Source organism: Oncorhynchus tshawytscha, linkage group LG13, assembly GCF_018296145.1.
Source record: "Oncorhynchus tshawytscha isolate Ot180627B linkage group LG13, Otsh_v2.0, whole genome shotgun sequence".
Taxonomy (NCBI): Eukaryota; Metazoa; Chordata; class Actinopteri; order Salmoniformes; family Salmonidae; genus Oncorhynchus; species Oncorhynchus tshawytscha.
Window position 1 is genome coordinate 39,922,330 of NC_056441.1, and position 72,089 is coordinate 39,994,418.

At 43.7% G+C, this 72,089-nt stretch overlaps 1 protein-coding gene across 2 annotated transcripts; it reads left to right on the forward strand.

Moving 5' to 3' along the window:
- Positions 1 to 1,961: 1,961 nt before the first annotated feature.
- Positions 1,962 to 54,122, forward strand: LOC112264940 (protein argonaute-3). 2 transcript variants are annotated; one of them, XM_024441857.2, is made up of 19 exons: positions 1,962 to 2,518; positions 13,435 to 13,606; positions 13,784 to 13,904; positions 14,037 to 14,245; positions 19,189 to 19,325; positions 19,700 to 19,834; positions 20,255 to 20,342; positions 23,036 to 23,183; positions 23,305 to 23,424; positions 23,531 to 23,674; positions 23,947 to 24,113; positions 25,555 to 25,739; positions 48,175 to 48,334; positions 49,053 to 49,143; positions 49,314 to 49,508; positions 49,695 to 49,829; positions 49,935 to 50,036; positions 50,317 to 50,516; positions 50,739 to 54,122. In XM_024441857.2, exons 1-19 carry the CDS (start codon positions 2,500 to 2,502, stop codon positions 50,845 to 50,847), a joined length of 2,637 nt encoding a protein of 878 aa, XP_024297625.1. In that variant the 5' UTR covers positions 1,962 to 2,499; the 3' UTR covers positions 50,848 to 54,122. The 2 variants fall into 2 exon arrangements, with proteins under 2 accessions (XP_024297625.1, XP_024297626.1); XM_024441858.2 differs by having other exon boundaries at positions 23,980 to 24,113.
- Positions 54,123 to 72,089: the final 17,967 nt, after the last annotated feature.

Below are 72,089 nucleotides of genomic sequence, written 5' to 3' on the forward strand. Positions count from 1 at the left end.
TCTATGACTAGGGTGGCTGGAGTCCTTGGCAATTTTTTGGGCCTTCCTCTGACACCGCCTGGTCTAGAGGTCGTGGATGGCAGGAAGCTTGGCCCCAGTGATATACTGGACCGTACGCACTACCCTTTGTAGTGCCTTGCGGTCGGAGGCCGAGCAGTTGCCATACTAGGCGGTGATGCAACCAGTAATTGAAATTTTTTGAGGATCTGAAGACCCATGCCAAATCTTTTCAGTCTCCTTAGGGGAATAGGCGTTATCATGCCCTCTTCACGACTGTCTTGGTGTGTTTGGATCATGATAGTTTGTTGGTGATGTGGACACCAAGGAACTTGAAGCTCTCAACCTGCTCCACTACAGCCCCACCTGCTCCACTACAGCATTTGGAGCATGTATTTTTTATTTACCATTTTTTTCAACTTTATTTAACCAGGTAGGCCAGTTGAGAACAAGTTCTCATTTACACCTGCGACCTGGCAATGATAAATAGGCCTACGCACAACATTTTTCCTTGAGCCAAGTCAAAGTTTAGTCATTGAAGTCTATGCCCTTTGGTTGGTGATTGGTCAACAGTATAACTCCTAGTGTGAGTGGGAACTATGGACGGGATTCTTCAATTAAGTGTTTGTTGTCATTCAACGAGAGACGACTAGTTTTCATGCACATTTTTTCACTTGAGAAACATCTTAGATGTAAAATTGTGTGGCTAAAATCTCCTCGGCAAAAACATCTAAATTAATGATAGATTTCTTGATATATCTTGGATTAATTCAGACTATTTTGAGGAAGTGTATACCGGCTATGTTGTTGCTATGGCATCTCAAGAGGGACAAACAGCAATATTTCCGCTTTTTTTCTCATTTTTCAAGCAAAGGTCTTTAAGGGAGTTCTGCTAGGAGCAAATCGAACCTAGTATGAGGGTGCCTTAACTTTGTAGAATGTAAGTGTCATACTAGTCTTGACATCCAGACCCTATGCAACACTTGGGTCTGGCTTTTGAGACTAGTGTCATACTAGGTTGTTTAATGATAGCCTACAATGTAACCTCGTTCAAAATGTAACAGCTGCAAAATACATTTCAACCTCACATAACATTTAACATTGTTTTTGATATTGTTTGACTTTTCGGTATCTTTTATTCCTCAGCATACTGTATATGAAGCAAGCCATATATTGTTTCTATCGGCCCACAATGTAATATATTATAGTTTGGTACAATATACACTAAGTATACCAAACATTAGGAACACCTTCCTAATGTTGAGTTGCACCCCCCTTGGCCCTCAGAACAGCCTCAATTTGTCAGGACATGGACTCTACAAGGTGTCGATAGCGTTCCACAGGGATGCTGGCCCATGTAGACTCCAATGCTTCCCACAGTTGTGTCAAGTTGGCTGGATGTCCTTTGGGTGCTGGACCATTCTTGATACACACAGGAAATTGCTGAGCGTGAAAACCCAGCAGTGTTGCAGGTCTTGACACAAACCAGTGCGCCTGGCACCTACTACCATACCCCGTTCAAAATATTTTGTCTTGCCCATTCACCCTCTAAATGGCACACATACACAATCCATGTCTCAAAGCTTAAAATCCTTCTTTACCAGTGTCCTCCCATTCATCCTCACTGATTGAAGTGGATTTAACAAGTGACATCAATAAGGGAGTATAGCTTTCACCTGGATCCACCTGGTCAATCTATGTCATGGAAAGAGCAGGTGTGCTTTTTTACTCCGAAACATGACAAGCCAAATATCTGTTTTTTTAAACAGTAAAGTTGTTTGATTTAGTTTATTTTTTGTAGTTTGGTCATTTTATTGTTGTTGGTAGTTTGGCCGTTTAGGGGGGAATCCTGTTTCCATCCCTCACAGTAGGTGGCGGGATGTACAATAAATTGTGCAATCGCCAATATACCATAGAAGAAGACGATATCCGTGACCCGGAAAGTACTTAGTTAATCTTGCCCGCTTCACAGCGGTAGTACAGAGAACGCACCGGGGAGTGAAACACCAATTTGCCGGCAGAAGAACACCAAAAGGTTCACTTTTATGGTCGGAAAAAACAAACATGATGTTGATATTATCCTGGCAACTAATGACAAGGTGAAACCTTAAACGATTGAGATATAGCCTTAAAACCGTTCAGGAATAGGAGCAGTGGAGTAATCCGAGGCTCTGAAATATTTTCTGGGACTTGAGTCTTTGAAAAAAAAAAAAAATATATATATATATATATATATATTATCACCTGAGAACAATTAGTGCTTTAACGAAAGGAAGGGGACACGTCGTTCAACTTGTGCCGGTTGACAACGGGGGCAATTTGGGAGGATCTCGGGTTAAGCGGACACCCCAGCGGCCCGTGTCCAAATCAGCGACAGAAGCCGGGGTGTCGGCTTGAGAGAGTGGTCGGGTGGAACGTCTCCAACGCTGAGGTAATAGCGTCAGACGAACAGGAGCTGCGTTGAGATTTGACCATTGGGAGCCGGGGACAGAGACCTCATGAATGGAAATCGGAACTTCAGGTATATTCATACACCTGTCTGTCAAACCCCTTATTCTTATTAAATTGTTGAAGTTTGGTATTGAAGTTTTGTAGGCTGACTATCAGTTGCTATCCTTAAAGGATAGCATACAGTCAAACCAAAAGTCTAGTAAGCCTACCAATCAGATAATGCATGAAAATAAACACATTCAGGCCTTTCACTCTACTGTCTGGGTTAGAAAACGAATTTGGGTGACCAGACATACCATTGGTAAGATGGTTTGCCGGTTCAGCGTCTCGTCGGCAGCAACAAAATAGTACTTCCGGGTCACAGAATTTGGGAACATTTCTAAATAAAAGTCCCCCACGTAATAGCGGGGAAAAGTGTAAATAACCTGTGTTTATTGAGATGAGATGACAAATAATTGTCTAAACATTAACAATGATTCATATGTTTAAGAAATCAATAGCATTCAATTTGGGTTTAAAAAACATGTTTGAAGGTCAAACAAATCCCCTCAATGCGAGTCACTGTATATGGAATACATATTGGCTTAATAGAGCAAAACCTATTTTGGGTGTGGTAGTAAAAGTGTTATAGGCAATACTCAGTAGGGTCTGTAGATTGTATATACGGTGTCATTTCAAGGGATCTGAATAATACGGAGTGTTGCTGGCCCTTTCCTCCACCCGTTATATTGGCGGCCACAATGCAAATCACTATATAGAGCAAAAAATATTCAGGGTGCCGCCGTAAAAGTATTGTAGGGAATACTTAGTAGAATTGTATATGTTGGTGTCATTTCATCGGGCTCTGAGTGTTGCTGGCCTTTTATGGATTGTTGCTGGCCTTTTACTGTGGTCAAATTGCTTAAAAATGGGCTGCCTGGACACCTTACGGTACAAATATAGCACTGTACAGGAAACGTAAGGTAATAAATACTTAGAATGATCTGTAGAATGTATATATGGTGTTGTTTCATGGGGGACTGAGGTCTATATGCCTAGCAACACTTTCTACTCCACCCACTCAAATGGTCCCAATGCAATACACTGTAGGCCTATACATTTACATATTGGAAAAACTATTCAATGTTCAGAGGTAAAACTGTGGTTGGGAGTAAAGCCTGTTGCGGTGACTGTATTACCGCCATACCGGTGGTCACAAGTCATTTTTTATTTCACCTTAATTTAACCAGGTAGGCTAGTTGAGAACAAGTTCTCATTTGCAACTGCGACATGGCCAAGATAAAGCATAGCAGTGTGAACAGACAACAGAGTTACACATGGAGTAAACAATAAACAAGTCAATAACAGTAGGAAAAAAAAGAATCTATATACATTGTGTGCAAAAGGCATGAGGAGGTAGGCAATAAATAGGCCATAGGAGTGAATAATTACAATTTATCAGATTAACACTGGAGTGGTAAATGATCAGATGAACATGTGCAGGTAGAGATACTGGTATGCAAAAGAGCAGAAAAGTAAATAAAATAAAAACAGTATGGGGATGAGGTAGGTAAATTGGGTGGGCTATATACCGATGGGCTATGTACAGCTGCAGCGATCGGTTCGCTGCTCAGATAGCAGATGTTTAAAGTTGGTGAGGGAGATAAGTCTCCAACTTCAGAGATTTTTGCAATTCGTTCCAGTCGCAGGGAGCAGAGAACTGGAAGGAAAGGCGGACAAATGAGATTTTGGCTTTAGGGATGGTCAGTGAGATACACCCGCTGGAGCGCGTGCTACGGGTGGGTGTTGCCACCGTGACCAGTGAACTGAGATAAGGCAGAGCTTTACTTAGCATAGACTTGTAGATGACCTGGAGCCAGTGGGTCTGGCGGCGAACATGTAGTGAGGGCCAGCCGACTAGAGCATACAGGTCACAGTGGTGGGTGGTATAAGGTGCTTTAGTAACAAAACGGATGGCACTGTGATAAACTGCATCCAGTTTGCTGAGTAGAGTATTGGAAGCTATTTTGTAGATGACATCGCCGAAGTCGAGGATCGGTAGGATAGTCAGTATTACTAGGGTAAGTTTGGCGGCGTGAGTGAAGGAGGCTTTGTTGCGAAATAGAAAGCCGACTCTAGATTTGATTTTGGATTGGAGATGTTTGATATGAGTCTGGAAGGAGAGTTTACAGTCTAGCCAGACACCTAGGTACTTATAGATGTCCACGTATTCTAGGTCGGAACCATCCAGGGTGGTGATGCTAGTCGGGTGAAGGCAGCGAACGGTTGAAAAGCATGCATTTGGTTTTACTAGCTTTTAAGAGCAGTTGGAGGCCACGGAAGGAGTGTTGTATGGCATTGAAGCTCGTTTGGAGGTTAGATAGCACAGTGTCCAAGGAAGGGCCAGAAGTATACAGAATGATGTCGTCTGCATAGAGGTGGATCAGGGAATCGCCCGCAGCAAGAGCAACATCATTGATATATACAGAGAAAAGAGTCGGCCTGAGAATTGAACCCTGTGGTACCCCCATAGAGACTGCCAGAGGACCGGACAACATGCCCTCCGATTTGACACACTGAGCTCTGTCTGCGAAGTAGTTGGTGAACCAGGCAAGGCAGTCATTAGAAAAACCGAGGGGGGAGGTGTTGGTTGAGGTTGGAGTAGTCATGAAGGCAATCAAATTCCATGTGACCGTTTAGTCACGGTAATTAGGCTTCTCCAAGCTCTGATGCTGGTCATATAGTAGCCTACTAAACTTGCTAACTGCCTGGTACTCAGCACTCTATTGTCCCTCTAATCACTCTGACATCAATGCAAATGCATCCTCCATTTGCTATTTTAGTGCATATCAGACATGTACTTTTTTCCCACTGCCCCTGTTTTGAGACCGGTGCATGAATAGTAAATGTGGACAGTTCTTCCAATATCTTCAATATGCACCTCGGAATTGAATAACAACGCGCAGTTGCGTCCCTGATGTGTCAGTCTTCACTTGTAGCCTGTGAGAAAGACCCGATCACGTTATGGAGAGCCATGTGAGTGAGAGCCGCTTCGGATTGCGCAGCACTCGGGGAGAAGGGCACAACGCAGCACTCCGGGGCAAGGGCACAACGACTATTGGCCGCAAAGGCATGGATTTTTTAGGGTGCGTCATGGCCACGACGGGATGCCGCCGTGAAATTCGAGGCATTATCAAGTGCTTGTCAAATTGTATAAACAAAAGTATATGGACACCCCTTCAAATTAGTGGATTTGGCTATTTCAGCCACACTAGTTGCTGGCAGGTGTATAAATTTGAGCCATGCAATCTCCATAGACAAAACAATAGTAGAATGGCCTTGTTGAAGAGCTTAGTGACTTTCTATGTGACACTGTCTTCAATGTGGCCTGATTCACACAGTCTCCTCTGAACAGTTGATGTTGAGATGTCTGTTACTTGAACTCTGAAGCATCTATTTGGGCTGCAATTTCTGAGGCTGGTAACTCTAATGAACTTATCCTCTGCAGCAGAGGTAACTCTGGGTCTTCATTTCCTTTGGCGATCCTCGTGAGAGACCGTTTCATCATAGCACTTGATGGTTATTGTGACTGCACTTGAAGAAACTTTCAAAGTTCTTGAAATGTTCCGCATTGACTGACCTTCATATCTTAAATAATGATGGACTGTCATTTCTCTTTGCTTATTTGCGCTGTTCTTGCCATAATATGGACTTTGTCTTTTACCAAATAGGGCTATCTTCTGTATACCACCCCTACCTTGTCACAACACAACTGATTGGCTCAAACGCAATAAGAAGGAAATATATTTGACAATTTCACTTTTTAATAAAGACACACCTGTTCATTGAAATGCATTCCAGGTGACTACCTCATGTCGCTGGTTGATAGAATGCCAACAGTGTGCAAAGCTGTCATCAAGGCAAAGGGTGGCTACTTTAAATAATCTCAAATATAAAATGTCCTTTGATTTGTTTTATACTTTTGTGGTTACTACACGATTCCATATGTGTTGTTTCATAGTTTTGATGTTTTCACTATTATTCTACAAAGTAGAAAAGTCAAAATAAAGAAAAACCCTGGAATGAGTAGGTGTGTCCAAACTTTTGACAGGTACTGTAAGTTAGATCGGGTTCAAGTCCAGGCTGTGGCTGGGCCACTCAAGTAAATTTAAGAGACTTGTCCCGAAACCACTCGTGTTGTTTTGGCTGTGTGCTTTGGGTCATTGTCCTGTTGGAAGGTGAACCGTCGCCCCAGTCTGAGGTCCTGAGCACTCTGGAGCAGGTTTTCATCAAGAATTTCTCTGTACTTTGCTCCGTTCATCTTTCCCTCGATCCTGACTAGTCTCCCAGTCCCTGCCGCTAAAAAATGTCACGTCTGGAGGAAGCCTGACGCTTGACATTCAGGCCAGGGAGTTCAATCTTGGCTTCATCAGACCAGAGAATCTTGTCATGGTCTGAGAGTTCTTTAGGTGCCTTTTGGCAAATTCCAAGTGGGCTGTCATGTGCCCTTTCCTGAGGAGAGGCTTCTGTCTGGCCACTCTACCATAAAGTCCTGATTTGTGGAGTGCTGCAGAGATATTTGTCCTTCTGGAAGGTTCTCCCATTTCCACAGAGGAACCGGAGCTCTGTCAGAGTGACCATCTGGTTCTTGGTCACCTCCCTGACCAAGGCCTTTCTCCCCCGATTGCTCAGTTTGGCTGGGTGGCCAACTCTAGGAAGAGTCTTGGTGGTTCCAAACTTCTTTCATTTCAGAATGATGGTGGCCACTGTGTTCTTGGGGACCTTCAATGTTGCAGAAGTGTTTTGGTACCCGTCCCCAGATCTGTGCCCCTACACAATCCTGTCTCGGAGCTCTACGGACAATTCCTTCGACCTCATGGCTTGGGTTTTGCTCTGACATGCACTGTCAACTGTGGGACCTTATATAGACAGGTGTGCCTGCCTTAATCATGTCCAATCAATTGAATGTACCACAGGTGGACTCCAATTAAGTTGTAGAAACATCTCAAGGATGATCAATGGAAACAGTATGCACCTGAGGTCAATTTTGAGTCTCATAGGATCATTTTAAAGTATTTTTATGAGATATTCTGTGATTTGCTTATTTTTCAAGCCTAAATGGTCAACATTGTTTTTGTGTTCCTATCATTTATTGCAATTACACCATTTTATGTATGTTGTGTCGGGAGCCCCATTCCTTTCCAAATCCACAAAGTTTTGTGTCACTCATTCTATAAACAAACAATATGTTGATTCAAGAGATGCAATTTGGTAATTGCATGAAACTGTAAAACAATATTCAAATTGTATGCAAGATCCTCTTCAGGTAGTCTCAGCCCAGTGGGCACAAATGGTTTCCATGTCATTTTCAGAACAAAATCTATGTGATTGGGGTTCCACCAATATGTAGAAATATGATTTGTTTCTTCAGATACTTCCTAAAAGAAATAAATGTTTGTTTGGCCAAAACACTTGACCTGATGCACGTTTCGGCCCTGCTGACTAATTTAAATGTATAAAGTCTGCAGCTTTCCCATCATTAGGATCATGTGCGTTATTTACCAGCCAGTTAACACTCCATCTACTGATCACCCTGTTTGTTTCACTTAAGCTGTTAGCTTCTCACCTAATCACCTGACACCACACTCCAAAAAGCAAGTTCTGCAGGCTCTAGTTTTGTCTAATCTTGATTATTGTCCAGTCGTGTGGTCCAGGGCTGCAAGGAAAGACCTAGTTAAGCTGCAGCTGGCCCAGAACAGTGCAGCACGTTTTGCTCTTCCTTGTAATCAGAGGGCTGATATCAATACTATGCATGCCAGTCTCTCTTGGCTAATAGTTGAGGAGAGACTGACTGCATCACGTCCTCTTTTTATAAGAAACATTAATATGTTAAATCCCAAATTGTTTGCATAGTCAACTTACACACAGCTCTGACACACACACTTACCCCACCAGACATGCCACCAGGGGTCTTTTCACAGTCCCCAAATCCAGAACAAATTCAAGAAAGTGTACAGTATTATATAGAGCCAGTATTGCATGGCACTCTGTTCCATCTCATATTGCTCAAATAAACAGCAAACCTGGCTTCAAAAAACAGATAAAGCAACACTTCGCGGCACAGCACAACACCTCTCCCCTATTTGACCTAGATAGTTTGTGTGTACGTATTGATATGTAGGCTACGTGTGCCTTATTAAAAATGTATGTAGTTCTGTCCTTAAGCTGTTCTTGTCTATTAATGTTCTGTATTATGTCATGTTTCATGTTGTGTGTGTGGAACCCAGGAAGAGTAGCTGCTGCTTTCGCAACAGCTAATGGGGATCCTAATAAAATACCATCTGGTCAGAATTTGTCACCTCCATTATAGGGCAAGCCAAGAGTGCAAGTCTGGTACAGAATGGCATTTTATTTCACACTGGAAGCAAACATTTCTCATTTATTGTTTTGTAATTAATATATTGTCCTGACTTAGTTAAAGTGACATTACCAAAGGGCAGACTGGACCCTGGTTTTATGGACACAAACAATTCATATTTTTCCTGTACAGTGATATATTTGTACCATATAGTGTCCAGGGGCCCCACCCAAACCGATTTGACCACCGTGAAAGTCTAGTAACACTTCCTATGACCTAGCTTTTTGTTCACTCATCCTTTTTGTACAGAGAATTATGTACGGTGCAATATGTAGTCCAATATGAAAAATGGATTTAGGCTGATTGGCCGCTCTTAAGGGCTGCAGAAGTGACACTCCTCTGGGTGTAAACTTCAACAATAGATGTGTTCATGCGTAAAATGTAACCCGCTTTTACTGCGACACAACGTACAGGGAATTATGTACGGTGAGATATGGATGACCAATATGAAAAACATTCTGAACGTAGAGCAATACAAATGGGCTAATTAACAGTGGGATTTTCTAAGGTTGATTTAATGTAATACAAATAATCGTATTATTGTTATTATTAATAGCATTATAAATCATGTTTTGTTATTTGTATTACTGTTGTTACATGATAACTATCTATCAATATCCACACTACACAGCCAGAAGAGGACCGGCCACCCCTCATAGCCTGGTTCCTCTCTAGGTTTCTTCCTAGGTTCCGGCCTTTCTAGGTAGTTTTTCCTAGCCACCATGCTTCTACACCTGCATTGCTTGCTGTTTGGGGTTTTAGGCTGGGTTTCTGTACAGCACTTTGTGACATCAGCTGATGTATGAAGGGCTTTATAAATACATTTGATTGATAGTAATCATATTTTTTCATGCTGTTAACAATGTCAATTTTATTTGTGCTATAAAATATTTTCTAATTTTTCATATTCTTAAAATTCTGCCTGCTAGCATTTCCTCTTAAAATATTACGACCATTTGATGATTTTTTCCCTCCATACTGCATGCTGGTGGAACGGAGTTGTTTGCTGGTTGGTTGCCTCTGCCGAGTCCCCAACAACCGGATGTTGTGGTTTTCAGGGGAAATGGAAAGAGAGCCTGTGACGTGACTTCCGCTTTAGGGCGTTAACAAGGCGACACTCCATCTTAACTCCTCCACATGTACTGGATTGGTTGAACAGAAGAGGATCTCCCCCGACAGTATCTAGTTTCAAGCTTTTCTTTTACGCCTAAATTAGGTTTGCCGCCGGCTGTCATAAGCAGGTGGCAAGCCCGTCAGGTGTGTCTAATTATCTCAAGCCCATGAGAGGCTGGCTGGCTGTTTGGGAGTTGCCTGCCTGCCTTCCACACCAGCTGGTGTCAAAGTTATTGAATAGTGCTTTTTTCTTACCTTTATTTAACTAGGCAAGTCAGTTAAGAACAAATGTTTTTTTTTTTTTACAATGTCTATCCCTGCCAAACCCTCCCCTAACCCGGATGTTGTTGCATGGAACTCTGTATTCCCAGCATGGGACTCCCGATCACGGCTGGTTGTGATACAGCCCAGGATCGAACCAGGGTCTGTAGTAACATCTCTAGCACTGAAATGCAATGCCTTAGACCGCTGCGCAATTCGGGAGCCAACTCACTGTGGGCTCGCTTAATTATCAATCAATTCTGCATGAAAGCCACAAAGTCAATTAACTATCAGCTAGGGGCAGCTGCTTTGTGAGAAAAATATTTGTTGGCATACTTTTGAGCTGTTAAAACATTGAAACCATGATTGGAGATGGATGATATGATTTGTGCTGTTTCTGCTTTCTTAGCACTCATTCGACACAGTCTGTTGGATTGTCATGTTTTCTGATTTGATATCAAATCTTAGTCTATTTGGTGTCTTAAATGAGGCCTGGGAGATAAATGCCAAGTAAAGTTCCCTACTTCCTCCAAAGGACACTTTTTTTTGTACTGTATTTTAGGGGAATTACAATATTTTGATACATTTTGCACCCACCAAATGACCCATGTGTGTTAACGTGCCTCGAGAGAGGAGCCATAGATGTAGGATACAGCTGCTGAGTGCCTGCACCTGGCTGAACACTGGCAGACTCACTTTGATGATCCACGTTGTATATGCCTACAGCTTTCACATGGTGTTTATCGTATAGGTTCTGTGTGTGTAAGCCAAGAGAGCCCATTATCCAGAGCTCTGTGTGGGTAGACTTGCAGCCTAACTGTACATGGAAGAGGATGAGAAAGAAGAAGAGGCAATTAGTTAGCCATCCACACCACCATTGCCACCCACTCTTGTACAATCAGTTGTTTCTTGTTAGGTTTAGGTTCAGTATCTAGCTAGTTGTTGTTTAGTAGTGCAGTCAGTGTAAGAGTTAATGTTTGAGTGTGTAGGCTAATTGTGTTCCTGGCTGGCAAAACCATCCAACTCATGATTACACCATCTTCTTTTGAGCTGGACCCTTGATTAGGTCGGTATGTGTGTCTGTTTTTCCTCTTGTCAGGATGGTCTGTGTTGCCATGGAGAAGTGGCAGCCACATGGGTGCTGTTGGCATGGCAATGACACGCATGGGAGCGAGTGATAGACACTGGGGACACGGCATCACAGACCGTACAATCTGACTCTACAAAACCACGTTACAGTGTACATTTGTTGATTGCTAAACATACAAATACGATGATTTATTGTTACATTTGAAGCTAGGTCTAGTTGTGGCCACAACCGGACTAAATTGTGAACGACTGTTGGCAGAATGCATTGCTTGACTGCCGTGAGGGTGATGAGCACAATATCATTTGAACAGCCGAACCCCAAACAATTTGTTGTCTAGTTAGTTGAGCAGAGACCGTATGTTTTGGTTCTACAAAGCTGTGTCCATAATAACATTCCATAATTAAATATTGCACAATGCAATGAATTATCATGCAACATGCAACAATTTCACTGAGTTACAGTTCATATAAATAAATCAGTCAACTGAAAAAAAATCATTAGGCCCTCGTGTATGGATTTCACATGACTTGGAATACGAATATGCATCTGTTGGTCACAGATACCTTAAAATAAAAAGGTAGGGGCGTGGATCAGAAAACAAGTTAATATCTGGTGTGACCACCATTTGCCTCATGCAGCGTGCGAAGTTGCTGGATATTGGTGGGAACTATAACACGCTGTCGTACATGTCGATCCAGAGCATCCCAAACATGTTCAATGGGTGACGTCTGGTGAGTATGCAGGCCATGGAAGAACTGGGATATTTTCAGCTTCCAGGGATTGTGTACAGATCCTTGTGACAGGGGGCCGTGCATCATCATGCTGAAACACGAGGTGATGGCGGCGGATGAATGGCACGCCAATGGGCCTCAGGATCTCGTCATGGTATCTCTGTGCATTCAAATTGCCATTGATAAAATGCAATTGTATTCGTTGTCCGTAGCTTATGCCTGCCCATACCATAACCGCACCGCCACCATGGGGCACTCTGTTCACAATGTTGACATCGGCAAACTGCACTCCCACACGACGCCACACACGCTGTCTGCCATCTGCCCGGTACAGTTGAAACCGGGATTGATCTGTGAAGAGCACACTTCTTCAGCCTGCCAGTGGCCATCGAAGGTGAGCATTTGCCCACTAAAGTCGGGTATGCTGCCAAATTGCAATCTGGTCAAGACCCTGGTGCGAACGACGAGCATTTAGATGAGCTTCCCTGAGTTTCTGACAGTTTGTGTAGAAATTCTTCAGTTGGGAAAACCCACAGTTTAATCAGCTGTCAGGTTGCTGGATATTGGTTGGTCTCAGATGAGCCCGCAGGTGAAGAAGCCAGATGTGGAGGATCATGGGCTGGTGTGGTTACATGTGGTCTGCAGTTAAGAGGCTGGGGATGTAAAACAAATGAGAGAGAAAAGCTTTTTGTGCATATGGAACATTTCTGGGGTCTTATTTCAGCTTATGAAACATGGGACCAACACTTTACATGTTGCGTTTATATTTTTGTTTTGTGTACATTCTACAGATCCTACTGAGTATTCCCTACAATACTTTTACTCTGGCACCCAGAATAGGTTTTGCTCTATAAGCCAACATGTATTCCACCGATCCTAGTAGATTGCCAAACATTTCTGTAAAGAAGACAACCTTGCATGTTGCGTTTTATATTTTTGTTCAGTATATTTTGCCTGTGCACATATATGACAGGCATTTGTTGGTCGGATCACCTTTCCTGAGTCACCGGAGGAGCGCGTGCTAATCCTGTTGTAGAATTCATTGCGGCCAGCAGGTCAAACGAATGACTACAATTAACAAGTCACTCAAATACTTACCATGACTCTCTCGAGTCAGTAGAAAGAGTAGTTCAAAAAGAACAAATCATTTGCCAACTGCACTAGTGTCATGTTTTTTGTGTGTGTGTCAGAGTAGCTAGTGTGCGGCTCATCTGAGTTGTAAGTGTGGGTAGTGTGTGGTTTTGTGACGTCATGATTACCGGAGTAGTTTTCGACGAGGCTGTGATAGAGTATGGGTGTAGTGTGGCTGGCACACCCTTACTAATCTCTCCAACAAAGTTTGTGTTAGTCAGGAGAATTCTCACTTGCACTTACACTCACCATCCTCTCTCTAGGAGATGTTGGGGCCCAGGCCCTGTTCTCAGTGCCGCGGCGGCCTGGCTTTGGCACCATGGGGAAGCCCATCAAGCTGCTGGCCAACTGCTTCCAGGTGGATATCCCCAAGATGGACGTCTACCTCTATGAAGTAGACATCAATCCCGAGAAGTGCCCGCGTCGCGTCAACAGGTAAACAAGCTGCGCTGGATCAAATCCACAAACTCATATGTCTGCATGAACATTCTCAAAACAACACAAACTGGCTGCAGAGCTTTCATTTGATCACATGAACCGTACTCAGCATCACTTTACATTATGGATCAGTGTTGGAGTGTCGATATATTTGTCTCTCTGGTGCCCCTATAGGGAGGTGGTGGACTCCATGGTGAAGCACTTCAAGGTGACCATCTTTGGGGACCGAAGGCCAGTCTACGATGGGAAGAGGAGTCTCTACACAGCCAACCCCCTACCAGTCGCCACAGCAGGGGTGAGATGCGCGCACACACACACACACACACAATAACATTTGTAGTGTAATTTACCATGTTGAATGTCAGATGGGTGTTCTGGTGATTCATTGAGTTGCCATAGAAGTTCAAGCTATCTATATTCTCCTCAGGTGGATCTGGACGTCACCCTGCCGGGGGAGGGGGGTAAGGATCGCCCCTTCAAAGTGTCCATCAGGTTTGTGTCGCTAGTCAGCTGGCACATGCTGCATGAGGTCCTGACAGGGCGCACCATGCCTGAGCCCTTGGAGCTGGACAAGCCCATCAGCACCAACCCTGTACACGCTGTGGACGTGGTGCTGCGACACCTGCCCTCCATGAAGTGAGTCATTACAGTTTACACTTTATTTATTATAGGTAGGCAAGTTGAGAACAAGTTCTCATTTACAACTGCGACCTGGTGAAGATAAAGCAAAGCAGTTCGACACAAACAACACAGAGTTACACATGGAGTAAAACAAACATACAGTCAATAATACAGTCTATATACAATGTGAGCAAATGAGGTGAGAAAAGGGAGGTAAAGGCAAAAAAGGCCATGGTGGCGAAGTAAATGCATTATAGCAATTAAAACACTGGAATGGTAGATTTGACAGTAGATGAGTGTGCAAAGTAGAAATACTGGAGTGCAAAGGAGCAAAATAAATAAATACAGTAGGGGAAAAGGTAGTTGTTTGGGCTATTTATAGATGGGCTAGGTGCAGTGATCTGTGAGCTGCTCTGACAGCTGGTGCTTAAAGCTAGTGAGGGAGATGTGTTTCCAGTTTCAGAGATTTTTGTAGTTCGTTCCAGTCATTGGCAGCAGAGAACTGGAAGGAGAGGCGGCCAAAGGAGGAATTGGCTTTGGGGGTGACCAGTGAGATACACCTGCTGGAATGCGTGCTATTGGTGCAGCTATGGTGATCAGCGAGCAGAGATAAGGCGGGACTTTACCTAGCAGGGTCTTGTAGATGACCTGGAGCCAGTGGGTTTGGCGACGAGTATGAAGCGAGGGCCAGCCAACGAGAGCGTACAGGTCGCAGTGGTGGGTAGTATATGGGGCTTTGGTGACAAAATGGATGGCACTGTGATTGACTGCATCCAATTTGTTGGGTAGGGTGTTGGAGGCTATTTTGTAGATGACATCACCGAAGTCGAGGATCGGTAAGATGGTCAGTTTTACGAGGGTATGTTTGGCAGCATGAGTGAAGGATGCTTTTTTGTGAAATAGGAAGCCAATTCTAGATTTAACTTTGGATTCTGGAAGGAGAGTTTACAGTCTAACCAGACACCAAGGTATTTGTAGTATCCACATATTCTAAGTCAGAACCGTCCAGAGTAGTGATGCTGGACGAGCGGGCAGGTGCAGGCAGCGATCGGTTGAAGAGCATGCATTTACTTTTACTTGCATTCAACAGCAGTTGAAGGCCACGGAAGGAGAGTTGTAATGGCATTGAAGCTCATCTGGAGGGTTGTTAACAGTGTCCAACGAAGGGCCAGAGGTATACAGAATGGTGTTTTCTGCATAGAGGTGGACCAGAGACTCACCAGCAGTAAGAGAGACATCATTGATGTATACAGAGAAGAGAGTCGGCCCAGGCCCTCCGATTTGGCACACTGAACTCAGAGAAGTAGTTGGTGAACCAGGCGAGGCAATCATTTGAGAAACCAAGGCTATCGAGTCTGCCAATGAGGATGTGGTGATTGACAGAGTCGAAAGCCTTGGCCAGGTCAATGAATACGGCTGCACAGTATTGTTTCTTATTGAAGGTTAAGATATCGTTTAGGACCTTGGCTTTCGAAGACCTTAGAAAGGCAGGGTAGGATTGATATAGGTCTGTAGCAGTTTGGGTCTAGAGTGTCTCCCCCTGTGAAGAGGGGGATGACCGCAGCTGCTTTCCAATCTTTGGGAATCTAAGACGACATGAAAGAGGTTGAACAGGCTAGTAATAGGGGTTGCAACAATTTTGGCAGATCATTTTAGAAAGAAGGGGTCCAGATTGTCTAGCACGGCTGATTTGTGGGGGTCCAGATTTTGCAGCTATTTCAGAACATCAGCTGACTGGATTTGGGAGAAGGAGAAATGGGGAAGGCTTGGGTGAGTTGCTGTGGGGGGTGCAGTGCTGTTGACTTGGGTAGGGGTGGCCAGGTGGAAAGCATAGCCAGCCGTAGAAAAATGCTTATTGAAATTCTCAATTATAGTGGATTTCTCGGTGGTGACAGAGTTTCTTATCCTGAGTGCAGTGGGCAGCTGGGAGGAGGTGTTCTTATTTTCCATGAACTTTACAATGTCCCAGGACTTTTTTGAGTTTGTGTTGCAGGAAGCAAATTTCTGCTTGAAAAAGCTAGCCTTGGCTTTTCTAACTGCCTGTGTATGTTGGTTTCTAACTTCCCTGAAAAGTTGCATTTCACAGTGTTTCAGGGAGCGCTTGACAGTGATGAGTGGAGGTCGTTTGACCGCTGACCCATTACGGATGCAGGCAATGAGGCAGTGATTGCTGAGATCTTGGTTGAAAACAGCAGAGGTGTTTATGGGGGCAAGTTGGTTAGGATGATATACAGTGGGGCAAAAAAGTATTTAGTCAGCCACCAATTGTGCAAGTTCTCCCACGTGAAAAGATGAGAGAGGCCTGTAATTTTCATCATAGGTACACTTCAACTATGACAGACAAAATGAGAAAAAAAAATCCAGAAAATCACATTGTAGGATTTTTAATGAATTTATTTGCAAATTATGGTGGAAAATAAGTATTTGGTCAATAACAAAAGTTTATCTCAATACTTTGTTATATACCCTTTGTTGGCAATGACAGAGGTCAAACGTTTTCTCTAAGTCTTCACAAGGTTTTCACACACTGTTGCTGGTATTTTGGCCCATTCCTCCATGCAGATCTCCTCTAGAGCAATGATGTTTTAGGGCTGTTGCTGGGCAACACAGACTTTCAACTCCCTCCAAAGATTTTCTATGGGTTGAGATCTATGGGTTGAGATCTGGAGACCGGCTAGGCCAGGACCTTGAAATTCTTCTTACGAAGCCACTCCTTTGTTGCCCGGGCGGTGTGTTTGGGACCATTGTCATGCTGAGAGACCCAGCCACGTTTCATCTTCAATGCCATTGCTGATGGAAGGAGGTTTTCACTCAAAATCTTACGATACATGGCCCCATTCATTCTTTCCTTTACACGGATCAGTCGTCCTGGTCCCTTTGCTGAAAAACAACCCCAAAGCATGATGTTTCCACCCCCATGCTTCACAGTAGGTATGGTGTTCTTTGGATGCAACTCAGCATTCTTTGTCCTCCAAAAACGACGAGTTGAGTTTTTACCAAAAAGTTATATTTTGGATTGATCTGACCATATGACATTGGGAGAATCTTCTTCTGGATCATCCAAATGCTCTCTAGCAAACTTCAGACGGGCCTGGACATGTACTGGCTTAAGCAGGGGGACACGTCTGGCACTGCAAGAATTGAGTCCCTGGCGGCGTAGTGTGTAACTGATGATAGGCTTTGTTAATTTGATCCAGCTCTCTGCAGGTCATTCACTCAGTCCCCCTGTGTGGTTCTGGGATTTTTGCTCACTGTTCTTGTGATCATTTTGACCCCACGGGGTGAGATCTTGCGTGGAGCCCCAGATCGAGGGAGATTATCAGTGGTCTTGTATGTCTTCCAGTGGTCTTGTATGTCTTCCATTTCCTAATAATTGCTCCCACAGTTGATTTCTTCAAACCAAGCTGCTTACCTATTGCAGATTCAGTCTTCCCAGCCTTGTGCAGGTCTACAATTTTGTTTCTGGTGTCCTTTGACAGCTCTTTGGTCGTGGCCATAGTGGAGTTTGGAGTGTGACTGAGGTTGTGGACAGGTCTCTTTTATACTGATAACAAGTTCAAACAGGTGCCGTTAATACAGGTAACGAGTGGTGGACAGAGGAGCCTCTTAAAGAAGAAGTTACAGGTCCGTGAGAGACAGAAATCTTGCTTGTTTGTAGGTGACCAAATACTTATTTTCCACCATAATTTGCAAATAAATTCATAAAAAATCCTACAATGTGGATTTCTGGATTTTTTTTCTTCTCATTTTGTCTGTCATAGTTGAAGTGTACCTATGATGAAAATTACAGGCCTCTCTCATCTTTTCAAGTGGGAGAACTTGCACAATTGGTGGCTGACTAAATACTTTTTTGCCCCACTATATATGAGGGTGCCCGTGTTTACGGCTTTGGGGTTGTACCTTGTAGGTTCATTGATCATTTGTGTGAGATTGAGGGCATCAAGCTTAGATTGTAGGACGACCGGGGTGTTAAGCATGTCACAGTTAGGTCACTTAGCAGCACGAGCTCTGATGATAGATGGGGGGCAATCAGTTTACATATGGTATCCAGAGCACAGCTGGGGGCTAAGGGTGGTCTATAGCAAGCGGCAACGGTGAGAGGCTTGTTTTTAGAGAGGTGGATTTTTAAAAGTAGAAGTTCAAATTGTTTGGTTACAGCCCTGGATAGCCTGCAGAGTTCTGTCCTACTATCTCTGCAGTAGATTGCAACACCGTCCCCTTTGGCAGTTCTATCTTGTCGGCAAATGTTATAGTTAGGGATGGAGATTTCAGAGTTATTGGTGGTCTTCCTAAGCCAGGATTCAGACATGGCTAAGACATCAGGGTTGGCGGAGTGTTCTAAAGCTGTGAATAAAACAAACTTAGGGAGGAGGCTTCTAATGTTAACATGCATGAAACCAAGGCTTTTACGGTTACAGAAGTCAACAAATGAGAGCACCTGGGGAATAGGAGTGGAGCTAGACACTGTATGGCCTGGATTAACTTCTACATCACCAGAGGAACAGAGTAGGATAAGGGTACGGCTAAAAGCTATGAGAATTGGTTGTCTAGATTGTCCGGAACAGAGAGTAAAAGGAGGTTTCTGGGGGCGATAAAATCGCTTCAAGGTATAATGTACAGACAAAGGTATGGTAGGATGTGAACACAGTGGAGGTAAACCTAGGTTGTTAGCCACCCTGTGCGTTTCCGTCGGTAGATTAGTGGGGTTCCGTCTGTATGGGCCTAGGAGTGTTCATGTACTATAGAACTGCTGTCAGAAGCTATTTGCTGTGTTTTTCCAGATGTTCTGTTGGTTGTGTGTATTTATCAACACTCATAGTTCAGAATAGTAGTAGTTTATAGTATTGATTCTTTTAGAAAAGATATACAACCTAATGAAGCTATGTCTTGAATAAAACATGAGTAGAGTAATTCAATACATTTTCTGGCTGTGAAAGATGACCCTCTCTTCTCCCCAGGTACACCCCAGTGGGGCGCTCCTTCTTCTCCGCCCCAGAGGGTTACGATCATCCCCTGGGCGGGGGTAGGGAGGTGTGGTTCGGCTTCCACCAGTCGGTGCGGCCCGCCATGTGGAAGATGATGCTCAACATTGACGGTGAGGGCCTTTTCCCTTGACTGTCAGGAACATAGACAATAATAACATACTCTTCACTGGTGGCAGGGACTTGTTTCTTTCCATGTTGTCTGGATGACAATGATGTAGCATCTCAGTCAGTCTCTGATGTCTGTGTTTAGTTGCATTTTGTTTAGTCAGTCATGTCTTTGATTGGTCCAAATGATATAGAATACAGCCTATCCCTCACACTTATACTCAGAATTTGATCCTTAGCTACATTCGAAGTTCCGGATTTTTTAAAAAATGTACATATTCCAACTCTTGCTCTTTGAATTTGGTTGTTGACTATCATAACATGGATCCTAAGCCGCATTCAAGTACCTTATTTTAATTTGACCACTTCTCCTCTGTAGTATCGGCCACGGCTTTCTACAAGGCCCAGCCGGTGATCCAGTTCATGTGCGAGGTCCTGGACATCCACAACATAGACGAGCAGCCCCGGCCCCTCACCGACTCCCACAGGGTCAAGTTCACCAAAGAGATCAAAGGTATGCAGAGTGACATCTCCACCACCACCCCAGGAACAAGAATGCTAACTAACACTTTAATGGAACACACTGCTAGACTCCTTGCATCACTATTGAATTCCAGGGCTAATGTTTTTGTCATTTGTTTTGGTTGTAGGGATATTGGTATTGTGATAGTTCATTCACTCCTTTATGTATTGCTGAACAAAAATATAAGCTCAACAATTGAAATAAATTCATTAGACCCTAATCTATGGATTTCACATAACTGGGCAGGGGCGCAGCCATGGGTGGGCTTGGGAGGGCATAGGCACACCCACTTGGGAGCGGGACTGCACCCCTGCCCAGTTATGTAAAATACATAGATTAGGGCCATAATTCATTTTGAATGAATAGTTCTTCTCAAACATATGCACCTCCTCCTTCCTTTGCTGTGTCCAGGTCTGAAGGTGGAAGTGACCCACTGCGGGACGATGCGGAGGAAGTACAGAGTGTGTAACGTGACCCGCCGCCCTGCCAGCCACCAGACGTGAGTACCTATACACAGAGAGACAGGGATATGTGTAGTTTGGCTGCAGGCAGACCAGAAATTAAGAACGTTGGCCCAGTAACCAAATCCCCAAGCTGACTAGGTGAAAAATCTGTCAATATGCTCTTAAGCAAGGCACTTAACCCTGATTGCTCCTGTAAGTTGCTCTGGATAACATTTCAAATATTACAATGTAGGTTAACTCTGACACAGCCTGAACCGAAGCCTTGAATTGCCTCTAAATTGGACTAATGGGCAGTTTCCTGGATACAGAATGTTTCTGTTTATTTGTTTATTTCACCTTTATTTATTTAACCAGGTAGGCCAGTTGAGAAAAAGTTCTCATTTACAACTGTGACCTGGCCAAGATAAAGCAAAGCAGTGTGACAAAAACAACAACACAGAGTTACACATGGGATAAACAAACGTACAGTCAATAACACAATATAAAAATCTATGTGCAGTGTGTGCAAATGTAGTAAGATTAGGGAGGTAAAGGCAATAAATAGGCCATAGTAGCGTAGTAATTACAATTTAGCAATTAAACACTGGAGTGATAGATGTGCAGATGATGATGTGCAAGTAGAAATACTGGGGTGCAAAAGAGCAAAAATAAATAACGATATGGGGATGAGGTAGTTAGATGGGCTGTGTACAGCTGCAGTGATCAGTCAGCTGCTCTGACAGCTACAGCTTAGTTAGTGAGGGAGAAAAGTCTTCAGCTTCAGTGACTTTTGCAATTCGTTCCAGTCATTGGCGGAGGCCACAGAAGGAGTGTTGTATAGCATTGAAGCTTGTTTGGAGGTTAGTTAACACAATGTCCAAAGAAGGGCCAGATGTATACAGAATGGTGTCGTCTGCATAGAAGTGGATCAGAGAATCACCAGCAGCAAGAGCGACATCATTGATATATACAGAGAAGAGAGTCGGCCTGAGATTTGAACCCTGTGGCACCCCAATAGAGACTGCCAGAGGTCCGGACAACAGTCCCTCCGATTTGGCACACTGAACTCTATCTGAGAAGTAGTTGGTAAACCAGGCGAGGAAGTCATTTGAGAAACCAAGGCTATTGAGTCTGCCGATAAGAATGCGGTGATTGACAGAGTCGAATGCCTTGGCCAGGTCGATGAAGACGGCTGCACTCTTTTATTGATGGCGTTTATGATATTGTTTAGGACCTTGAGCGTGGCTGATGTGCACCCATGACCAGCTCAGAAACCAGATTACATAGTGGAGAAGGTACGATGGGATTCGAAATGGTCAGTGATCTGTTTAACTTGGATTTCGAAGATTTTAGAAAGGCAGGGCAGGATCGATATAGGTCAATAACAGTTTGCGTCTAGTGTCTCCCCCTTTGAAGAGGGGGATGACCGAGGCAGCTTTCCAATCTTTAGGGATCTCAGATGATATGAAAGAGGGGTTGAACAGGCTAGTAATAGGGGTTGCAACAATTATGGCAGATAATTTTTAGAAAGAGGTACAGACCTGGGTAGAATGACAGAACTCTGCAGGCTATCTCTGCAGTAGATTGCAACTCCGCCCCCTTTGACAGTTCTATCTTGACGGATAATGTTGTCGTTGGTGATGGAAATTTCAGAATTGTTGGTGGCCTTCCTAAGCCAGGATTCAGACATGGCTAGGACATCAGGGTTGGCGGAGTGTGCTAAAGCAGTGAATAAAACAAACTTAGGGAGGAGGCTTCTGATGTTAACATGCATGAAACCAAGGCTTTTACGGTTTCAGAAGTCAACAAATGAGAGCACCTGGGAAATATGTGTGGTACTGAGGGCTACAGGGCCTGGATTCACCTCTACATCACCAGAGGAGGAGTAGGATATGGGTATGGCTAAAGGCTATAAGAACTGGTCGTCTAGTGCGCTGGAGCAGATTTCTGAGCATGGTAGAATAGATTCAGGGCATAATGTACAGACAATGGTATGGTAGGATGTGTGTACAGTGGAGGTAAACCTAGGCGTTGAGTGACGATGAGAGAGATTGCATCTCTGGAGGCGCCAGGTGAGGTCTCAACATGTGTGGGGGGTGGGACAAAAGAGCTATCTAAGGCATGTTGAGCGGGACTGGGGGCTCTACAGTTAAATAAAACAATAAGTACTAACTGAGACAGCAGTAGACAAGGCATATTGACATTAGAGAGAGGCATAAAGCAGTCATGGGTGTTGATCGGGAGCGCTAAGACAACGGGTAAATGGCGATGAATGAGCAGAGAGGGTCAGTTAGGTACGCACAGGACCTGAGTTCGAGGCTGGGGCCGACAGATAAACAGAGGCCTGCTGGACTATTCACTAACGCAGTACATCAGCTGTGTCGCCGAGTGATCATAGGGTCCAATGAGCAGCAATGGGTGCGTCTGGGAGCCGTTCGGTAGTTGCTACTACGCTAGGCGAACAGGAAACGACGGCATTCAGAAAGCTAGCGGGCCGGGGCTAGAGGATGGGTCTTCTGCGACATCGCAACGGAAAAGCCTGTTGAAGCCACATCGGGCGATTTCGTCGGCAGACCAGTCGTGATGGATTAAGTCTAGTCCTGGTCAAAAAGCAAGCTCAATGGAGAATCTCCATTCAATATGCTTTTTGGTCAAGGACTTCACTTAACCTGTGTCCCGAGAAACCACCCCTAAGAGTTGAACATGGAAACTAGACAAAACTCCATGTTTCTTCTCTCTGAACCCCCAGGTTCCCCCTGCAGCTGGAGAATGGTCAGACAGTGGAGCGCACGGTGGCCCAGTACTTCAGAGAGAAGTACAGCCTGCAGCTGAAGTACCCCCACCTCCCCTGCCTCCAGGTGGGGCAGGAGCAGAAACACACATATCTGCCCCTGGAGGTGAGTACCAATAATAGTATTGGCTCTCAGATCATCTGCTCAGGATAACTCCGGGCCCTAAGCATAAAACTGTACCTACTGTATTAAATTACTTTAACTCACATTCTATGTCTCCTTGCAGGTGTGCAACATAGTAGCTGGCCAGCGTTGTATTAAAAAACTCACTGATAACCAGACGTCCACCATGATCAAAGCCACGGCCCGCTCTGCCCCAGACAGACAGGAGGAGATCAGCAGGCTGGTGAGTATGGTGTACTGTCTCATCCACCACCAAACTAATGATTTCCTGTTTTGCTACTACCCCTCCCTATATCCTCCTCCTCTATCATTCCCCTCTCTGTGTCCAGGTGCGGAGTGCGAACTACGAGGTGGACCCGTTCGTCCAGGAGTTCCAGTTCCGCGTGCGTGACGAGATGGCGCAGGTGACGGGCCGTGTGCTGCCAGCCCCCGGGCTGCAGTATGGCGGCAGGGCGAGCTCGGAACACTTCATGGTATCTACCCTTTAAATCATCCTTCATCTGCATGTCTCTGTGCATGTCTGTGATTTTAGCTTCAACATCTCTCTTTCTTGCCCCAGGCTCTTTCACTTTTGTCGCTTTTGACGAACTGTCAACCTCTACCACCATTTCACCCACCTCTGTTTTTCTCTGTGAAAATAATAATTTCTACTTTTCTTGTGTGAAGGCTATGACAAATGGCATGACAGTGTTTTTTTTAGATAGATTAAATTATACTCTCCCCCTTCTGTGTGTGTGTGTGGCAGCCCCAGCAGGTGAACCCTGTGGTGTCTTTGCAGAACCGCACGGTGGCCACGCCCAGCCACGGCGTGTGGGACATGAGGGGCAAACAGTTCCACACTGGGGTGGAGATCAAGATGTGGGCAATCGCCTGCTTCGCCACGCAGAGGCAGTGTCGCGAGGAGATCCTCAAGTGAGTGCTGTCTGTCTCATACATGCATGCATACATATACTTGTACATCATAAACACACTCAGACAGAGAGGTCTCTGTTTCAACAGTTAAATACTCAGCACAATGCAATAACATAATATTCAAACAAATAGTTATACTGAACAAAAGTATAAATGCAACATGTAACGATTTTACTGAGTTACATATAGTTCATATAAGGAAATCAGTCAATTGAAATAAATAAATTGGGCCCTAATCTATGGATTTCACATGACTGGGAACACAGATATGCATTTGTTGGTAACAAATACCTTGTAAAAAAACAACAAAAAAGTATTTATTTTTTATTTTTAAGTAGGGGTGTGGATCAGAATATCAGTCAGTATCTGGTGTGACCACCATTTGCCTCATGCAGCGCGACACATCTCTTTCGCATAGAGTTGATCAGGCTGTTGATTGTGGCCTGTAGAAGGTTGTCCCACTCTTCAATGGCTGTGAGGAGTTGCTGGATATTGGCGGGAACTGGAACACGCTGTCGTACACCTCATGCTGAGGTGACGTGATGGTGATGGTGGCGGATGAATGGCACGACAATGGGCCTCAGGATCTCATCATGCTGAAACATGAGGTGATGGTGGCAGATGAATAGCACAACAATGGGCCTCAGGATTACATCACGGTATCTCTGCATTCAAATTGCTAACAATAGAATGCCATTGTGTTCGTTGTCCGTAGCCTATGGCTGCCCATACCATGACCCAGATAAGCTTCGCGGAGAATTTTGGTTGTGCAAACCCACAGTTTCATCAGCTGTCTGGGTGGCTGGTCTGAGATGATCCAGCAGGGGAAGAAGCTGGATGTGGAGGTCCTGGACTTGCGTGTTTACATGTGGTCTGCGGTTGTGAGGCTGGTTAGACGTACTGCCAAATTCTCTAAAACAACATTGGAGGCAGCTTATGGTAGATAAATGAACATTCAATTCTCTGGCAACAACTCTGGTGTACATTCCTGCAGTCAGCATGCCAATTACACACTCCCTCAGGACTTGAGACATCTGTGACATTGTGTTTGACAAAATTGCACATTTTAGAGTGGCCTGTTTTATTCAGCTTCTTGATGTGCCACACCTGTCAAGTGAATGGATTGCCACACCTGTCAAGTGAATGGATCTTGGCGAAGGAGAAATAAATTTGTGCACAAAATTTAGGAGAAATAAGCTTTTTTGTGCATATGGAAAATGTCAGGGATCATCTATTTCATGTGCTTGAAACATGGGACCAACACTTTACATGTTGCATTTTATATATTTTTACAGTATGATTTATTTGGGTTGGTTTCTGCCACGCTTCGTCTGTGTGTCCGTCCATATCGTCTCTTTGGGTCTCCTCGTCCTCTCTCTCTCGCTCCTTCTCATCCTCTCTCTCCTTCTCATCCTCTCTCTTCTTCCCTCTGTCTCTCCAGGGGTTTCACAGACCAGCTGCGTAAGATCTCTAAGGATGCTGGGATGCCCATCCAGGGCCAGCCATGTTTCTGTAAATACGCCCAGGGATCAGACAGTGTGGAGCCCATGTTCAGGCACCTGAAGAACACCTACGCTGGCCTGCAGCTCATCATCGTCATCCTACCTGGGAAGACCCCTGTCTATGGTACGGTCCCAGACACTGTTTCAAGTAGCCACCCTTTGCTTTGATGACAGCTTGGCATTCTCTCAACAAGCTTCACCTGGAATGGTTTGCCAACAGTCTTGAGGGAGTTCCCACATATTCTGAGCACTTGTTGGCTGCTTTTCCATCACTGTGGTCCAACTCATCCCAAACTATCTCAATTGGGTTGAGGTCGGGTGATTGTGGAGGCCAGGTCATCTGATGCAGCACTCCATCACTCTCCTTGATCAAATAGCCCTTACACAGCCTGGAGGTGTGTTGGGTCATTGTCCTGTTGAAAAACAAATTATAGTCCCACTAAGTGCAAACAAGATGGGATGGCGTATCGCTGCAGAATGCTGTGGTAGCCATGCTGGTTAAGTGTACCTTGAATTCCAAATAAATCAGACTGTCACCAGCAAAGCACCCCCACACCATCACACTCTTCCATGCTTCACGGTGGGAACCACACATGCGGAGATCATCCGTTCACCTGCTCTGCATCTCACATAGACACGGTGGTTAGAACCAAAAAGCTTACATTTGGACAAATTTCCACTGGTCTAATGTCCATTGCTTTCTTGGCCCAAGCAAGTCTATTCTTCTTATTTGTGTCTTTTAGTAGGAGTTTCTTTGCAGCAATTCAACCATGAAGGCCTGATTCACGCAGCCGCTTCTGAACAGTCGGATGTTGAGACGTGTCATCAAACAGTTGATGTTGAGATTCTTCAAAGTGGCCATCCTTTTCCTTGATATCAGTTTTACTCACTCTTGGCATTCTCTCAAGCAGCTTCATGAGGTAGTCACCTGGAATGCATTTCAATTAACAGATGTGCCTTGTTAGTTAGTTTAAATTTCTTTGCTTAATGCATTTTGAGACAATCCGTTGTGTTGTGACAAGATAGGGGTGGTATACAGAAGATAGCCCTATATGGTAAAAGACCAAGTCCATATTATGGCAAGAACAGCTCAAATAAGCAGAAATGACAGTCCATAATTACTTTAAGACATGAAGGTCAGTCAATCAGGAAAGTTTCAAGAACTTTGAAGGTTTCTTCAAGTGCAGTCACAAAAACCATCAAGGGCTATGATGAAACTGGCGCTCATGAGGACCGCCACAGGAAAAGAAGACCCAGAGTTACCTCTGCTGCAGAGAGTTACCAGCCTCATAAATTGCAGCCCAAATAAATGCTTCAGAGTTCAAGTAATAGACGCATCCCAACATCAACTGTTCAGAGGAGACTGCGTGAATCAGGCCTTCATGGTGGAATTTCTGCAAAGAAACAAAGGACACCAATAAGAAGAAGAGAATAGTTTGGGCCAGAAACACAACCATTTGACATTAGACTGGTGGAAATCTGTCATTTGGTCGAGTCAAAATTTTACATTTTTGGTTCTAACCTCCATGTCAATGTCCGACGCAAAGCAGGTGAACAGATGATCTCCTTATGTGTGGTTCCCACTGTGAAGCATGGAGGAGTGTGATGGTGTGGGGGTGTGGGGGTGCTTTGCTGTGATTTATTTGGAATTCAAGGTACACTTAACCAGCATGGCTACCACAGTATACTGCTAAGATACACCATCCATCTTGTTTGTGCTTAGTCCCACTGTCATTTGTTTTTCAACAGGACAATGACCCAAAACACACCTCCGGGCTGTGTAAGGGCTATTTGACCAAGGATAGTGATGGATTGCTGCATCAGATGACCTGGCCTCCACAATCACCTGACCTCAACCCAATTGAGATGGTTTGGGATGAGTTGGACCGACAGAGTGAAGGAAAAGCAGCCAACAAGTGCTCTACATATGTGGCAACTCCTTCAAGACTGTTGGAAAAGCATTCCAGGGGAAGCTGGTTAAGAGAATGCCAAGAGTGTGCAAAGCTGTCAAGACAAAGGGTGGCTACTTTGAAGATTCCAAAATACATGGGCTGGAAAGTATGTGAACCCTTTGGAATTGCCTGGATTTCTGTATAAATTGGTCATCAAATTTGATCTGATCCTCATCTAAGTCACAACAACAGACAAACAGTGTGTTTTAAATGTAATAACACACACATTACTGTATTTTATTTGGTCTATATTGTCTATATTGATGGTAAGTTGGTGGTTGAAGATATCCCTCTAGTGGTGTGGGGGCTGTGCTTTGGCAAAGTGGGTGGGGTTATATCCTTCCTGTTTGGCCCTGTCCGGGGGTGTCCTCGAATGGGGCCACAGTGTCTCCTGACCACTCCTGTCTCAGCCTCCAGTATTTATGCTGGACACATAAACTACTGCAGCATAAATACTGGAGGCTGAGACAGGAGGGGTCAGGAGACACTGTGGCCTCATCCGATGACACCCAGGGCCAAACAGGAAGGCTATAACCCCACCCACTTTGCCAAAGCACAGCCCCCTACACCACTAGAGGGTTATCTTCAACCACCAACTTACCATCCTGAGACACGGCCGAGTATAGCCCACAAAGATCTCCGCCACGGCACAACCCAAGGGGGGGCGCCAAACCAGACAGGAAGATCACATCAGTGACTCAACCCACTCAACCCACTCAAGTGTTCACAGGAGGACAGCAGTGGCTTCTTCCATCTGAAGTTTGCAAACGTACACCTGGATGTTCCACAGTGCCACTGGCAAAATATTCTGTGTACAGATAACTACACTTGAGTAGTTTGAAAGGAACACACAACACTGTGTTGAGGGCGAAAAAAAGCAAAGCACACCAATGTCAAAACCTCATCCCAACTGTAAACTATGGTGGAGGGAGGATCATGGTTTGGGCTGGTTTGCTGCCTCAGGGCTGGACAGCTTGCTGTCATCGACAGGAAAAACTTGGGAATTAATTTATCAAGACATTTTGCAGGAAAATGATAGGCTATCTGTCCGCCAATTGAAGCTCAACAGAAGTTGTGTGACGCAACAGAACAATGACCCAAAACACAGAAGAAAATCAATAACCGAATGGCTTCAACAGAAGATAATGCACCTTCTGGAGTGGCCCAGTCAGAGTCCTGACCTCAAACCTATTAGATGCTGTGGCATGACCTCAAGAGAGCTGTTCACATCCCAAGAATATTGCTGAATTGAAACAGTTTTGTAAAGAGGAATGGTCCAAAATTCCTCCTGACCGTTGTGCAGATCTGATCCGCCACTACCGAAAATGTTGCTGCCAAAGGAGGGTCAACCAGTTATTAAATCCAAGGTTTCACATACTTTTCCAACCCTGCACTGTGAGTAAAGTAACGCTCCCACGGTGTGTTCAATGAAGACATGAAAACATATAATTGTCTGTGTGTTGTTAGTTTAAGCAGACTATGTTTGTCTATTGTTGTGACTTAGATGAAGATCAGATCAATTTCATGATCAGTTTATACAGAAATCCTGTTTATTGCAATGGGTTCACATACTTTATCTTGCCATTGTAAACATCTCACCAAATTCATAATAGATCCACTGATGTTGATAACCTCTCAAAACCAAGTGTACTTACCCAGCCCTTTCTAAACAGTTGGCACCAGTGGTTTAGCGGAGGGTAAACGCGTAAATGGGAGTGTTACTTTCAGCACTTTTCACGATGAGTAGTGTTTTTTCCACTACTGTATATCACTGGGCACCACTGCAGCTGGTACACACAGTCAGTATTGGGGTACTGAGGTAGGTTGAGCTGGTACTTCTTATCCGTGGCAAGAGGCACAAAACGTCCCCGCAGATAGTGTTAGCGTCCACGGAAGTATGTTGCTGACTTCTTAGGGGCAGTCAGGGAGACCATCTGTGCTGCTCTGCTCCTCATCCCAACCTGAAGAGGACATATAGTATGTGCGGATATCACTATCCCAAATGGAAACATTTTGGTCCAGCTAATAGCCATAAGGCACACTGGATTGAACCTCTGTATTCAAAAAATAATGTTCCTTATGTTTTCTCAACAAAATACTGCCCAAAATGTTGTTTTTATCAAGCCAAGGACAGTACCTTTTGCAATTGAGATATAAACTCTGAAAAAAAGAAACGTCCCTTTTTCAGGACCCTGTCTTTCAAAGATAATTTGTAAAAATCCAAATAACTTCACAGATCTTCATTGTAAAGGGTTTAAACACTGTTTCCCATGCCTGTTCAATAAACCATAAACAATTAATGAACATGCACCTGTGGAACGGTTGTTAAGACACTAACAGCTTACAGACGGTAGGCAATTAAGGTCAGTTATGAAAACTTAGGACACTAAAGAGGCCTTTCTACTGACTGCAAGCTTGGCACGCCTGTATTTGGGAATTTCTCCCATTGTTCTCTGCATATCCTCTCTATCTCTGTCAGGTTGGTTGGGGAGCGTCGCTGCACATTTATTTTCAGATCTCTCCAGAGATGTTTGATGGGGTTCAAGTTCGGGCTCTTGCTGGGTCATTCAAGGGCATTCAGAGACTTGTCCGAAGCCACTCCTGCGTTGTCTTGGCTGTGTGTGCTTAGGGTCGTTTTCCTGTTGGAAGGTGAACCTTTGCCCCAGTCTGAGGTCCTGAGCACTCTGGATCAGGTTTTCAACAAGGATCTCTCTGTACTTTGCTCTGTTCATCTTTCCCTCGATCCTGACTAGTCTCCTAGTCCCTGCTATTGAAAAACATCCCCACCACATGGATGCTGCCACCACCCTCCTTCTCCGGTGGGATGGTGCCAGGTTTCCTCCAGACATGAAGCTTGGCATTCAGGCCATAGAGTTCAATCTTGGTTTCATCAGACCAGAGAATCTTATTTCAAGGTCAGAGACTTGACCAATGCCCTTCTACCCCGATTGCTCAGTTTTGCCGGGTGACCATTTCTAGGAAGAGTCTTGGTGCTTCCAAACTTTTCCATTTAAGAATGATGGAGGCCACTGTGTTCTTGGGGACCTTCAATGCTGCAGAAATTTTTGGTACACTTCCCCAGATCTGTGCCTAGAAACAATCCTGTCCTCCGGTGCATGTTCTGACATGCACTATGTCGTGGAAATTTCCTCTATTTACCAAATCATGAGAGCAAACCACACACAAGTCAGAGTTAGTTATCACAAAGTCCATCTTTAATTATATGAGCTCTATCACAACCCTGTGACTCTCAGATCAATTCAGTGTCTATCAATGAATTCTCTGAGAGTCCCTTCCACATTGCAACTGAGATCCTTTAATAGCAAAAACACACATAGCCAGACAGCATAGACATAATTTATCGTTCAGCTTTGTCTCCTAAACTATGTTATTTTCTCAAACTCAGAACCATAAACCAATCCTCCATATCAACAGGCATATATCAAATCCATCCCATCTTGACAAGATCACAGAGACACACTGACTGGCACACAGACATTGTGGAGCCAAGAGATACACGCTTGACCTCTCCCCTCTCTCCGGCCCAAGCAACTTAGTCTTGACATAGAACAGATACTGCAACCCCGCCACAGTATTATACAAAAATAACATTCTGATGAGAAGTAACTTACAAACATATGATGAATATAAAACATCTTACCTATGTTACCAACCAATTCTGATTATTCCCCAACAACTATCAACTTTGGGACCTTTTTATATAGACAGGTGTGTGCCTTTTCAAATCATGTCCAATCAATTGAATTTACCACAGGTGGACTGCAAGTTGTAGAAACATCTCAAGGATGATCAATGGAAACAGGATGCACCAGAATTAAATTTTGAGTCTCACAACAAAGGGTTCGAATACTTATGTACACTACTGTTCAAAAGTTTGGGGTCACTTAGAAATGTCCTTGTTTTAAAGAAAAACACAGTTTTTGTCCATTGAAAATAACATCAGTGTAAACATTAATGTTGTAAATGACTATTGTATGACTATTGTAGCTGTAAACGGCAGATTTTTTATGGAATGTCTACATAGGCATACATAGGCCCATTATCAGCAACATCACTCCTGTGTTCCAATGGCACGTCATGTTAGCTAATCCAATTTTATCATTTTAAAAGGCTAATTGATCATTAGAAAACCCTTTTGCAATTATGTTAGCACAGCTGAAAACTGTTGTTCTGATTATACGAAGCAATACAACGGGTCTGAATAGTTGAGTATCTGGAGCATCAGCATTTGTGGGTTCGATTACTGGCTCAAAATGGCCAGAAACAAATAACATTCTTCTGAAACTCATCATTCTGTTCTTGTTCTGAGAAAATGAAGGTTATTCCATGTGAGAAATTGTCAAGAAACTGAAGATCTCGTAAAACGCTGTGTACTACTCCCTTCACAGAACAGTGCGAACTGGCTCGAACCAGAATAGAAAAAGGAGTGGGAGGCCCCGGTGCACAACTGACCAAGAGGACAATGACATTAGTGTCTAGTTTGAGAAACAGATGGCTCACAAGTCCTCAACTGGCAGCTTCATTAAATTGTACCTGTAAAACACCAGTCTCAACGTCAACAGTGAAGAGGCGAACTGGGATTCTGGCCTTCTAGGGTATGAATGTACAGCAATGGTCACCTATCATTTGGCACACTCCCCTCTCGTGCTAGCAACATACCCATACAGCAGCTGCAGTGAGAAGACTGACCACGAAAGCAACAAACATTATGCATAGAGTCCGGTCCTGGTCCTCCCATGGCATCTGGGGTTGCCTATGACGGGACATCAGCTGGTACATCCTCGTCTGGGTTGTGGGGCACCTTCCTACAGTGGTTTGCCTGAACCCACATAGACCTCTCTGCAACTTTCACTGCTGTCTGGGTTGTCAGAAGCACTTGGAATGGACCGGTCCAGCGCTGTTGGTGCCAGGTCTTTCTGCGGAGGTCCTTGATGACCACCCAATTGCCTGGTTGAAGTTTGTGGAGTTGTCCTTCCTTTGATTCAGGTAAAGCCGCTTTCACCCTGGGAAAAATATGAAGGAAAAAGGAAACAGCACACTGCTCTTGATAGTATCACTGATATTTAATATCACGGCCTTCGTCAGAGCTTTTTTTTTGTGAATTGTTTAAAAATGTGCCCCCTTTTATGTAGACCTAGCCCCACCCCCATCCATACCACACATCGAGGCAAAGGAAAATAAGTGCTACCCTTACCCTAGAGTTCAGAACATTGTTAAGTGCAGCACAGTAACTTACCATTTGACCCTTGCAACCCATCAATGTCAACTTGTTCTGTGGGAATGGAGTGTTAAGCAATATCGTGGGTTAGGGTTACTCACCCTTCCTGTGAGTATTTCATGAGGTGCTAAACCAGTGGTACGATGCGCACGTCCAGACACGTGCATCAGAGCCAGAGGCATTACTGTTACCCATGGCAATCCGGTCTCAGTCATCAGTTTAATCAATTTAATTTTCAGTGTTTGGTTGGCTCTCTCTATGAGATCACCACAATGTATTTACAGGTCAATCTGCAAACATTCAGAGATGTTCGGAATAACACTATTTACAAAATGAGAGCTGTTAATTTGGACGGCAGACCTCAGGGATGATTTCCCTTAGTAGGTTCTTTGCTACAGCCATTGCTGTGGCATGCTTACAAAGAAATGCTTCTACCCATTTGGAGAAGGCATCAACCAGGCAGTACGTATACCCCTGGCATGGAGTAAGCTCAATGAAGTCCATCATTATGTGCTCAAAAGGGTCTTCGGGCCTTGGGTGGGTTGACATAGGCAGCCTAGGCATGCGTTTTTAATCATACAAATCAAACACTTAGCACAAAATCCAGGAGGAAACCAAAAAAGTATGTACAATTTCTACTACTCCCCTTTTGACACATGATCTTGGCCATGTGTCAACTTAGCCACATAGGGGAAGCAAGATCTGGGTAAAATGGGAAGGCTGTCAAAGGAACACTTCTTCCTCCACTGTCTCACCTCCCCAGGCTCTGCACCTGATTGCAGATCAGAAACATCATGTAATTAAAACATATTTGCTGCAGAAACAGGAAGTGAAACCATTTGGAGAGTGGGGGAAACAATCAACATGGCAGCTGCCTTTGCAGCCATGGCAGCCATAGCATTCCCTTTAGAGACAGTTTTTCATATAGTTTCGCAATCAGTCTTACCAGATGATGTAAGGAACCCACGATGCAGCCACAATGTTCCAAAATCGTGCACCACCCCGAACGCGTATCTGCTATCAGTATAAATGGTAACAGTCTTATCCTTAGCTAGAATGCACACCCTAGTCAGTGAAAATAATTCTGCAGCCTGAGCTGACAGATGTGATGACAGTTTTGCACTCTTAAGTATCTATAGCAGTCGTACCTGCGTAGGCAGTGGTGGAATAAGTACAACATTGTCATACTGAGTCATTTTCTATTAAGGTATCTTTACTTTTACTCAAGTAAAAGTGAAAGTCACCCTGTAAAATACTACTTGAGTAAAAGTCTGAAAGTATTTGGTTTTAAAAATATTTGCCAACTGACGATAATGGGGAACCCCACGATTGTGCTGGCATTGTGGAGCAGGTCTGTAAACCCCACCCTGACCTCTCTCTGCCATTTTCAGCAAGAAACACTAACAGAGCTCTGGTGTCGACTTCACATGCTTGTTCAGAACACAGTTACATACTGTATTAATTTTGTGCCAAATCAGCAGAAAATACCACCGGAGATTCCGAGTAACCTTGGTGGCAGACGAGTCAAACGCTTGTTTAAAATCTTAAACACGAACCAGAACTGTGATTCTGGTGCGACGGGAATGCTATAAAAAAGCATTAGCCAAATCAACAACTGAAAACCATTTTGCCGCACAGAAGATAGAATTGTAATGGGGTTTGGCACAGCAGGAGTCATTGCATAAACTGCATCGTTAACAGGTCTGAGATCTTGAACAAAACGCCAATCACCTGAGGCTTTTCATATAGAAAGAATGGCGGTATTACAGGGAGAGCCTGGACAAGGCACAATAGCTCCTCTTTCTACCAATGAAGCATGAACAGGGGTAATCCCCTTGATAGCTTCCTCACTTAGGGGATACTGAGTTCAGCTTGGTCTGTGTGGGCCCTTAGGTGTGACAGTAAGCCGGTTCAAACCCCCACCCCTCTTTTGCCCAATGTCATACGAATCCTCTGTTTAGTGATTTCAAGGCCATGTACATCTCATTGAACATGTACAGCCATGGAACACATGAAGTATGAATGCTGGGGGAGAATTTAGACCCATCCCTGCAAGACAGACTTCAACCAAATACCAATATCCTCCCAAGCAGCAACATCTGTTTTTAGCTACCGATACATAAATACATACAACAAAGCCTGTTCTGTAGTCAATTTAACACTTAAAGCATAAAATTGGGACCCACTATACATATCACTGCAAAGTAAGCTCTCTTGGATATGGTCCCGGTCAGCCAACTTTGTTCATAATCTAAATCTCTTGTCAATAGTGAGAAATGTGCGGTGCAATGTAAGCCAGTCTGTAACATAAAACTACCTTCTGTTTCCAACAACTGCGAGCAGTTGATAAAATTTAATCAGTAGGGTCATAGTGTGACCCATGAATATCCTGTACATCCCATGCATAGTACCACTCATGTTCAGACCATGTCGGACAACATCATGAGGTGACTTCTCCTGAGGCTGTACAACAGGGAGGCCTTTTCCTTCACAAAGAATATGAATTCCCAATTTACAGAGAAGATCGCTTCCTGCCAAATTTACAGGACAACATTCCCCCAAAAATGTATTGATGGTAAATGCATGTGTTATTAACTCTTATAGAGTCACTCCCGAGGCTCCTATAGTGGTGGGAGGTTTGGACATCAATTCCAAATCTATGACAGACATTGCAGAGCGAGTATCTTCTAGAAATGTGATTGGCTCACCACTGACGAAGAGACAAACCATTGGCTCCTCACTGGGGTTTGAAAAAAATCTTTAAATGCTGTCTAAGGGTGTCAGCTGGCTCGATCTTGCATCAGTCCATATGTGGGTTGTAAAGCGTTGTTTTCGGTGGAGGTCCGGTTTTCCTACGCCCCCCCCTCCCATTGCCCCCTGTTCGGTAGGTTCGTTTCGACAAGCTAATTTCCTGTTGTTGCTCTTGTCTGGCCCACCAGTTAGCACTGACTCCTCCTCTTCATCTACCTGTTCCTCTTCCCCTCTGTCAATCATTTTGAGGTCTTCGCTGAGCCTGCCGCTGCTGGCCCTGAAACTGAAAGCGCGAACCACTGCTTTTAATCAGGGCAAGGTGACTGGTAACATGACCGAATACAAATAGTGCAGCTATTCCCTCCGCAAGGCTATCAAACAAGCTAAGCGTCAGTATAGAGACAAAGTAGAATCTCAATTCAACGGCTCAGACGCAAGAGGTATGTGGCAGGGTCTACAGTCAATCACGGACTACAAGAAGAAAACCAGCCCAGTCACGGACCAGGATGTCTTGCTCCCAGGCAGACTAAATAACTTTTTTGCCCGCTTTGAGGACAATACAGTGCCACTGACACGGCCTGCAACGAAAACATGCAAACTCTCCTTCACTGCAGCCGAGGTGAGTAAAACATTTAAACGTGTTAACCCTCGCAAGGCTGCAGGCCCAGGCGGCATCCCCAGCCGCGCCCTCAGAGCATGCGCAGACCAGCTGGCTGGTGTGTTCACGGACATATTCAATCAATCCCTATACCAGTCTGCTGTTCCCACATGCTTCAAGAGGGCCACTATTGTTCCTGTTCCCAAGAAAGCTAAGGTAACTGAGCTAAACGACTACCGCCCCGTAGCACTCACTTCCGTCATCATGAAGTGCTTTGAGAGACTAGTCAAGGACCACATCACACCCACCCTACCTGACACCCTAGACCCACTCCAATTTGCTTACCGCCCAAATAGGTCCACAGACGATGCAATCTCAACCACACTGCACACTGCCCTAACCCGTCTGGACAAGAGGAATACCTATGTGAGAATGCTGTTCATCGACTACAGCTCGGCATTCAACACCATAGTACCCTCCAAGCTCGTCATCAAGCTCGAGACCCTGGGTCTCGACCCCGCCCTGTGCAACTGGGTACTGGACTTCCTGACGGGCCGCCCCCAGGTGGTGACTGTAGGCAACAACATCTCCACCCCGCTGATCCTCAACACTGGGACCCCACAAGGGTGCGTTCTGAGCCCTCTCCTGTACTCCCTGTTCACCCACGACTGCGTGGCCACGCACGCCTCCAACTCAATCATCAAGTTTGCGGACGACACAACAGTGGTAGACTTGATTACCAACAACGACGAGACGGCCTACAGGGAGGAGGTGAGGGCCCTCGGAGTGTGGTGTCAGGAAAATAACCTCACACTCAACGTCAACAAAACTAAGGAGATGATTGTGGACTTCAGGAAACAGCAGAGGGAACTCCCCCCTATCCACATCGATGGAACAGTAGTGGAGAGGGTAGTAAGTTTCAAGTTCCTCGGCATACACATCACAGACAAACTGAATTGGTCCACTCACACAGACAGCATCGTGAAGAAGGCGCAGCAGCGCCTCTTCAACCTCAGGAGGCTGAAGAAATTCGGCTTGTCACCAAAAGCACTCACAAACTTCTACAGATGCACAATCGAGAGCATCCTGGCGGGCTGTATCAACGCCTGGTATGGCAACTGCTCCGCCCACAACCGTAAGGCTCTCCAGAGGGTAGTGAGGTCTGCACAACGCATCACCGAGGGCAAACTACCTGCCCTCCAGGACACCTACACCACCCGATGTTACAGGAAGGCCATAAAGATCATCAAGGACAACAACCACCCGAGCCACTGCCTGTTCACCCCGCTATCATCCAGAAGGCGAGGTCAGTACAGGTGCATCAAAGCTGGGACCGAGAGACTGAAAAACAGCTTCTATCTCAAGGCCATCAGACCGTTAAACAGCCACCACTAACATTGAGTGGCTGCTGCCAACACACTGACTCAACTCCAGCCACTTTAATAATGGGAATTGATGGGAAATGATGTAAAATATATCACTAGCCACTTTAAACAATGCTACCTAATATAATGTTTACATACCCTACATTATTCATCTCATATGTATACGTATATACTGTACTCTATATCATCTACTGCATCCTTATGTAATACATGTATCACTAGCCACTTTGTTTACATACTCATCTCATATGTATATACTGTACTCGATACCATCTACTGTATCTTGCCTAAGCTGCTCTGTACCATCACTCATTCATATATCTTTATGTACATATTCTTTATCCCCTTACACTGTGTATAAGACAGTAGTTTTTTTTGTTGGAATTGTTTTTTAGATTACTTGCTGGATTATTACTGCATTGTCGGAACTAGAAGCACAAGCATTTCGCTACACTCGCATTAACATCTGCTAACCATGTGTATGTGACAAATAAAATTTGATTTGATTGAGACAGTTGCTGCCTCTCAGCATGTTTGCAGTGTTCAATAACTGCTTGTAGACTGTTAGTTTCCCAGCCAATGCAGGTAATTTTAACCTGTTTACTAAGGGCTGGCAAAATTCCATTCATTAGGGCAGATTTAAAGAGGCTGTCATAGTCATTGCGGCGGCCATCAGTCATTGGTTTGAGCCCACTATGCTTTCAGTAGCATGTTTTCAGCCCATGTCTGTAGTGTTCCAACGACTCTTTTAGCTTTCTGCGTGCAACTATGGATAGCTGCCCAATCAGTCATGGGTGGGTAATGTTTATTTTATTTGATCACACAGTGTCCCCCTTTTTTTCTTTTTTTTACCTGTTCTGGTCGTGACCGTTACGGCTAAGGAACTTAACCATAGGGGTCGGCGTCGATGGTGGACTAAGTTCCCAGAGTCCATCTATACCAGAGACCGGACTCAATGTGGGTGGTGCACGGAACGGATTTCTGCTCCTCCAAGTGGTCTGCTAGTAGAGCTACGGTGGGGGAGAGACGGTTGAGAGAGCTGCTGTCGGACAACCAGGGCTGGTGCTGGTGAAGTGGATACAGGGTTATAATAGGGGGTGGAAAGTCATCATCATCCATGTTTCTCCTTCTTTTCTTATCTTCCTCCGTGTGTTTCTTGTTACTTTCTTTCAGCATTATTCCTTTAACTTTCCTGTCTGTCTTTTGGCTTCCCTCTCCCACTTTCTAAACATACGGCAATCTATTAGACATTTCTTGGCTTTCTTGGTTTCCTCAAACTTCAAAAAGTTCTTTCTACATTCTGCTAATAAAATTTCACTCAATGTACCTTTTTAAGGGAAAATCTGCTACTTTGTGCCAGAGCGGTACCTGTTACAGAATGTCCCTCCCTGCCCCATTTATCTGCCATGACCTTCCCTGGTCCCGTGAGATGATCGGTCAGGCAAGGTTCTCCCTTGCCATGGGTTACCATCGTCAGGTGTAAATGTATGAGCTATGTGATTCCAGGACAAAGTCCTGAAGAAATATGCCACGGGTTACCATCGTCAGGTGTAAATGTATGAGCTATGTGTCTGCTCCCATTGTGAAACAACAGTGCTTAATTAGTGTTCGGTTCTAAATATCAGAGTAAGAACTCAACGGACACTATGAAAGCTTAAACCAAGTTTATTCACCCCGAAGGATCGAAAAGCTGAACTGACAAAGACATGGTTCCACCAGTGGTGGTATATACACTGCTCAAAAACATAAAGGGAACACTTAAACAACACAATGTAACTCCAAGTCAATCACACTTCTGTGAAATCAAACTGTCCACTTAGGAAGCAACACTGATTGACAATACATTTCACATGCTGTTGTGCAAATGAAATAGACAACAGGTGGAAATTATAGGCAAGTAGCAAGATACCCCCAATAAAGGAGTGGTTCTGCAGGTGGGGACCACACACCACTTCTCAGTTCCTATGCTTCCTGGCTGATGTTTTGGTCACTTTTGAATGCTGGCGGTGCTTTCACTCTAGTGGTAGCATGAGACGGAGTCTACAACCCACACAAGTGGCTCAGGTAGTGCAGCTCATCCAGGATGGAACATCAATGCGAGCTGTGGCAAGAAGGTTTGCTGTGTCTGTGTCTGTCAGCGTAGTGTCCAGAGCATGGAGGCGCTACCTGGAGACAGGCCAGTACACCAGGAGACGTGGAGGAGGCCGTAGGAGGGCAACAACCCAGCAGCAGGACCGCTACCTCCGCCTTTGTGCAAGGAGGGGCAGGAGGAGCACTGCCAGAGCCCTGCAAAATGACCTCCAGCAGGCCACAAATGTGTGGTGTCTGCTCAAATGTGTGGTGTCACAAGTGTCTGCTCAAACGGTCAGAAACAGACTCCATGAGGGCCCGACATCCACAGGTGGGGGTTGTGCTTACAGCCCAACACCGTGCCAAGGTCGTTTGGCATTTGCCAGAGAACACCAAGATTGGCAAATTCGCCACTGGCGACCTGTGCTCTTCACAGATGAAAGCAGGTTCACACTGAGCACGTGATAGATGTGACAGAGTCTGGGGACGCCGTGGAGAACGTTCTGCTGCCTGCAACATCCTCCAGCATGCGCGGTTTGGCGGTGGGTCAGTCATGGTGTGGGGTGGCATTTCTTTGGGGGCCGCACAGCCCTCCATGTGCTCGCCAGAGGTAGCCTGACTGCCGTTTGGTACCGAGATGAGATCCTCAGACCCCTTATGAGGCCATATGCTGGTGCGGTTGGCCATGGGTTCCTCCTAATGCAAGACAATGCTAGACCTCATGTGGCTGGAGTTGTGTCAGCAGTTCCTGCAAGAGGAATGCATTGATGCTATGGACTGGCCCGCCCGTTCCCCAGACCTGAATCCAATTGAGCACATGTCTCGCTCCATCCACCAACGCCACGTTGCACCACAGACTGTCCAGGAGTTGGCGGATGCTTTAGTCCAGGTCTGGGAGAAGATCCCTCAGGAGACCATCCGCCACCTCATCAGGAGCATGCCCAGGCGTTGTATAGAGGTCATACAGGCACGTGGAGGCCACACACACTACTGAGCCTCATTTTGACTTGTTTTAAGGACATTACATCAAAGTTGGATCAGCCAGTAGTGTGGTTTTCCACTTTAATTTTGAGTGACTCCAAATCCAGACCTCCATGGGTTGATAAATTTGATTTCCATTGATCATTGTTGTGTGATTTTGTTGTCAGCACATTCAACTATGTAAAGAAAAAAGTATTTAAGAATATTTCATTCATTCAGATCTAGGATGTGTTATTTTAGTGTTCCTTTTATTTTTTTATTTTTTATTCTTCCTTCTCTCTAAACACTCCATCTCTGCTGCTAGGCAGGAAACAAAGTGATACGGGCAATAAACTGTTCCTTCTCCCTTAATGTGACCTGACCTCGACCCCCTTCATCACTAATCCATGGCTCTCTCCCCTTATCAGTGCCTGCCACGTGATCGTTTTCCCTACACTCAGCACATTCCAAGCTTAATTGCACCCACCATATACCTTCCTCCTACAGATAACCATTAACTTCTGGTGTAGACCCTAGACTATGACACCCCTCATGTCTCTATTATAACTAATGATTAATCATATTTAAAGTTTAGAAATCCGAACCCACCCATCGTCCTTTCTTATAATTCTAAAACATATTTTTATATAATTTAATATAAAATAATAAAATATAGTTAATATATTTTCTTATTTTATGTCATTTTAAATGTTATACCCACATGGCAGTTCCTCCTATGCAAATTCCCACGTAGGTTTTAAATTTATAGCTGGTTTCCCAATCATAACTAACTTTCACCAGTACACTGATTCATTCATTTTCTTTTACAATGTTTGTCTAAGCTGCAGGAATATTTTTGATTTGAACCTCAGGACCCTGTCCTGGAATCACATAGCTCATACATTTACACCTGACGATGGTAACCCATGGCATATTTCTTCAGGATCCTGTCCTGGAATCACATAGATCACACATTTACACCTGACGATGGTAACCCATGGCATATTTCTTCAGGACTTTGTCCTGGAATCACATAGCTCATACATTTACACCTGATGATGATAACCCATGGCATATTTATTCAGGACCCTGTCCTGGAATCACATAGCTCATACATTTACACCTGACGATGGTAACCCATTGCATATTTCTTCAGGACTTCGTCCTGGAATCACATAGCTCATACATTTACACCTGACGATGGTAACCCATGGCATATTTCTTCAGGACCCTGTACTGGAATCACATAGCTCATACATTTACACCTGACGATGGTAACCCATGGCATATTTCTTCAGGACGCTGTCCTGGAATCACATAGCTCATACATTTACACCTGACGATGGTAACCCATGGCATATTTCTTCAGGACCCTGTCCTGGAATAACATAGCTCATACATTTACACCTGACGATGGTAACCCATGGCATATTTCTTCAGGACGCTGTCCTGGAATCACATAGCTCATACATTTACACCTGACGATGGTAACCCATGGCATATTTCTTCAGGACTTTGTCCTGGTATCGCTATAGTACCTCGGGATCTTATTCTGGAATTGCTTTCATAAGGACTCTCTCCTGGCATCTCTTACACAAATCACATTTTATTTGTCGCATGCGCAGAATACAACAGGTGTAGACCTTACAGTGAAATGCTTACTTACAAGCCCTTAACCAACAATGCAGTTTTTAGAAAATACCAACAAAAAAGTATGCGATAAGAACAACAAATTAAAGATCACCAGTAAATAACAATAGCAGAGGGTAACAATACAGGGGGTACTGGTACAGAGTTGATGTCGGGGACACCGGTGTCGAGGTAATTGAGGTAATATTAAAACGTAGGTAGAGTTATTAAAGTGATAACAAGAGAGAGTAGGAGTAGCAGCAGCGTAGTAAGGTGGGGAGTGGGCAATTCAAATAATCTGGGTAGCCATTTGATTAGCTATTCAGGAGTCTTATGGCTTGGGGGTAGAAGCTGTTTAGAAGCCTCTTGGACCTAGGCTTGGTGCTCCGGTACCTCTTGCTGTGTGGTAGCAGAGAGAACAGTCCATGACTAGGGTGGCTGGAGTCTGACAATTGACACCGCCTGGTATAGAGATCCTGGATGGCAGGAAGCTTGGCCTTGGTGATGTGCTGGACCATACTCACTACCCTCTGTAGTGCCTTGCGAGGCCGAGCAGTTGCCATGCCATGCAGTGATACAACCCAGCAGGATGCTCACGGTGGTGCAGTTGTAAAACATTTTGAGGATCTGAGAACCCATGCCAAACCTTTTCTCCTGAGGTGGAATAGGCATTGTTATGCCCTCTTCACGACTGTCTTGATGTGCTTGGACCATGTTAATTTGTCGGTGATGTGGATGCCAAGGAACTTGAAGCTCTCAACCTGCTTCACTGCAGCCCCGCCGATGAGAATGGGGACGTGCTCGTTGCTCCTTTTCCTGTAGTCCACAATCATCTCCTTAGTCTTGGTTACGTTGAGGGATAGTTTGTTATTCAGGCACCACCCGGCCAGGTCTCTGACCTCCTCCCTATAGGCTGTCTCATCGTTGTCGGTATTCAGGCCTACCACTGTTGTCATCAGCAAACTTAATGAGTGAACAGGGAGTACAGGAGGGGACTGATCATGCACCCCTGAGGGGCCCCTGTGTTGAGGATCAGCGTGGCGGATGTGTTGTTGCCTACCTTCCCCACCGGGGGCGGCCTGTCAGGAAGTCCAGGATCCAGTTGCAGAGGAAGGTGTTTAGTCCCAGTATCCTTAGCTTAGTGATCAGCTTTGAAGGCACTATGGTGTTGAATGCTGAGCTATAGTCAATGAATAGCATTTTTGCATAGGTGTTCCTTTTGTCTAGGTGTGAAAGGGCAGTGTGGAGTGCAATCTGTGGATCTGTTGGGGTGGTATGCAAATTGGAGTGGGTCTAGGGTTTCTGGGATAATGGTGTTGTGAGCCATGACCAGCCTTTCAAAGCATTTCACGGCTACAGAGGTGAGTGCTACGGGTTGGTATTTGTTTAGGCAGGTTACCTTAGTGTTCTTGGGCACAGGGACTATGGTGGTCTGCTTGAAACATGTTGGTATTACAGACTTGGACAGGTTGAATATGTCAATGAAGACACTTGCCAGTTGGTCAGCACATGCTCGTCCTGATAATCCGTCTGGCCCTGCGGCCTTGTGAATGTTGACCTGTTTAAAGGTCTTTTTTTTTTTTTAATTTTTAATTTTATTTTACTAGGCAAGTCAGTTAAGAATAAATTCTTATTTTCAATGACGGCCTAGGAACAGTGGGTTAACTGCCTGTTCAGGGGCAGAACGACAGATTTGTACCTTGTCAGCTCGGGGATTCGAACTTGAAACCTTTCGGTTACTAGTCTAATGCTCTAACCACTAGGCTACCCTGCCGCCCCAAATGTCTTACATCGGCTGCGGAGAGTGTGATCACAGTCGTCCGGAACAGCTGATGCTCTCATGCATGTTTCAGTGTTACTTGCCTCGAAGCAAGAATATAAGTTATTTAGCTCGTCTGGTAGGCTCGTCTCACTGGGCAGCTCTCGGCTGTGCTTCACTTTGTAGTCTATAATAGTTTGCAAGCGCTGCCACAGCCGTTGAGCATCGGAGCCGGTGTAGTACGATTCGATCTTAGTCCTGTATTGACGCTTTGAACGTTTGATGGTTCATCGGAGGGAATAGCGGGATTTCTTATAAACTCTGGGTTAGAGTTCCGCTTCTTGAAAGCAGCAGCTCTACCTTTTTAGCTCAGTGCGAATGTTGTCTGTTATCCATGGCTTCTGGTTGGGGTATGTACGTACAGTAAACTGTGGGGACGACGTACATACGTCATCCCTCGGTCTCCTCGGGAGCAATCAGCAAGCGGAGTTGCCATCCCTCCTCGTTGCCAAATTGTGTTAGCAATTCTATAGGAAGAGAGAGACTGACTCTTTCAAACAACAATTTTATAAGATTTACAAAAACGAAGCCATCAACCATCACCAATAATGGCTCAGAGTTGAAAGCTTAACAAACATAGTCGGGTCCTTGCTTTATTGAGAAAATACAACCCCTTTCTGTATACGTGGCAGTCAGCAGATAGTGTGTAAAAGGTAATTAGTTGTCCGTGCAGACTTAAGATAACCCGAGGGCTCAACCGTCTATCAAGCTTGTGCTAACTGCATTCAAAAGAACAAACACTATGTACTCCTTTCTGCAAGTTTCCATACATGTGACTTTCTGTAGATGGTAAACCCACGGGATGTCTGTCACATTCTGCAGTTGCACCCAAACGGCTCTTAGTCATAAGACAGGGCTTACAGCTACTGTTGAAGTCTGAAGTTTACATATACTTAGGTTGGAGTCATTAAAACTCATTTTTCAACCACTCCACAAATTTCTTGTTAACAACCTATAGTTTTGGCAAGTCGGTTAGGACATCTACTTCAAATCAAATGTATTTGTCACATACAGATGGTTAGCAGATGTTAATGCGAGTGTAGCGAAATGCTTGTGCTTCTAGTTCCGACCATGCAGTAATATCTAACAAGTACTATAACCTAACACTTTCACAACAACTACCTCTTATACACAAAGGAATGGATACGAATATGTACATAAAAATATATGAATGAGTGATGCCCGAACGGCATAGGCAAGATGCAGTAGATGGTATAGAGTACAGTATATACATATGAGATGAGTAATGTAGGATATGAAAACATTATATAGAGTGGCATTGTTTAAAGTGGCTAGTGATACATTTAATTACATCAAGGTGGCAAGATGCTTTGTGCATAACACAAGTCATTTTTCAAAAAATTGTTTACAGAGATTATTTCACTTATAATTCACTGTGTTACAATTCCAGTGGATCAAGATGACATACACTAAGTTGACTATGCCTTTAAATTACAGAACAATGATGTCATGGCTTTAGAAGCTTCTGATTGACAACAGGCTAATTGACAACATTTTAGTCATTTGGAGATGTACCTGTGGATGTAGTTCAAGGCCTACCTTCAAACTCAGTGCCTCTTTGCTTAACATCATGGGAAAATCAAAAGAAATCAGTCAAAACCTCAGAAAACAATTGTTGACCTCCACAAGTCTGGTTCATTCTTGGGAGCAATTTCCAAACGCCTGAAGGTACCACGTTCATCTGTACAAACAATAGTACGCAATTGTAAACGCCATGGGACCACACAGCCGTCATACCCCTCAGGAAGGAGACGCGTTCTGTCTCCTAGAGATGAACGTACTTTGGTGTGAAAAGTGCAAATCAATCCCGGAACAACAGCAAAGGACCTTGTGTAGATGCTGGAGGAAACGGGTACAAAAGTATCTACAATTGAAGTCGGAAGTTTGCATACACCTTAGCCAAGTACATTTAAACTCAGTTTTTCACAATTCTTGACATTTAATCCTAGTAAAAATTCCCTGTTTTAGATCAGTTAGGATCACCACTTTATTTTAATAATGTGAAATGTCAGAATAATTGTAGAAAGAATGATTTATTTCAGCTTTTATTTCTTTCATCACATTCCCAGTGGGTCAGAAGTTTACATACACTCAATTAGTATTTGGTAGCATTGCCTTTAAATGGATTAACTTGGGTCAAACGTTTCAGGTAGCCAAGCTTCCCACAATCAGTTGGGTGAATTTTGGCCCGTTCCTCCTGACCGAGCTGGTGTAACTGAGTCAGGTTTGAAGGCCTCCTTGCTCACACATGCTTTTTCAGTTCTGCCCACAAATTTTCTATAGAATGGAGGTCAGGGCTTTGTGATGGCCACTCCAATACCTTGACTGTGGTCCTTAAGCCATTTTGCCACAACTTTGGAAGTATGCTTCGGGGTCATTGTCCATTTGGAAGTGCCATTTGCAACCAAGCTTTAATTTCCTGACTGATGTCTTGAGATATTGCTTCAATATATCCACATAATTTTCCTTCCGGCATGATGCCATCTATTTTGTGAAATGCACTAGTCCCTCTTGCAGCAAAGTACTCCCACAACATGATGCTGCCACCCCCGTGCTTTACGGTTGGGATGGTGTTCTTCGGCTTGCAAGCCCCCCCCTTTTGCTCCAAACATTACGATAGTCATTATGGCCAAGCAGTTCTATTTTTGTTTCATCAGACCAGAGGAGATTTCTCCAAATAGTACTATCTTTGTCCCCATGTACAGTTGCAAACCGTAGACTTGCTTTTTGATGGCGGTTTTGGATCAGTGGCTTCTTCCTTGCTGAGCAGCCTTTCAGGTTATGTCGATATAGGACTCGTTTTACTGTGGATATACAGTTGAAGTCGTAAGTTTACATACAGTTGTCGGGAGTTTTAAAAAGCACTGTCGTTGCACCAATGTACCTAACCATGAATATCAATGCCTTTCTTAAAATCAATACACAAGTATATATTTTTAAACTTGCATATATAGTTAAGAAATTCATGTTAGCAGGCAATATTAACTAGGGAAATTGTGTCACTTCTCTTGCGTTCTGTGCAAGCAGAGTCGAGGTATATGCAGCAGTTTGGGCCGACTGGCTCGTTGCGAACTGTGTGAAGACCATTTCTTCCTAACAAAGACCGTAATTAATTTGCCAGAATTGTACGTAATTTTGACATAACATTGAAGGTTGTGCAATATAACAGCAATATTTAGACTTATGGATGCCACCCGTTCGATAAAATACGTAACGTATTTCACTGAAAGAATGAATGTTTTGTTTTTGAAATGATCGTTTCCAGATTTGACCATATTAATGGCCTAAGGCTCGTATTTCTGTGTGTTTATTATATTATAATTGTCTATGATTTGATATTTGATAGAACAGTCTGACTGAGCGGTGGTAGGCAGCAGCAGGCTTGTAAGCATTCATTCAAACAGCACTTTCCTGTGTTTGCCAGCAGCTCTTCGCAATGCTTGAAGCACAGTGCTGTTTGACTTCAAGCCTATCAACTCCCGAGATTTGGCTGGCAATACTATAGTACCTATAAGAACATCCAATAGTCAAAGGCATATGAAATACAAATGGTATAGAGAGAAATAGTCCCAAAATTCCTATAATAAATGCAACCTTAAACTTCTTAACTGGGAATATTGAAGACTCATGTTAAAAGGAACCACCAGCTTTCATATGTTCTCATGTTCTGAGCTAGGAACTTAAACGTTAGCTTTTTTTTTACATGGCACATATGGCACTTTTACTTTTCTTCTCCAACACTGTGTTTGTGCGTTATTTAAACCAAAATTGAACATATTTCATTATTTATTTGACTAAATAGATTTTATTTATGTATTATATTAAGTTGAAATAAGTGTTCATTGTTCGTTCAGTATTGTTGTAATTGTCATTATTACAAATATATATATTTTGGTCCTCCAATAATCAGTATCGGAGTTGAAAAATCATAATCAGTTGACCTCTACTAATTATGTATTTTCCACGACTGTGGATTTATTTTGGTTATTTCCATAGCCAGAGTATACCATGTACAAGATGGCATTAAGTGTAAGATGTTTACCGGCGTTTACAATATGGCATTGGATGTAAATGGTTACCTGTGTCCTATAATATGGCACCAGGTGTAAAATGGTTCCCTTTGTCTCTCTAACAGCTGAGGTAAAGCGGGTTGGAGACACCCTCCTCGGCATGGCCACTCAGTGTGTCCAGGTGAAGAACGTGGTGAAGACGTCCCCCCAGACCCTTTCCAACCTCTGCCTCAAGATCAACGTCAAACTGGGGGGCATCAACAACATCCTGGTCCCACACCAACGGTAAAGCAAAGTGAAAGAGCGGGTGTGGCCACAGGCAGAAAACCCCTATTTAGCAGAAACGCATATATACTTTATGATGGAAAACACCTATGTAGTGTATGACAAAAACCTATTTGGACATACACGACTGTTCAAAAATTTGGGGTAACTTAGAAATGTCCTTATTATTGGAAAAAAATGTGTCCATTTGAATAACATTAAATTGATCAGAAATACAGTGTAGACATTGTTAATGTTGTGAATGACTATTGTAGCTGGAAACGGCTGATTTTAAAAATATATCTACATAGGTGTACAGAGGCCCATTATCAGCAACCAACACTCCTCCTGTGTTCCAATGGCACGTTGTGTTAGCTAATCCAAGTTCATCATTTTAAAAGGCTAATTGATCATTAGAAAACCCTTTTGCAATTATGTTAGCACAGCCGAAAACTGTTGTCCTGATTTAAATAAGCATTAAAACTGGCCTTCTTCGGACTGAGAATCTGGAGCATCAGCATTTGTGGGTTTGATTACAGGCTCAGAATGGCCAGAAACAAATACCTTTCTTCTGAAACTCGTCAGTCTATTCTTGTTCTGAGAAATGAAGGCTATTCCATTCGAGAAATTGGCATTGGACAAACAAATTGCTTTCCTTTCAAAAACAAGGACATTTCAAAGTGACCTCAAAGTTTTGGACTGTAGTATATGTCTGATGTTTGTCTCTCTCTCCACCCAGTCCCTCAGTGTTCCAGCAGCCTGTTATCTTCCTGGGGGCCGACGTCACTCACCCTCCAGCCGGAGACGGAAAGAAGCCATCCATCGCAGCGGTCAGTCTCTTCCTGTCACTCTAGTTTCCATTTCCACTTTCCTCACAAACACTGCCTTGTCTGTCTATCTAGTTGTCATGGAGTCTGATGGCTCTAGTACATTGGTAATCTACTAGTTTGCTACAATAGCGTTCTGAAACATGGTGTCAGAAGTCATGTTTCTGTCCCAGGTGGTGGGCAGTATGGACGCCCACCCCAGCAGGTACTGTGCCACAGTGAGGGTCCAGAGACCCAGACAGGAGGTAATCCAGGACCTGGCCTCCATGGTGCGGGAGCTCCTCATCCAGTTCTACAAGTCTACCCGCTACAAACCCACCAGAATCATATTTTACAGGGATGGTGTGTCAGAGGGACAGTTCAGACAGGTTAGTTAAAATACTTATGTCCCCCTTCAATCTCTCATTTAAAGTTGACAGCCAAGCCAAATGATGTCCCTATGTTGAGAAATACATGTATTACAAAAATGTTCTTCATAGACTATTAGCCTTAAACTTGAATTCTTCACCGCATGCCACTCTTTGCTGGTGAGTTGACTTCTCTCTGTGTGGCAGGTGCTGTACTATGAGCTGCTGGCCATCAGGGAAGCCTGTATCATGTTGGAGAAGGAGTACCAGCCGGGCATCACCTACATCGTGGTGCAGAAACGCCACCACACACGCCTCTTCTGTGCAGACCGCAATGAGCGGGTAAGCAGTGCTATGGATCTCTCCTTGTACATTAATGATTGACTATCTGCTAGGCTTAGATTGGTTGTTGAACTGTTTTTAAATGGGGTGTTGTTTCTTTGGCAGGTTGGACGGAGTGGTAACATTCCTGCAGGCACCACTGTGGACACAGATATCACTCACCCCTATGAGTTTGACTTTTACCTCTGCAGCCACGCAGGAATACAGGTGTGTGTCAAGACTCACACCAGGGTTATGTTCAGTAGGCATAAAATGGGAAAACGTTGTAATACTAAAGTCAGCATTCCTCTTGCACAAGTTCAGGTAGTATATCCTGCTTATTTCTCCCTAATGTTGACTCTTGCCGTCATTGATACTTTCTTAGAGGTTCATCGGCCTCTATTGCTTTCCACTACACTTCGTTGTCAGTGTTGAATCAATGCTGGTATCCTCTCCATGGAACCCTCATTGTTCCTGTGGTATTACAGACTTCGCCTTCTCCCTACAGGGTACGAGCCGACCATCCCATTACCACGTCCTGTGGGACGACAACTGCTTCACGGCTGACGAGTTTCAGCTGCTCACCTACCAGCTGTGCCACACTTACGTCCGCTGCACCCGCTCTGTCTCCATCCCCGCGCCAGCCTACTACGCCCACCTGGTGGCCTTCCGTGCCCGCTACCACCTGGTGGACAAAGAACATGACAGGTGAGGGGTGGGGAAGGGATTCATTTCATTGTGATCAGTATACTTTTCTGTAGGGCTAAAATCACTGTCTCGTGTTGTTTATCAGGTAAAAAGAAACTGGAGGCCGATGTCATGTATTGACTATAAAATAATAGTCAAGTTCATTCAAGATAAATGTTCTCCTTCTCTTTCTGTCCTTTTCCCTTTCTCATTTCCTCACTTCCTTCTCTTGAACACACGCAGTGCCGAGGGCAGCCATGTCTCGGGGCAGAGTAACGGCCGAGACCCCACGGCCCTCGCCAAGGCTGTTCAGATTCATCACGACACACTGAGGACTATGTATTTCGCCTGAGAGGTAGAATACCCCTCCCAACACCCCACCCTATCAGCCTCTGTAGTCCTAGTGGGGGTCAGCCATCGCATATCGGACTTTGAGCTGGCGCAGCTCTGGTCCCGATGAGGGGATGCCAAGCCGCGAAGGATAACAACAACCAGAGGGGAGTACAGCAACGTTATGCAATATGAAACCAGCCAATCCTCTCCCAGCCTGTTCTCCTTTGCTGTGTTTTTAATTAATGGATCGTCTCTGATACTGCTCCTTGAGCTGTGCTCAACTTTTGCTTTGTCTTACTTTCAAAATGCCAGAGTGTAGAAGACAAGACAGGGGAATTGATAAGGATGGTTTCAGGGGTTGGGTGGGGACATAGCAGGTCCAGTGAGGATCATTCTTGTTCCTCAACCCAGTGCTGATATGACTTGCCTATCCATGTTCAATCGTATAAATTGTCCTCTTTTAAATGTCTTCGTTAGCTTGTTGTCGTTATATGTGCGTCTCTGTATGTTCTGTAGAAGTCTGATTGCCATGGCGATGCCTGTTAGTCGAGAACGCTTGTGAATCACAGCTATGCCCTTTTTCATAGGGCAAGCTGCTCGCCCAGTTACTCTGCTCTCTTTAAGCCAATGGTGATTTACTTGCAGTCATTGCGCCTGTCAGAGTTTAACACGGCAATCTCTATCTCTATCAAAAGGCATTTACAAAAAAAAAAAATGTTTTACAGCTATTGTTTGTCGTACTTTTAGAATATCAACCCTGGCCACACCATGGACCTACTCAGAACCTTTACAGAGTTCACTGTGGTAGCTACAGATTTCACTGTGGTAGCTACAGATTTCACTCTCTTTGTTTTTATTATTATTTATCCTTCTGTGATTTGAGATTAATCTTATTTATCATTCATTTTCAGCAATAGAGCACTGTTCGTTTTGTCAAATTTGAAGTAAGGAACTGATGTCACACCTTTTAGTGCAATAAGTCGTTAATGCATAAAAAGGGTTCTATGGTTAACATACCGATTTGTATATTTTTGGGCCATTATGACCGGATATGGGCAGGTGATAACGGATAAAGAATGTAAACTGGGGCAAGGATTGATGCCACAAAATGGTTATGTGAGGGTGACATGACACAATACGTGTTTTTTAGTAAATGGAGTGAATTATGTGCCCGTTTTTAGGTGGAAAGAAGAATTTGAAAGACCAAGGATGTATCTATTTTAGTTGGAGCTCCTCTGAGATCAGTTAATTAGTTTAGTTATACAGTCAAATAATCTCATCCAGGCATTACTGTCAGCATGATATGTTGTCTAGGAATGTCTGGGGTTAGAGAGCACAGCGTGTATGGCTGCATGGATTCAGTTTCATGATTTCATTTTTAATGTGAATTATTTTTTAATATGTAGACTGATCAATTGAAGGTGGGGACAGTTGGCTAACAGATCTGTATGGTTCATTTTAACCCTCTAGTGGAGGACTCATTTTGCACTGTTCAAAGTAAGCCTTCAAATTTCAGAGTTTTATCAAGCCGTTTTGTCACATTTTGAAGGGCTTTGCCTTGCTGTGCAGTATCCTCCAGGCGGGGCCTTTGGTTTAGTCAAGCTGGAACGAGACGAAACTCAATGTGCCTCGTGGGATTGTGAGGGGGAGGACTGGGCTCATCTGCATGGGGCTTGAAGCATGGGTGGTATGAGTCTTGTCCGACTGGGACACAGGTGATCCCTGCTCTCACTGCAAAAGAGGCAGTGTTGTAGCATGGCCAGCACTCTGCCACACTCATTGTCCTATAGCTACGTGTTACCAGAAACCAAACTAGCTGCTATACCACATGTTATTTTGTTCATATATATTCCTACAAAGAGAGACTATAAAAATATATGACAATTTACTGCACTTAAAGATGCATGTGTTTCAGGTGAGACACATACCCTGGTGCTGAGAGGTGCAGTATGGGGGGGGGTAGTAGAACCCCCTCTGTTGTATTCAGACATTATGAGCTTCGTGTTTTAAAGGATCAGGTGTAATAGTAGAGAGGACTTTCCACTTATAATACAGGGGACATGCTTTCATTCCCAGAGGGTGTGGTCTTTTAGTCATCAGTATCCCGGGGGCCAAACTGTATGTGTGAATTAAGTCCCAGCAAAATGTCAGACATTACCAGCATCTGATTTTACTTAAAGAACAGTGTCGGTATGATCTCATCAACTGTAACTGTGTGCTAATGTGTAGCTGCCCTGCTTGTGTGATAAAACATTTTAAAAATGTCTGTACAGCAGTAAAACGGGAAGGAATTATCTCTCTACGATGCCACGGAATTGACCTCTAGAGCCCAGTGGGCGGGGTTTTGCATCTAGGGGGGGGGCGTTGTGAGCTTATGCTGCCGTTCGTGGGAGGTGGGAATTTACCAGTTGTGAAGTCGGAAATACTAGTGGGATGCATTCACGTGCTTTGAACTCATTGAGAAATGCCGATTGGCTAATGGCTAACAAGCTGCGTAAACCATAAATTAAAAGTACAGCTCTCATGCTTGCAAACAAATTAAAGGGTTCAAAAACCATGTTAATAGATTGCTATTTAGAAATGTTTTGTTGCATTTAACTTCCGAAAATGTTGTTATCGAGGTCATTTCCTTAATAGGTGACAGAGGTCATCATGTGGGAGCACAGGATGATGGACAAATTTACCACTAGTAATTAGCAGTTGGAGGGCCATTCAAGTGGATTTTCCCAGTTGTATGTGGTGAATTCCCACTTCGTTTACGAATGCAGCATTATTCTGAGGCTGGGGGATAATACAGGGGAGACGCGTGGCAGCCTACAGTGCATTCGGAAAGTACTCAGACCCTTTTTCTGCATTTTGTTACGTTACAGCCTTATTCTAAAATAGATGTTCTCCTCATGAATCTACAAACACTACCCAATAATGACAAAGCAAAAACAGGTTTTTGCACAAAAATTATACTTTATTTACATACGTATTCAAACCCTTAGCTATGAGACTTAAAATTGAGCTGTGGTAAATTCAATTGATTGGACATGATTTGGAAAGGCACAGACCTGTCTATATAAGGTCCCACAGTTGACAGTGCATGTCAGAGCAAAATCTAAGTGATGAAAGTTGAAGGAAATGTCTGAGCTCCATGACAGGATTGTGTTGATGCACAGATCTGGGGGAAGATACCAAAAAATGTCTGCATTATTGAAGATCTGCAAGAGCATAGTGGCCTCCGTCATTCTTAAATAGAAGAAGTTTGGAACCACCAAGACTCTTCCTAGATCTGGCCACCTGTCCAAACTGAGCAATCGGGGGAGAAGGGCCCTGGTCAGGGAGGTAACCAAGAACCCGATGGTCACTCTGACAGAGTTCCTCTGTGGAGATGGTTGTCCTTCTGGAAGGTTCTCCCATCTCTGCAGCACTCCACCAATCAGGCCTTTTAGGGTAGAGTGGACAGACTGATGTATTCCTCAGTTGAAGTATTCCTCAGTTGAAGGCACATGACAGCCCGCTTGGAGTTTGCCAAAAGGCAACTGAAGATTCTCAGACAATGAGAAACAAGATTCTCAGGTCTGATGAGACCCAGATTGAACTCCTTGGCCTGAATGCCAAGCGTCATGTCTGGAGGAAACCTGGCACCATCTTTACGGTGAAGCATGCTGGTGGCAGCATCATGCGGTGGCAATGTTTTTCAGCGGTATGAACTGGGAGAATAAAATAAAATATTAACAGAGAAAAGTACAAAGAGATCCTTGATGAAAACTTGCTCCAGAGCGCTCAGGACCTCAGACTGGGGCGAAGGTTCACCTTCCAACAGGACAACGACCCTAAGCACACAGCCAAGACAACGCAGGAGTGGCTTCAGGACAAGTCTCTGAATGCCCTTGAGTGACCCAGCCAGAGCCCGGACATGAACCAGATGAAACATCTCTGGATAGACCTGAAAATAGATGTGCAGCAACGCTCCCCAACCAACCTGACAGAGATAGAGGATATGCAAAGAACAACAGGAGAAACACCCCAAATACAGGTGTGCCAAGATTGTAGCATCATACCCAAGAAGACTTGATGCTGTAATTGCTGCCAAAGGTGCTTCAACAAAGTACTGAGTAAAGAGTCTGAATACTTATGTAAATGTGATATTTCAGTTATTTATTTATTTTTATTTTTATAAAAATATGTTTTTGCTTTGTCATTATGGGGTATTGTGTTTAGATTAAGGGCGGGAATTTAAAAAAAAATCTATTTTAGAATAAGGCTGTATTGTAACAAAATGTGGGAAAAAATCTGAATACCTTCCAAATGTATTGTATTTCCTATATAATGGCAGCCCATTGCCTATGTAATGCACTGCTCTTGACCAAGGCTCTGGAAAAATGTAGTGCACTATGTAGGGAATGGGGTGGCCCATAGCGCACTACTTTTGTCAAGAGCCCTATGTAGGTAATCAGTGGCATTTGGGACTCAACCAGGCTCCTCCATGTGATGCCCTCCCCTCTAAACGCTGGACATCAGATGCCTTCTTTCGTGTTGTTCTAAACCATTTAAAATTCTGAAATTTAGATATATTTGTATATTATAATGAACACTTATTTTTGCTAACAAATTCTATAAAAATAGAACAATAATAATAAAATATAGAAGACAATGGTTATATGGTCACTAATAATAATCCAAATGCAATAGACTGATGTGGTGTTTATTTGTTCCATGTCAAAGCAAAGCGTGTCGTACCGAAGCTACATCTGTAGCATTTAAATGACCTACTGTGAGGGGGATTGCTGATTGTTTTTGGGGGGGGCAGGTGTTGTTCTGTAGTGACTGATTGGATGAACCTCCCCCTATTGCCCATCACCCTCCTCTCTGTTCATTGAACTAATAATCTCTGTAGAGTAGCCTAGCTTCCATTCAGTAGATTCCATTCATCTCACAGAGCCTGGTCTACTAGAACAGGTAGTGAATGTGACCTCCATTTTTGAGTGTTGATTTCATCTGAGACATTTTGTCTGATTTTGTGTGTGTGTGCGCATCTCTCAAAGTTTTTTGGGGAAAGGGTTGAAGGTTCATCCTTGGACAAAACTCCATAGACCCGTGCCTTTTTTCTGATGGTGCTGAAAACAAGTAAATCAAAGAAGATATCTTACTTTCAAAACATTGAGGGCAATATGCCCCTCTCTACATTGATACGTATATATTGATACATGACAATACTGTCCAACATGTGCATGTATGTGTGCGCCTGGGTGTCTGTTTGTGTGTACCACTGACATGCTGTATGCCAAGAACACAACAATATGCAGAACCAATCAGTTTTGAGGTGTCAGGACCAAAAAAGCTTGTGGGGATGATAAGGTGGGCAGGCACTCAAAATGCACAACCAAAAATGTTGCTTTTAATAACTAGACACTACAGTGGATATTTTAGACTGCCTCCCTAGTGGCAAACTGTTTACTGTAATGCATGGGGTTTTCAGCCCTGGTTCCCTTTAATCATTTAGTAGATGTTCAGGGATGGTATGTTCTAAAGTGAATAGCAATAAACAATGTGATCTTTAGGCTCTGAGCAACTGGCTGTTGGGTTACACGAGGATTGCTTCCCTAATGCCACCCTATTCTCTTTATAGTTCTCTAATGTTGGCTCTGGTCAAAGTAGTGCACTATATAGGAAATAGGGTGCCATTTTGGGAAGCAACCCTGGTGTAACCCAACCATTATTCTAGGCTAGACAGAAATACATGTTATATTTGTTTAGAACCACTGCTCTGGCGTTCTGCATTTCTTCTGAAGGTCTTTATTGAAGAGCTTTGACATGTTACAGCTAGAGGTTTATAGACCGAGAACAACATGCAGTGGTCCAGTTGTGCCACATGAGTGCCCGCTTGCCTAAGAAAGGTTCGTTCCTCTGTAAATCTCCAAACCCTGCATCTCTATTGTGGTTGGCTGCATATCGTACTTAATAAGATAACTGACAAATTGCTTCGGTAACAGTATGCTCTAGATTTTTTGCCTGATTATGAAATTATTGTGACACTTTTAGAAGTATAATTATATGTAAAATACATTTTTTTTTTGCCTGATCCTGGTCCTAAGTTGAGCCTTTTTATTTGGTTGTCATATTTAATTGTTTTAATTAAATACTGTATGTATGAAATCTGTGTTGGTGTATTCATTGAGAATGGATGAGTAATGTATGTTGATCCTTGCAGTCTTTTTCTGCATCATTCCAAGAAAGACTGAGATGGTTTTCAACTGTGATGGTGCTGGAGTCAGGTGTGTAACTTGCGGGGAGATCAAGGCCTCCAATATTTGAGACGAGCCAATTTGACCCCCTCAATAATAGACCATGATGGATTGGAAATGATTTTCCCATCGTAGCTAGTTATTTCTCATGATCACGACATAAAAGTTGTTTTGTCGAGATCCTGAAATAAACTCTAGAAATAGGAGTGGACATATTGATGATAGTGGATCAGCACATATGTTTTTGTTGATTGCTACACTAAGGGATGGTCAATTTCATGTGAACATCATGCTTTCATTTGTGTAAGTGAGGATTTGGTGAACTATATATTCTTTAGGTTAGGTTTTACTTTGTGTTCGCTCCCGTGTCCTGGTAAGGGCACAGATGACAGACAGGTAGGATTCCAGTTGAGGTGGTTTAATAACGCCGACTGCACAGGCACGGAACCGCACAGTGTATGTAGTATGGATGGGCAAAGGCTCTTAGTGGTCTGGCAACTTGCGTCAACCAAAGTGTGGTTAGTCTGCAAGGTAAGAGAGAAATAAAGATACCACAGAATACAATCTCCAATTCACATCTCTTATAAACAATTTGCATGGCTATAACATGACTATGATAACTTGATGCTATACAGGACCACACAACGCAATTCAACATGACTGTGACTGCACTAATTAAGTTCAAAGTGGTGGTGCTGCACACATGCTACAAAGCATAGCACCATCTTCAGTACAGGGCTACAACTGCACAATTAACTTGAATACCTCTAAACAGTCAAATACAATGTAATACCCATATAATGATGTGCCATACACCTATACAGGGCATATAAACAATGCACTGGGGGACATTTTCCTTTACAAATACAGGGTTAAATGTGTGAAATGATCTGACAGCCAAAACAGAGAGAGCCCGCTCGCAATAGCTAGCTCTCAGTAGAAACTACTAATTAGCATAACCATAAATATGACATTATCGTCGCAGAGTGCATCTTCAGACATAAACACCTGAAAGGTATGAAATATGTACTTGCATATCAACAAGGACGCACGCTGGCCTTGGCTAACACAATGAAAGCTAACTGGTGGGAAAACACAACGATGGCTGGAGCTCTCTAACTTGACTTCTCACGAGCTGATATTCTCTAAACTGGAGATTAGTGAACGAGTCGGCTCTAAGGGCTCTTGTAGGTGAACATTGGGAGCCGGCTCGCATATCAGAAGAGCCAAATCTATTCATAAAAATGTAACAAAAAAATGTAAGATATGAATAATCAAAATATTTAAATGAATAGAATGAACTAATTCAAAGAACAAAAAAATACATCAAATAATATAGGCCTAAATGCTCAAGCGCACAACACATTCGTTCTGACTGTCTGCTCAGACTAACAGCCTCACCTGTCGTTCCTGTCAAGATGCGTGAGGGAGGGCCGAGCCAATACACTCACAGTCACACACTTAGCAGCCGAGGAGAGAGAGGAAGAACAGCTGTGAAGACAACAGCTGGAAAATGAGTCGGAAGCACAGTAGTATTTGGATGCATTTTAAAAATGTTCAGTGTAGAATTTGCCAAAACAAAATCCCATATTAAGCCACAACCTACACCGGCATATGCGAACTGTGCACCCAACTGTGAAGCTAGCTGTAGCGGAGTTTCGAGAAACTAGCGTGCTAGTGATAGTGGTGGAGCCAGCATCTGGGGCGGCAGGGTAGCCTAGTGGTTAGAGCGTTGGACTAGTAACCGGAAGGTTGCAAGTTCAAACCCCCGAGCTGACAAGGTACAAATCTGTCGTTCTGCCCCTGAACAGGCAGTTAACCCACTGTTCCTAGGCCGTCATTGAAAATAAGAATTTGTTCTTAACTGACTTGCCTAGAGGTAAATAATCTCCATACATAGTCAAGTAGGCCTACTTTGCGACCCGCAGCAATGCAGTCTTCTATGTCTGTAGCAAAAGAAGGCCAAAATGATATTGCATTGGCTAAAATGATTGCCACCAATTTCCAGCCATTTTCGATCGTGGAGGACAGAGGTTTTAGAAATTATAGCAATAGTCTAAATCCAATGTTTTATTTTTTTATTTCACCTTTATTTAACCAGGTAGGCTAGTAGAGAACAAGTTCTCATTTACAACTGCGACCTGGCCAAGGTAAAGCATAGCAGTGTGAGCAGACAACACAGAGTTACACATGGAATAAACAATTAACAAGTCAATAACACAGTAGAAAACAAAGGGGGAGTCTATATACAATGTGTGCAAAAGGCATGAGGAGGTAGACGAATAGTTACAATTTTGCAGATTAACACTGGAGTGATAAATGATCAGACGGTCATGTACAGGTAGAGATATTGGTGTGCAAAAGAGCAGAAAAGTAAGTAAATAAAAACAGTATGGGGATGAGGTAGGTGAAAATGGGTGGGCTATTTACCAATAGACTATGTACAGCTGCAGCGATCGGTTAGCTGCTCAGATAGCTGATGTTTGAAGTTGGTGAGGGAGATAAAAGTCTCCAACTTCAGCGATTTTTGCAATTCGTTCCAGTCACAGGCAGCAGAGTACTGGAACGAAAGGCGGCCAAATGAGGTGTTGGCTTTAGGGATGATCAGTGAGATACACCTGCTGGAGCGCGTGCTACGGATGGGTGTTGCCATCGTGACCAGTGAACTGAGATAAGGCGGAGCTTTACCTAGCATGGACTTGTAGATGACCTGGAGCCAGTGGGTCTGGCGACGAATATGTAGCGAGGGCCAGCCGACTAGAGCATACAAGTCGCAGTGGTGGGTGGTATAAGGTGCTTTAGTGACAAAACGGATGGCACTGTGATATACTGCATCCAGTTTGCTGAGTAGAGTGTTGGAAGCCATTTTGTAGATGACATCGCCGAAGTCGAGGATTGGTAGGATAGTCAGTTTTACTAGGGTAAGCTTGGCGGCGTGAGTGAAGGAGGCTTTGTTGCGGAATAGAAAGCCGACTCTTGATTTGATTTTTGATTGGAGATGTTTGATATGAGTCTGGAAGGAGTTTGCAGTCTAGCCAGACACCTAGGTACTTATAGATGTCCACATATTCAAGGTCGGAACCATTCAGGGTGGTGATGCTAGTCGGGCATGCGGGTGCAGGCAGCGATCGGTTGAAAAGCATGCATTTGGTTTTACTAGCGTTTAAGAGCAGTTGGAGGCCACGGAAGGAGTGTTGTATGGCATTGAAGCTTGTTTGGAGGTTGGATAGCACAGTGTCCAATGACGGGCCGAAAGTATATAGAATGGTGTCGTCTGCGTAGAGGTGGATCAGGGAATCGCCCGCAGCAAGAGCAACATCATTGATATACACAGAGAAAAGAGTCGGCCCGAGAATTGAACCCTGTGGCACCCCCATAGAGACTGCCAGAGGACCGGACAGCATGCCCTCCGATTTGACACACTGAACTCTGTCTGCAAAGTAATTGGTGAACCAGGCAAGGCAGTCATCCGAAAAACCGAGGCTACTGAGTCTGCCGATGAGAATATGGTGATTGACAGAGTCGAAAGCCTTGGCAAGGTCGATGAAGACGGCTGCACAGTACTGTCTTTTATCAATGGCGGTTATGATATCGTTTAGTACCTTGAGTGTGGCTGAGGTGCACCCGTGACCGGCTCGGAAGCCAGATTGCACAGCGGAGAAGGTACGGTGGGATTCGAGATGGTCAGTGACCTGTTTGTTGACTTGGCTTTCGAAGACCTTAGATAGGCAGGGCAGGATGGATATAGGTCTGTAACAGTTTGGGTCCAGGGTGTCTCCCCCTTTGAAGAGGGGGATGACTGCGGCAGCTTTCCAATCCTTGGGGATCTCAGACGATATGAAAGAGAGGTTGAACAGGCTGGTAATAGGGGTTGCGACAATGGCGGTGGATAGTTTCAGAAATAGGGGGTCCAGATTGTCAAGCCCAGCTGATTTGTACGGGTCCAGGTTTTGCAGCTCTTTCAGAACATCTGCTATCTGAATTTGGGGGGAGGAGCTGTTGGCCGAGGTTGGAGTAGCCAGGCGGAAGGCATGGCCAGCCGTTGAGAAATGCTTATTGAAGTTTTCGATAATCATGGATTTATCGGTGGTGACCGTGTTACCTAGCCTCAGTGCAGTGGGCAGCTGGGAGGAGGTGCTCTTGTTCTCCATGGACTTCACAGTGTCCCAGAACTTTTTGGAGTTGGAGCTACAGGATGCAAACTTCTGCCTGAAGAAGCTGGCCTTAGCTTTCCTGACTGACTGCGTGTATTGGTTCCGGACTTCCCTGAACAGTTGCATATCACGGGGACTATTCGATGCTATTGCAGTCCGCCACAGGATGTTTTTGTGCTGGTCGAGGGCAGTCAGGTCTGGGGTGAACCAAGGACTGTATCTGTTCTTAGTTCTGCATTTTTTGAACGGAGCATGCTTATCTAAAATGGTGAGGAAGTTACTTTTACAGAATGACCAGGCATCCTCAACTGACGGGATGAGGTCAATGTCATTCCAGGATACCCAGACTTCCAGACTTGTTTCTGGAAAGGTGAATTTTGAAGTAGAAGCTCGAATTGTTTGGGTACAGACTTGGATAGTAATACAGAAATCTGCAGGCTATCTTTGCAGTAGATTGCAACACCGCCCCCTTTGGCAGTTCTATCTTGGTGGAAAATGTTATAGTTAGTGATGGAGATTTCAGGGTTTTTGGTGGTTTTCCTAAACCAGGATTCAGACACGGCTAGAACATCCGGGATGACAGAGTTTGCTAAAGCAGTGAGGAAAACAAACTTAGGGAGGAGGCTTCTAATGAAAACATGCATGAAACCACAGCTTTTACGGTCACAGAAGTCAACAAATGAGAGCACCTGGGGAGTGGGAGTGGAGCTAGGCAGGACCTGGATTAACCTCTACATCACCAGAGGAACAGAGGAGAAGTAGGATAAGGGTACGGCTAAATGCTATACGAACTGGCCGTCTAGCACGTTCGGGAACAGATTAAAAAGAGCAGGATTCTGGGCACGATAGCATAGATTCAAGGCATAGTGTACAGACAAAGATAAGGTAGGATGTGAGTACATTGGAGATAACACTAGGCATTGAGTAATGATGAGAGAGATAGAGTCTCTAGAGACGTTTAAACCAGGTGATGTCATTGCATATGTAGGAGGTGGGACATGGTTGGTTCAGGCATATTGAGCAGGGCTAGAGGCTCTACAGTGAAATAAGACAATAATCACTAACCGGGACAGAAATGGACAAGGCATATTGATATTAGAGAGAGGCATGCGTAGCCAAGTGAACATATGGGTCCAGTGAGTGGTTGGAATGACTGGGGACACGGCGATTCAGACAGTTAGCAGGCCGATGCTAACAGTTAGTAGACCCAGAGATCTACTAACAAGGGAATCTATATTCGGACAGCCTGTTTCAGTCCTGCCCTTGACTTTGGTGCATGGCATGTGATGTCCATAGCCTCTTCATCGTATAACTCCCTGATCTTGTCAAAAAGAAAGCTAGACAAACTGTGTCCAGTCCAGGTGGTGCTTTTTACAGGCAGTCCATCTATGGGAGGAAGGATGACAGCGTTGCGCAGCAGCTGAAACCTGGTCACGACTGAGTCCGAACGCTCCTTGGAGACAACAGGCTCCAGAGCATTGAAACTGTTTAACAGGGAATAACAAAAAATCAGAAGACATTACAACCCTGCACAACATCAATTAATCTCCCAAGTTTAAGATAAGAATAACCTCATACAAATAAAAAAATTTTTTTACCTGAAGTGCCGGTACTGCTTGATATGTGGCAGCGGTCTAAAGCACTGAGTCAGGTGTTGTTGCCAGCCATAGCTTTCCACCAGCACCGTACCATCATCCAGTCCAACCAGCTGTGGGACGTTGACCCCTATCACAGTGCTGTCCTTCACAACATCAGCATTCTGAGACAAAGTTTTCACTCTGATCTTTCTGAAGCGCTGCTTGATGAGACAGAAGCACAAGTCAGGGGCAAACTTGCTGTGGCCTGTGATCAGGAATTTGAAGGTCCAGATTGTGGTGGAGGTTGTGCATGGTCCGCCAGGCACAATACCAGAGCACAAACGTGTTCCTCTTTTGGCCACAGTTATCATAATTCAGGTCCACACTTGTTTTCCCAACTCCATAGTTGAAGAAATGGTGCATGTAGTTGCTTGGGCCAGCTCTCTTTTTGATGACTGTATGACTGGTGGATTAGAGTCAGGCGTGTTCTGCTGATTGATGCTGAAAGACAAATTCCAGATACAAATATTTTAGCATTATTATACAATAGATGTGAAATTGCATTATGAGAACATCACTACACACAGTTCATCCAGGGAATGTTAGCTATTGTAACTAGCCAGCCATCTAACGTCAGCTGGCTACCAAACAGCAAGCTTTAACTAGCAATACAAACTGATTGTCATAGCTAGCTAAAGTTAACCAATAGGTTCAATGTTATTTAGTTAGCTAGCTAACATTAGGCAATAACTAGCAATGCGAAATGGCATTCTGAGAAAACTACACTAATAGTACACACACTACATACACAAGTTAATGTTAGATATCAAGCTGGCCACCTAACCTCAGCTGACGTTAGCTAGCTAATAGCAAGCTTTAACTTGGGATCTTTTGTTTAGACATATCACGTTAATGTTAGCCAGCTAACAGCAAGCTTTAACTGGTCTTTTGTTTAGACATGCCACATTAACGTTAGTTAGCTAAACAATGAACTATAATCCCAATCCATGGAGTAACGTTACTAGCAATACAAACCGATTGTCATAGCAAGCTAAACTTAACCAAATAATGTTAGGTTCATTGTTAGTTAGCAAGGCAGCGATCAAACTCCAGCTGGCTAGCTAACAGCTTTAGCTTGCAATGAAAACAAAATTAGAAACATAATACCTGAATCTGTAGCTAGATTCTTACCTGTATACATGGATGAAAGCTTCACGGCAGACTGCAACCCCTTTTATAAGACATCCTGTGTTAGTTTGCACAGTTTGTTTGGCCTGTTGTGTTCCACTGATTTCAAAACGTGTTATGAAATGAGAGTCAGCCTAGCATGGCCCGATCGTCGTCCATAACTACTTTTTCCCACTTACCTTTGTCGATAGCGCCTGATAGATTCAGGGCAGCAATGTTATTGAGAGCAGTAGCAACATATTTGCAGTTCTCCATGGGTAACATAATATCTTTCGGGAAAAAAACTGCAGTACGAGCAGCTCATTTTATAGACACAAGATGCAACACCGACCAATCCAAACTCATCTCTCGGCATGTCCAGCCCACTCATTATCTCAGCCAATCATGGCTTGCGGGAAGGTTGCCCTCTTTTTCTGTGGCTAAACCAACTAGGCTCGTAATTTAATAATTGTATTCCTTTTTGCAGATGACATACACATTTAATATTAAGGCACATGAACGTTCACATGTTCGAGAAGGCATTTCTGCCAAAAAACACATTTTGTTAAAAAATATTTTTTTATGTTCAAAAGGCTCTCCTGTGAAGTCGTGACTTACGACATACGCCTAGTTTCCTGAATCAGGTCACATTTAATAAATGTGCAAATATTTCTAAAAAAACCTTTTCGCTTTGTCATTATAGGGTATTGTGTATAAATTGATGAGGATTTGTATTTATTTAATCCATTTTAGAATAAGGCTCTAACGTAACAAAATGTGGAAAAAGTCAAGGGTTCTGAATACTTTCCAATGCACTGTATTTATGTTTGGAAAACACAATTGAAGGCCAAAATTATGGGGAGGAAAGCACTCATGTTTACCCAACATAGTAATCACCCTAGAAAGTTGGTGACCCTGGAACCCATTGACCCAGATCCCCCCAATATGCAACACAGAGTTAAGCCCTTGGCTGGAGTTACAAATATTATTATTATCTATTATGAGTTCCTCATTTAAATGACTCTTGTAGATTATGTAGAACTAGAGTAAAACCACAGCTAGCATCACTGAAAAGAAAAGCATGAATAGGGGAGCAGTAGTAAGTAGTCTAGGCTACTGGATACAGTAGAGACATTTCTTTACCCCCAGACAAATCTGTCGAACAACTTCTGTTTGGCTACCTTTTATTTTTTTATATTTGTTGAATGTTGCCATGGCATTTAAATGATTTAGGAGTCGTGTTTGATTGGTTGCGTCTGTTTGTTACCTGGGGACTGTCTACAAGAGTTGGTGAGGTAAGCAGCCCTTTGGCTTTCGACACTAGTTCAGAACCACCGGTGTAGACACTGCAGAATATTCGAGAACTTTGGGTAAGTAAATCCAACATTTTTGTGCGATAATGCCAAAGCTATTTTGAATAATGAAATACATTTGTCTACTTAGGTTCCATATCAAATTAACACCAATTAATTAGGCTAACTATTAAACAGAACCACCATAAATTCAAGATGGCAGGCATTTTCCATTATTCAAACACCTAATGTGAATTACCACAAACAATTAGTGTAGTATGTGTGCTGAATTAAGCATATCCTTTCCCCTTAGCCTAGCTTGCCTATAGGTTCAATTTGATTAGGCCTAGTATCTTTTCTGAGAAAAAAAGTTGAGTAATAGGAAAGCTGAATTGCAGACATTGTCTTATAGCCCTCCAATATTGTGCATTAATCTACTGTCATGGCTCAATCATATTAGGTCATTTTATATGAAAGGGAATGAATTGTTCAACATAATGACTGTTTCATACTGAAGTTAATGTAATAAGTAATATTGAGCTTTGCAGTGCACACTAGCCCAAGTTTTCATATAGTCTTAAAGCTAGTCTTAATCAACTAAAGGCTGCTTTTAAACAGATATTATACCAAGTTCCTTTCCTCCTTGAGTGAGTAGTCAGTTTTATCATTGGGTAGAGAGGGTGGAAATTCACTTCCATGTAAATTATGTTTTCAACCAGATCATTACTCATCCCAGACAGCACTGTAGTCCCACAAGTGGAGGCTGGTGGGAGGAGCTATAGGAGGACGGGCTCATTGTAATGGCTGGAATGGAATTATTGGAATGGTGTCAAACATGGTTTCCTTATTTGTTTGATAGCGTTCCATTTATTCCATTCCAGCCATTACAATGAGCCCGTCTTTCTATAGCTCCTCCCACCAGCCTCCTCTGATTCCCACAACCTCCCCGGACATCACGTTATATCAAATGTCAGTTTTGTCAATACTTGTCCCTCATGTAAACATAGTCTGCATCCAAAACGGCATTCTATTCCCTATAGTGCACTGCTTTGAGAATGCACTACTTTTGATCAGGGACCATCAACTTGTTTCTAGTCTCATCATATCGGTGTGTGTCACCTGTTTCCTTTAGTCTCGTGACGCTGCGAGTATCATGGCCACGCTAAGTGCCAAGCCTGGGCTCAGGTACAGTGTGTCCGACTGGGACCCCAGTAACAAGCTAATGTCTGACACAGCAGAACAGAGGCGACACATCTCACATGAGACACGCCATGAAGGGAAGACCTTACGCAATGAGACAACCAGCAAGGTAAGATGTTGTGACTATGTAATGAAACAATCAATTCAGTAAGGACTTGCTTGACGTTGTGACTGAATTGTAACATTGGCCTATACAAAGTTAGTTTTCATATCATAAACTGTCATGGACTATTATTTATTCTCATCACACGTATTCATGCCATCTCTCTTTCCTCTCTCTAACCTAAGCACTCACAAACTTCTACAGATGCACAATCGAGAGCATCCTGTCGGGCTGTATCACCGCATGGTATGGCAAGTGCTCCGCCCACAACCGCAAGGCTCTCCAGAGGGTAGTGAGGTCTGCACAATGCATCACCGAGGGCAAACTACCTGCCCTCCAGGACACCTACACCACCTGATGTCACAGGAAGGCCATAAAGATCATCAAGGACAACAACCACCCGAGCCACTGCCTGTTCACCCCGCTATCATCCAGAAGGCGAGGTCAGTACAGGTGCATCAAAGCAGGGACGGAGAGACTGAAAAACAGCTTCTATCTCAAGGCCATCAGACTGTTAAACAGCCACCACTAACATTGAGTGGCTGCTGCCAACATACTGACTCAATTCCAGCCACTTTTAATAATGGAAATTGATGGAAATTGATGTAAAAATGTATCACTAGCCACTTTAAACAATGCCACTTAATATAATGTTTACATACCCTACATTACTCATCTCATATGTATATGTATATACTGTACTCTATACCATCTACTGCATCTTGCCATCTTTATGTAATACATGTATCACTAGCCACTTTAAACTATGCCACTTTATGTTTATATACCCTACATTACTCATCTCATATATATATACTGTACTCTATACCATCTACTGCATCTTGCCTATGCTGTTCTGTACCATCACTCATTAATATATCTTTATATACATATTCTTTATCCCTTTACACTTGTGTGTATAAGGTAGTAGTTTTGGAATTGTTAGGTTAGATTACTCGTTGGTTATTACTGCATTGTCGGAACTAGAAGCACAAGCATTTCACTACACTCCCATTAACATCTGCTAACCATGTGTATGTGACAAATAAAATTTGTCACATACACAAAATACAATTTGATTTGTAAAAACATGTCTGTAACTATCTACAATATTAATTAACCGGGCACTCAACTCATCAAAATAGTTTCTGCAATGCCACCATTTGCCTTTCAAATTAATTGAATGTACCTGTAAAATACCTGTATGTGTAAATGTGCTGCTGCAGTTCCACCACCTCCCAGCAGTGGGAGCATTTCAGCCAGTACAACATGGCCCAAGCACAGGAAACGATGCAGGTGTCACAGCAGCTGAGGGAGGACATGAGTCACTAGGGTACAGGTATAAAATAAAGCCTGGGGGAGAGGACTGTAGCGTTACCATATGGCCAGGCCTGTAAAAATAGCACTGTTCTGTATTGACCCCTATAAAACAGCACTGTCACTGCATCCCAAAAGGCACCCCATTCCCTTTATTGTGCTGCACTACTTTTGACCAGGGCCCATTGGATGCCATTTGGGGGGGACACCCTGTCTGCTTTCACAGGGCTCTCTGTTGTTGTTTAGTATTTGATAGGGCCTGTTTCTGCTTCATAGATATTGCTATAATGTATGTGTACAGTAAGACTATTGAGAGTTAGGTGACAAGTGTGGCAAATCAAGAAGCTGATTAAACAGCATGATAATTACACAGGTGCACCTTGTGTTGGGGACAATAAAAGGCCAATCTAAATGTTGCAGTTTTGTCACACAACACAATACCACAGATGTCTGCAGTTTTGAGGGAGCTTGCAATTGGCGTGCTGACTGCAGGAATGTCCACCAAAGCTGTTGCCAGAGAATTGATTGTTAATTTCTCTACCATAAGCCGCCTGCAATGTCGTTTTAGAGAATTTGACAGTACGTCAGGACTTCTACATCTGGCTTCTTCACCTGCGGGATCATCTGGGGACATGATTTACAGTATGTCTGTAATAAAGCCCTTTTGTAGGCAAAAATGTATTCTGATTGGATAGGCCTGGCTCCCCAGTGGATGTGCCTATGCCCTCTCAGGCCCACCCATGGCAGTGCCCTTGCCCAGTCATGTGAAATCTATAGATTTGGGCCTAATTTATTTATTTCAATTAACTAATTTCCTTATATAGTGTAACTCAGTAAAATCTTTGAAATTGTTGCATGTTGCCTTTATATTTTTGTTTTGTATACATGGTCATTATTCAGATTATTCTGAAATAATTTCCCAATTGACAGGTTGGCCCAAATATGTAGTTCCTCAGGGAGGCGGATTGCATCTCTGAATGTGATCACGTTTAAGAAACACATCTGATGATTCGCTCACGTGTTAAGAAACCAGCTAGCATGCCTACTGACATTGCTTCACTGGCTAAGTCTAGGAGTCCTAGGCCTAGCTAAATGGTCTGTTACCTGATTTAATGTGTGCATTTACTTGAGAATTCAGAGCATGCGGACCGTGTTGTATGCATGTGCTCCAAGAGACCGCAACCTTACCTGGGTCCAAGGGCAGCTCCATGCGGCTTATTTAAAAATATATATATATTTCACCTTTATTTAACCAGGTAGGCCAGTTGAGAACAATTTCTCATTTACAACTGCGACCTGGCCAACATAAAGTAAACTGTGTTCAGTTTAAGGTATATATATACATATACAGTTGAAGTCGGAAGTTTACATACACCTAGGTTGGAGTCATTAAAACTCGTTTTTCAACCACTCCACAAATTTCTTGTTAACAAACTATAGTTTTGGCAAGTCGGTAAGGACATCTACTTTGTGCATGACACAAGTAATTTTTCCAACAATTGTTTACAGACAGATTATTTCACTTAAAATTCACTGTATCACAATTCCAGTGGGTCAGAAGTTTACATACACTAAGTTGACTGTGCCTTTAAGCAGCTTGGAAAATTCCAGAAAATGATGTCATCGCTTTAGAAGCTTCTAATAGGCTAATTGACATCATTTGAGTCAATTGGAGGTGTACCTGTGGATGTATTTCAAGGCCTACCTTCAAACTCAGTGCCTCTTTGCTTGACATCATGAGAAAATCAAAAGAAATCAGCCAAGACCTCAGAAAAAAATTGTAGGCCCCCACAAGTCTGGTTCATCCTTGGGAGCAATTTCCAAACGCCAGAAGGTACCACGTTCATCTATACAAACAATAGTACGCAAGTATAAACACCATGGGACCAAGCAGCCGTCATACCGCTCAGGAAGGAGGCGCGTTCTGTCTCCTAAAGATGAATGTACTTTGGTGCGAAAAGTGCAAATCAATCCCAGATGCTGGAGGAAACAGGTACAAACATATCGATATCCACAGTAAAATGAGTCCTATATTGACATAACCTGAAAGGCCGCTCAGCAAGGAAGAAGCCACTGCTCTAAAACCGCCATAAAAAATCCAGACTACGGTTTGCAACTGCACATGGGGACCAAGATCGTACTTTTTGGAGAAATGTACTCTGGACTGATGAAAGAACAATAGAACTGTTTGGCCATCATGACCATCGTTATGTTTAGAGCAAAAAGGGGGAGGCTTCCAAGCCAAAGAACAACATCCCAACAGTGAAGCACGGGGTGCTTTGCTGCAGGAGGGACTGGTGCACTTCACAAAATAGATGGCATCATGAGAACGGAAAATAATGTGGATATATTGAAGCAACATCTCAAGACATCAGTCAGGAAGTTAAAGCTTGGTCGCAAATGGGTATTTCAAATGGACAATGACCCCAAGCATACTTCCAATGTTGTGGCAAAATGGCTTAAGGACAACAAAGTCAAGGTATTGGAGTGGCCATCACAAAGCCCTGACCTCAATCCTATAGAAAATTTGTGGGCAGAACTGAAAAAGCGTGTGCGAGTAAGGAGGCCAACAACCTGACTCAGTTACATCAGCTCTGTCAAGAGGAATGGGTCAAAATTCACCCAACTTATTGTGGGAAGCATGTGGAAGGCTACCTGAAATGTTTGACCCAAGTTAAACAATTTAAAGGCAATGCTACCAAATACTAATTGAGTGTATGTAAACTGCTGACCCACTGGGAATGTGATGAAAGAAATTGAAGCTGAAATAAATCATTCTCTACTATTATTCTGACATTTCACATTCTTAAAATAAAGTGGTGATCCTAAATGACCTAAAACAGGGCATTTTTACTTGGATTAAATGTTAGGAATTGTGAAAAACTGAGTTTAAATATATTTGTCTAAGGTGTCTGCAAACTTCTGACTTCAACTGTATATGGTATATATACAAAAAAACATGCTCAAACGTTTCAAACCAAAACCTCATGGCCATCAAAATCCAGCAGCTCTGCAAGCTGCTACATCCTCACTCCTTTGCACAATCAACACTTGACAAGTCTTTCTGTCAGAGCACAGCACCTGACCAGTTGCTGCTGCCACCTGGAGTTTGGAAGTGGTAGTGTAGCATATAATTGTGCTCATGACAAATAAACTACCTATTCCATAAACCACATTTTAAGGTGATTTATGTATGTTGAGCATTCGCATTAATGACCCTGTTTATCCTACGTCTATCCAATACGCATTGTTTGGCCAAGACTACGTCCCAGATGGCATCCTATATAGTGCACTACTTTTGATCGCAGCCCTGTAGTCAAAATGTGTGAACTATACAGTATAGGGAATAGGGTGCCATTTGGCATGCAGTCCAAAATAGGTTGTTTTGATCCAGAGTCCTGGGCATAGTGTTTATTAGGCCTTTGTATCATACGGTTTATGTGACCTTTGTATCATACGAGGAGGTAGCTAGATAAAAACAAGGTAAACACGCACTGGAAAGAGAATCATTGATAATAAACCACCCTAACAGCTTGTGGTAATGTCTCCAAATGTGCTTGTTTGTGTCAGACAGTATATTTTAAAGAGAAGGAAGAAGACAGATTTTTATCGATATTTATAGTGCCGCCACAAGTGCTGTGCAGAACGTAGGACATAGAACATGTTTTCTATATACACTATATATACAAAAGTATGTGGAAATTAGTAGATTCAGCAATTTCAGCCACACCTGTTCTTGACGGGTGTATAAAATCGAGCACACAGCCATGCAATCTCCATAGACACACATTAGCAGTAGAATGGCCTTACTGAAGAGCTCAGTGACTTTCAACGTGGAACCGTCATAGGATGCCACCTTTCCAACAAGTCAGTTCATCAAATTTCTGCCCTGCTAGAGCTTCCCCGGTCAACTGTTATTGTGAAGTGGAAATGTCTAGGCCACATAAGCTCACAGAACAGGACCGCCGAGTGCTGAAGCGAGTGGAAATGGTCTGTCCTCGGGTTGCAACACTCACTACCGAGTTCCAAACTGACTCTGGAAACAAAGTCAACACAGGCACTGTTCGTCAGGAGCTTCACGAAATGGGTTTCCATGGCCGAGCAGCCACACACAAGCCTAGATAGCCATGCGCAATGCCAAGCGTAGGCTGAAGTGGCGTAAAGCTCGCCGCCATTGAACTGACACAGTGGAAACAGTGGAGCAGTGGAAACGCATTC

What these genes read in the sequence shown, in the direction of transcription:
- LOC112264940 (XM_024441857.2), top strand. An exon ending in ACACATATCTGCCCCTGGAG is followed by an intron (nt 23,184 to 23,304) that starts GTGAGTACCAAT and finishes GTCTCCTTGCAG; the next exon opens with GTGTGCAACATAGTAGCTGG. An exon ending in GTGCAGACCGCAATGAGCGG is followed by an intron (nt 49,830 to 49,934) that starts GTAAGCAGTGCT and finishes TTTCTTTGGCAG; the next exon opens with GTTGGACGGAGTGGTAACAT.